Genomic DNA, 72,089 nt, shown 5'->3' with positions numbered 1-72,089 from the left:
TAGCAGTTTACTCACGTGGACAAGCTCCTGTGGACAAGCTTGAGGTGGACAGTGACTGCAGAATCATGAAAGACATAGTAGCTGAAGTCCTGAGGTCATAGAATTGGGTTATGCAATACCCAAATTTGAGGCTGTCATTCACAGCTTTGCACAGTGGTTTCCCTCATGCCTTTTGCCTGGTAGCTCTCCAGCCTGTCTCTTTTATTTATTGACTACCTTTGTGCAGTGTCACCAAGCAGGAAAAAGGCCATATCATTGAGTTACCTCTAGCTATGTTCAAAGAAACCAATCCAAAGGTTTGACAAATTAGGTTTTATCACCACGCTCCCTGTTTGTTCTTTTGTGGAAGCCTACATGTTAGGAGATGAATAATTTTTATGGAAGTCATTAAGAGCTCATTAGACCTCATTAGGTGGTCAGCTATTTTATGGTCTTTATTTCTGACTCCTTTGCAGTCTTTACTGCATGAATCTCCACAGTTTTACTAATGTAGGGAGAGGGACAGGAAATCATCGTTATGAAGATGAGGTGTCAGGGATTAGCATATAATCTATACCCTAGAGTAAAAGACAACCCAGTTGATTCCCCTACTTTTCCTTTAAGTTTGAAGTAAAGGTTACCTCAAATACTAGCTCATATTGCTGTATGATGGCTTTTTGTGTGTGTGTTATCACCTAATGCATTTTTCTGAGCCTCTTTCTGCCCTCTTTCACCCCAGCACCTCTTTCACTATCATTTTGCAGCATTTCAGCTACATGTTAGAATATTGCAAAAGCTGTGAGTAAAACATTACAACAAGAGAACACCAGATAAAAATTCCCATTTGTGGATACAAACCTTCTTAAATTGCCATTATATATTTTGATGATGTTTTAGCCTGTGGGTACTATCACTATAATTTGCAGTGTATAAGTTTTAATAAGTCAATTATAAACGTAATGCATGCTGCAAATATCACCACAGTAACAGCTTAATAAACACGGCCTTTTTTAATCTTATCCTCAAAACAGAGTTAATGTACCATTTCTCTAATTTATAATCAAAATGCAAAACAAAATTCAGCTTAACAGTTATAGTGGAGCTGAGGTGCTTCATATCATTAACTTGAAATACCTGAAAGCAAATCTGTTCTTTTATAACACTAAAAGATGTCAGAGAACTATATTTGTATATGTGGATAATGTATTTACTTGTGTGTGTGTGTATATGTGTATATATGCATACTCTTCTACTTATACACATATTCTTCTGGAGTATATTTCTCAGCATAAACAGCTTATATCAGAATAATTGTGATGGCCACATTACTCCTATACAGAGAAGTCATTTTGCACAATGTATGTTGCAATCTTGTTTTTAATAAGGCACAGCAAAGCCCCAAGGAAATTTTTCAGAGACTCTCATCCTTATAGAAAGACTATTATTATTATTTTAACCCCAGAGCAGTAAAACCTATGTTTTCTAGATGCAAGCAGGTAGGCCTAGTTGATTACAGATTCATAACCCATCTTCTTAAAGTGTTCAAATTCTCTTTGTAGTCAACAAAATGAGGTGGGTACCTCTGAAGGCCTGCAAAGGGAAAGCAGAGAGGAGATGATGGTCATCTACAGTTTAGACATCTAGCCTACATTACTCATTTAAGCTCCACCTGTCAATACAGTATGATGAGTAGGTCCAGAAGACAACTCATATCTTCAGAGAAACTGAAAAAAATAAGTTGTCTACAGAATCTATCGCTTGTCATTAATCATATTAATGATTAATATGATTAATATGTCATTAATCATATTAATGAGACTTTGGTGATTAATGTAAACTACATGCTTAAATTTGAGTTTGCTGAACTAAGAGGAAATAACTCATTCTTACATCCAGTTCACAGTGTTACAGGGATGTTCTGCCATCTAAAAAGATTGGGATGTTGCATGAGTAACCCTTAAGTATATGTGAGTTTGTAGGGAATAAGCTTTTTGGTTGTTGTTTTAATACCTACTATACTTGATTAAAAAAAAAAAAAAAAGTTTTCATTGATGTCTTCTGAAAAGAAAATGATTTGAAATAGTGTGAATGCATAGCTCACATTGTATAACTGAACCAGCTCTAATGAATTCTTAATTGTTCTTTATAATATACTAACATGTGTATATGTATGGTGTTTACAGGGAGATAAAATGAAGTTTTGACAGAAGTTAAAACCAAAAGAGACATCATGCATCTCCTTTATAGGAGAGACAGTCTTGAAAACCCTTGAAACATCTATAACTATACCCAATCCCAAATTAGGGATTACACCTAATTTAGGGGTGTAAATTTGTCATATTCTCAGAATGTTTTTCTATGTCATTTTTCATCTTCAGTACAATCTAGCTACCCAAACATGCTTCTTTTGGGTATACATTGGTGATGTAAAAGCAAAGGAGCAAAGCAAAGGCATGCCAGTAGTCTGGGGCAATCATTATAGAGCTGGAAGAACTGTTCCATGCTTCTGTTTTCTAGGAAATTTCTGAAATACAGTTGAGGGAATATGTCCCTTTTGTCTGAAAGTGGTTAGATAACCATAATTTTGATCTGTGGTTTTCCTTATGGTCTACAAGAGAGAGGAAAGCAGTTGGGGTTGCAGACAGATCCAGAGTGAACAGCGTCTTCACTTCAGAATGCTGCCCATGAAAACTACCAGCACTGCCTCTTTTCCGTCATCTTTTTCTGACAGCATCTGAGAGAGATTCAGGACATTGGGAAGTGTTTGCTTTTTTACTTTATCAAGGTGAGAGTAATGACTGTATTATATATTATATATTATATATTATATTATATATAACTGAGCATGAGTACACTGAGCCTCACAAACTCCTTACTTTTTTGTCCACCCCTCTCCTCTTAGCTCTTTGCTCACCTTAAGACTACATGAAAACCTGGATAACTTAATACAAAATATCAGAGATAATGTTTTTTGATACTTGCAAAGCGTGCTTTGCCTTCCAGACAGGATTTCTTCAGTCTGCCCTGTTCTAGATACAAAACCATCCTTCGGTCTGCCACTACCACTCATGCACAACAAGGGAGAAAGGGGCATTACACAGTACATTTTCCACTGCTGTGCCGTATCTCATTTACTCTTGCTACTGAAATACACAACCTCTAATTAGCTCGTCCAGCTCTGCTCTTTTTTTTTTTTTTTTGATGGAAAAAATAAAGTCATTTATTACTGGCTAACATTCATTAAAACTTGTAACTAGTTTGTTTATTGAAACCAGACAGCATTTCTTCCCCTTCTCAACCTGTCACTGTGCAGTATATTCACATATAAAGCATCAATAATTATACAATGCATTACAAATGAGCTTTTAAAGCCAGGATGCAAATTAAGAATGTAAATGTGGCTTCCAAATTGGCTATGTTAATATGAAATATGATTCTTTCTAATAGAGTGGGAGTAAGCCCCAGCGGTATTGATCTTTTCCCTTTTCTGCTTGAAACCCCCCCATTTAGCAGCAGTGTCTTTTCACCTCCCCTTGCCGAGACTCATCTGGTCAAGTCGGACTCTTTCCTCTTATTTGCCTGTGCCGAGCCATGAGCACTAAATGAAGCGAGTAATTTGGTGCATTGTTGGGGGGGACAGGAGGAGGGGGACGGGGGAAGGGGGGCAGCTGACAGTGAATGGTGTCAGCTGCAGAGGCAGCAGAAAAAGCCGACATCTTAATAAAACAGCCTCGGGCAAAATCCCATTAAAGCCTTCAGAAGCTTGTTTCCCTGCAGTTGAGCAGGTAGGCGTTGTGCACTGCGTGGCAGCCCTGAGTGCTCTCTGGGAGCCCAGTTCAAAAAAAAAAAATACAAAAATAATAAAAAAAAATTGAGTGTTTTTTTTTTTTCTTCCCTTTCCTCCCCCCTGATCTAAACCATCCACCAGCTTCTGTTCCTTAGAGTCATTTGCAAGGCAGAGAGAGAGGGAGGGAGGGTGAGGGAGCAGGGAGAGTGCGTGTGTGCCTTGATGTGCAGGGACAAGTGCCTATGCAGTGGCAAGAGTGTTGGTGAGCGCTGCTTGCCCATTAACGCTCCGGTGCAGACCTCAGGCTGACCTTTGGAGAGGATAGGGAACAGGGGGACATGGGCAGAATGACAATGAGGAGACAGGGCACTGGTGCACCACTGATGTAGCATTTAGGACGTTGGCACCTTTTGCCTGGTGGTGATGAGCGAGGAGAGGGAAATCAGGACAGGGCACTGGAGAAAGACAGTGGCCAGGCAGGGGCAATCATCAAAGAACAAGGGAAGCTGATGAAACTCCCCCTGCCAGATCTCCGCTCTTGTGAAATTAATCATTGCTAGATGTTTGTAAGGAATAAGTGCACCACACACAGGTTTTGCTTGAATAAGCTGTAGCTGGATTTAATTCTGCTTTGATGGAGGTTTTCCATCACCACAGACACCATAGTGTCAGAGGCTATACAGGGACACTGAACCAGGGAGATGATCTACATCCCTCAACACTCATATATTTAATAGGCAAAAAGATCAAGGTGCATTTAAAATTAGTTTAGCCCATTTGCAGCCTGGAGATGCAGGCTCCCCCCCGACACACACACCTCTTCTCAGTCCAGCCACATCTCTCTATCTTGTTGGCATTCCTTCTTTGCTCATAAGTTCTGGGTGCAAGGACTTCTGGAGCATTTCTAGAGATTCTCTTTATACATGAGCTTATATTACAGAGATCTAGTGGATACTGACAGTTCAATGTACAGGGAGGAACAATTCTGCCTGAATCACCTCATGATGTAGCTGATCTGACTCTCTAATAAAGCACGGCAGCCCCCTATACAGATAGATTATGTCCTTTGTATGTTCGAAAGACCATTTAGGTTTCTTAAGAGAATATAATCTGCTTTGGCTAAATATTTCTATAACTCTGCATTGTACATTTAATGTCTGATGGGTGCCTGGCTAGAAAAATTCCCATTTCTTTTTCTTTTTTTCTTCCCCTCTGTTCTTTTCTATCTTTATTCACTCTTTATTCATTTCTCATTTTCCCTGTTCCCTTGCCTTCTTCACTTTTTACTTTAAGCTGTTCCTTCTACTCTGGAAAGTCCCAAAGCATTTTCCAACCTGCATTTGTAAAGTTTCATTCCCCCATGAGCGTGCATCTACTGGCAGAAGATGAACAAATGGGATTGTTCCCTCTCCTCTTAAATGCAGCCACTTCTGAGGTAGAGCACTGCAGCCACTCCATCTTTAGCATGTGTCATGGATCTCCAGAGAGGAAATGAAGGATAACCTTTCTACCTGAAAGTACCTTTTTAGGTAAGCTGAATATAACTTTGAATTAAGCCAGAACACCACAGTTAACACTTCCCTAAGAGCATAACTTGGGACTGTGACCAGAAATATCAGGACATTCCTTTGGAGTCTGCCTATTGACCTGTAAAAAGGAAAAGTACAAAAGTTTAATTTTTCTTTTATACACACGTGTATATTGCATAAATACATATGCACATATATGTATGTGTACTTTGATGTTTTGGAAGCAGAGCCTCTTTGAAAGAGAAACAGAGGTAAACAATTAGTGGGAAAAATTTTCATGATGGTATTTCTTTTAATGCTTTGATTTCTAGTGGATCTCATCATATGAGAAGTGGTTTTTGATATTTCTGAGTAAAATGGATTAAAACTTCTCTGTAAAACCTCAGACAGACCCTCCATTCTCCAGTATTCTGCAGTGAAATGTAATTATTCTGATGATGTGACAATAACGTTTAGTTACACTATGAACACCATACCTTCACCCACTCTTTTAAGCTGTTTTGCTGGTTGTGGATGGTATATACAATTCAGTCTCTCTAAAACTCACTCAATACACTTACCTGTTCTCCATGACTGTCAAATCTTCCAATTTCCATCTCCATCCAATTGACCTGTTTTAGTTTAAACTCATTAGGTCGTTAACTTGAGTCCACTCCAATGTGTTCAGAGGCAAAGTTTTCTGCCTCTCACCTGAAGTTTCACTATGGTCCACACAAACAGTTTAACTCCTTCAGGTACCCAGAAGATCCCATGGAAAAGTCAGGCATACAGCTAACCCAAGGAAAATGCCACCTTAGGGCTCAAGATTGGATGCCTCACCGAGGAAGTAAGACAAGTCATTTCTATTTTTTTCTTTATCTGGCTTAATCAAATAAAAGTGATGAAATCAACATCTCATGCATTATCTGCAGTAGCAATGAGAGACAGTAGCCAGTTTTAGAGGTTCTACAAATTTTTCTGTAATTTTATGGTTAAGAATCTTTGCTGAAATGAATCAGAACATGAGCTCCAGGCCTGGGTCTCTCGAAGGCACATGATGTTTACCCCAGAAAGCCACTGGATAGAGAGCAAAATCCTTTTTGGGATCAGCAACTAATTTTAAAGAGGAAGACATCATTGGCAAGATTGTAACAAACAAAATGGAAATTCTGCATCTGAGTTAGAACACCCAGGATTCTGGATTTACATCACAAGTGAAAGCATCAGCAAAGATCTTAGCAACAGTCTTTGGGCTTTTTCAGAGAACTAAACCTGTCTTGGATACCCACTGAATGACCTTCAGGTTAAACTCAGCTTTAATTTATCTATCTGCCAAGACTGTGGAAGATGTGGTTAATTGTTTCATAACTCTGCCTAAATAAGTTACCCTAACTGTGGAAATAACGTGAAAAGGACAAGCAAAAATTATTGCTTTCCCACTTTTATCAGCATAGCAGTGTGTTTACCTCTGAGAAAAGACCAGACACTGCATAAGGAAATCTGCCGTCTACAGAGAGAGCAACACTGGATATGTCAACTATCTAAAGCATTATTTTTCCTTAGATCTGTCAAACACGCAGTTGTGTGTCTGTGTGTGCATGCATAAATACATATATATGCAAAAATATGTAATGACCTGTCTGTTATGTGTTTGTATACATTTGAATCAGTTGTAAACACCAAAGCAGACAAGGCTGCATTTGCATATTCAGGTACATCCAGTTCTTTTAATACAACTGAAAATTCCCCTCCGTGTCTATGTTCATATGTTCACATCAACATGCATACAAACGCCTTACTTTCCTCTTGTTTTTCCTTCTTAGAACACTTTAAAAGAAAATATGGATTTGGATAATCCATTCTGGTAGAAAATAAAAATACCATACTGCAATATTTGTTTCTTTTAAAAAAGAATAATCAATAAAAAGAAAGTATTCTGATTTTCCTTAGTTGCTTACATTAACTCCTGTGATGAGTTATTTGAAGTGTGCCCTATTAGATGTCTCTCAAGTGTGTACTCCATCACAGAGCTGCCATCAGAGCTCTGAACATGGTGGAGATGTGACAGAGAAAATGTCCAGCTTCGTACCGACCCATCAGAGACACAAGGAGGAGCAGAACTTCCTAGTGAAATTTGTTTATACATTAAACGTGACACCTTAAGATACTTCATATAATAGATCCCTTCACATTGGTATTGTGTGTAATGAGTAAGTTCTCTATGTAAAGTCTAACCTGCCAACTGTTTTAAAGGGACCTCCTGAAATGTGCTCTCTCCTCCCCAAATCACATGGGGGAAAAACAAGACAAATCTCTTCTGAACTTTCCATATTCCAGTGACATCTGGTACTGTGCAACAGCTATTAAAAACACAAATAAAATGAGGCTGCATAAAGAATCTCAAATGCATTTTGCTCTGCCCTATTTCCATTGGAGGTAAAAGTAAAACTTTCACACATTTCTATATTTCCTATCATGTGAAAGAAAACAACAACAACAAAATAAACACAACAGTGAATTCACATATATAAAATTATATAAATACACATATATAAAATTATATAAACAAATTTTGAAGCTTGTACATTCTCTTTTTGCATGATCAAAGCCTAAGCTCAGTTCTCATTTCCAAAAATCTTCTTGTCTTAAAAATCAAAGTTAATTCAGTCAAAAAAAAATTCCTATTATTTCCTTCCATTTCTATTTGGCCATGAAATAAACCATACCTCATGGAAAAAAAAAAAAAAAATTATTGGGCAGAGAAAGCATCCAGGAGAAAGAATGTGAGGAACACAGACCTGTATGAGACCCAGAATGTCACAAGGGAAAAAAATGTCTTTGTGATTTCTCACTAATTTTATAAGATATTATATTTTTACTCTGCAAACACTTACAACTCCAACTGCATATTCAAAGTATTTTCTAGTTTACATTTTTTTCCTTTCTGTCTTTAAAATATTCCTCTAAGCTAGTGCTTATCATACCAGTTCTGTTATGGGGAGAAAGCAGCCACATTATGGGAAATAATCATTATTTTATCCAGTTCCATCTTGTTGTCATCATTAGTTTCTGCTTTCCATATATTCCAAGGGAGGATTTTTCCAAAGAAACCTGTGAAAACTCCCTCGCCACAATGAGTTTCCTGGTGTGAAGTGTATATTCTGTGTACCACAGCAAGCAACTGTTCACTCCACACCCTCATCATATTGCATCAGCCTTGGGGCTAATACCTGCATGTTGCTTCTTTCCTAGTAAATTGAACAGGGTCAGGGAAGGGAACCAGACACTGACATTAATTGTCTGTATGATCAAATATCTGCAGTTATCCCTGGCATCTTTTGGCATGGACTAGCCTGCACTTGCCCCCCAAATCCTCAGGTATGGTTGGTCTCAGGACCGTTTCTGAGTGGCAACAGGATGAGACCACCCTATTTTGAAGGATAAAAGACTTTAACAAACATGGCCAGAGAGCAGGATTTGGCAGATTTAGTTTACTAGCAGAGTCTCTGCCTTAAATTCTAGGTGCTTTGAACTATCCTCAGACTACCTGCCAGCGGGGCCTTTGCTTCCACTTCCCCTCACTGTTGTTCAAAAACCTATGTGCAAATCAGATTCCAGCTAGCACTTTCCTCAGTAAGCTACAGGGTGGATTTTGAAGACATACACAAATGCATAAATGCATCCCTATTCAAAATGGGATCTTAAAGTGCAACTATGATGGAGACAAAGAGGAAAAAAGAAAAACTTTGTGGCTTTCACATTGATTTGGGCACACAGTACATTAGAATGAGAAAATATATATATATATATATATGTAATTGCATTCATAAATTCAAGCAGGATATTGTTGGAGTGTTTTCCTGGTTATAAACACCCTAAGTGCGAGAATTCATATCCTCCACTGAGCAATATCTATATAGATGCCGTACAGCACTTTAGTCTATGTATTAGTTGGGGGTAATTCTGTTTTGGTGTATAACATCAATGGAGCAGAACATTGTCATAGGATAGTGGTCTCCCACTGCTACCTCGTTTAAGCAATCAAGCAAAAATAAAGCATATGTTACACCTTGTAATGTATTTCTCATTCTTGTATTCTTACACTATTTTCATTGTCATAATGATCCAGTATATCTTTATCCATTTGGACTTTTTATATAAGTTAGCTTCTCTCTAAGGTTTACAAGTTAATAATTTAGCCAACAGCCTTGTACTATATATTATTTTTTCACCCAGAAGCACAGCCTTCCTGAGTTACAGTCCACAGAAGATAGTTCAGCTACAAGAGAAATGGCCTATATATGACAGCAAACTTCGACTACTATTCCATGTTGCATGCTTAATTTGTGCAGTGTTAGGTGAGCCTTAGTCACTGCACTCTTCTCGAACGAGTGACTTCTACAGTGTTTCTGACATACACAAGAGCATTAAGACACCTGAGGCTTATGTTCATCAGGATTCTGGGGAAACAGCTCGTGACTCTCTTGTATGAAATGAGAAATAATATAAACTCCTGTCATTATTGACTAAAAACTGTGAGGATGTGTTTATGGGTAACTATTCAATACACATTAAAAAAAGAGAGAGAGGGAGATGAAATCTTGGTTTAACTGTGTCATCTCTGTAAGACTTTGGGCTAGGAATGTTTCTTTAGGACACTTTAGGAAACTAAGTCATATCAAAATCAATGGGAATTAGGTGCCTGAATGGCAGTGTGTCTTCATTAATTTCCTCTTAAGAAAATAGCTTTATTACCATTAGGAAATAATTGTTGGGGGAAAAAAAAAATGTCATTTTCCTCTGTTGACTTTTTTCATTTAGGCAGAAAACATTGTAGAGAATACTCTTCCTACTATTATATATTCATACTAAACTCTCTTGTAAGCGGCTCATAAGGGTGCTGAAGCATCAATATAATTAAGACAATAGGAAACTAAATTTGCACTTTCAAAGCAAAGTCAAAGCTGTAGGGTCTCAGTTATGTTCCTTAAATATCATCACCTCTAATGCCATTTTAGATAGACTAAATTATTCAAACTGACCTCCAGCCACCATTGCAGAAAGGTGCAAAACTCACTGGTGTCTTGCATCACAGCTGCCACCCTCATCGGTGTCTCAACTGTGCATGAGCTTCTCAGATGATGCTAAAAATCCGTGAACAGTAAATTGTATCAACACCTTTGTATATTATTCATTTATTTGCCAGTAAAGACAGTTAGTGTGAATATTTTCCTGAATATTGAATGGAATTTACCTTTCTGTGAAAGGCAGTTTGTGACTGCTACTGGTGTTACAGATATGTTTTTATAAAAAGGACCATTTTTAAAGCAGTTTAATGCTATCTTTCCCGGATTTTGTCCTTTAAGTCTTAAGGAGAATAAAATTACAAAACTGGGTAAAAGAATATTTTAGCTAAAGATCAAGAGAAGAATCTTTTCTAGACCCCAAGGTCTGTTTGACTGGAATTTTCTCCCAAGAGAAGTAGTGGAAGCCTCAATACTTGAATTATTTAAAATTAGAGTAGGCAAAGAGTTGGAGAATCCTGTAAGGATCAATTCTGTATTGACAAGAGGACGGACTAGCTGAACTGGCAAGGCTTTTTCATCTCTAAATTGGGTGATTCTATAAAATGAAACCATGGCTTTAATGAGTACTTGCCTTACTCTGTGGGTACAGTGGTCGTAGCAGTAGCTATGCTGCTAGAATTAATTCTTTTAGCTGGGGAGGAAGTGGTGAACCTTGGAAGTCTGAAATGACATTTTAAGTTCTGTGGTGTAAATGGGGTAAGCTTTTCTTTTGCACTTTATATAGTACACTGCACATCAGGATCCTGACCTGTGACCAATATGCCTGAAAAAGGGAGGAGAGGGGGGATGAATGGGAGGGAGTCTAATAAAAAAACACTTATTTTGAGTTATATTTTTTTTTCAGAATTTTTGAGGGCAAGTAGAGGGTGAATAATTCCAGTCAAACTGAATTCCTAGTTCTCCAAGTCCAGTCTGCAAAGTGCATACCTATATTGTTCCTATATTTTGAGTGTTACAACTCAAAGGCTTGCACCAGAGATTTGAGGCATGGTCCTTAGCAATCTGATATAACATCAGAATTAGTCTTATTTTGAGGAGGGTGCTGATCCAGATAGTCTCTTGAGATCCCTTGCAACCTAAATGACTCTAAGAGTGAATTATTTGACTTGCTCCACATGGGAGCCCAGTAGAGAATTAGAATATACTCAGTACTGATGATCTAGAGCCTGGGTCTAGAAGCAAAACAAAGGCTGAGTCAAATTAACTGCAGAGGTCAGATGGAAAAAAAAAAAAAAAAAAAGAAAGAAATCCTGTGCCAAGTTCAGTGTTTTCTTTGTACATCTACAACAGAACTGCCGCGACTTGATCCTTTTTTTCAGCTAAGGGATCAACAGAGGTCACTGCAACTCAGAGCTATATTACAAGGTTTTTAACTTGGTTTCCTAGGCTAAATATATATGCAAGTCACAGGCTTTTGATATTTTACTGAGAAACCTGAGATTTTTTTTTCTTCTGTCAGAAATGAGGACACTAATTCTGCAAACACTTAGTATTTGAGGCAAATGACTCAGTGTCAGCCACATTATGCCAGGCAGAGTTTTTGTCTTCAGTCCTCATTAAAAAAACTTCATATTGTAGTGAGGCAGAGATCCTTGACTGAACCTTACCATGCTATGACAGTAAAAACAATGATCATTAAGTAAGAAAAATAATAATCTTAAAATTAAGACACCAAAATTCATGTCTTCCATTATAAGTGAGTTTAGAAAGAACAGCTTTGGTAGATTTGATTAGGAAACTGAGGTTTATTTGATGACCTCAGCAGGTAACCCCAAATTACTTTCCTAATGTTTTGTTCCTTTTTTTCAATGTTCAGGTGTTAATTCTGAAATGGTCTTTTGTTTTTTATTGTTACTTGTTGTTGACAACATTAGTGGTGGCCAGAAATTTTGACATAACAAAATGAAATCAAGTTTCTGAAGATATTCACATAACATAAGAATTCAAAACTGGGTAAAAAATATTGATCCCTTACTTATTAATTTAAAAATAAGTGGTTTTGAAATCAGGTTCCCTTTGAGGATGCTGTAATGAATACGAGTCATGATCCAGAGTACTTTACTCCCTTTGACTAATGTCCTTTTCTGTAGGAACTGTAAAATTTATTTTTTTTTGGTTATTCTTTCTTATTTATATACACACTGTGAGGCGAATGACTTCTCTGTCACTGAAGGGACATGAAGAGCAAAAATGTTTGCAAATTTCTCACAGAGATGAACTTTCTGGAATACTTTATTTGGCTTCACAAAAATATTATTATAAAAAAAAAAGTGTCTTATTTTACTATCTCCTTTAGGCAGGTGGAACTGAGATATAGCTAACAGGTGGTTCCATAAGAGCATTCCATCTAGAGCATTTTATATTGATTTTGTAAAGTATTCAGATTTGACTTTTCAAATTAGATTATTATTAGCTGGATTGCTTGTTGTCATTATTTATATATATATATATTTAGTTCCCTATTTGAAACAATATAAATGAGATTTCAAAAAAGGTACTAAAACCTCAATTTTGGGGACTACTGTTTTGAGGTAACCAGCTATTTTGGAAAATCTTAGGTTCTCAAGAGGGCTGAGGAATTTACATATTAAGCTTGCTTCTGATTTCTAGTTATAAATGGTCGGTGGAAAAACGATTTTTGATGGTTTTAATTTTGTTCCTTGAATATTAATATCAGACTTGGTTGTGCCTCTGTTAAGATGTACAGTAATACAAGTGGAGAAAATATATTCAATGGTGATGTGAGCTTTCTATTATAATAGGTCACCAGTAAATCTGTAAGACTTTTACCCCAAATATTCTGTAAAATTAATACAGGGAAGAAAATGGCATTATTATCAGTGCAAGCAAAACAATTGCCACAGTGGAAATAAACATTTAAGCTAAGCAATATACACACAAATTCAGGCAAAATGTTCTCCCCTCTTACTAAACTTTATTGTTAAAAAAATTTTGATCAGAGTTAGTCAGTAAGGTTTTCCACTTCTTTATTGAGATCTGAAGAATTCAACAGAAAATCATAGAGAAAGGACACTTGAAAATTTTACCAAGTATAGTTCTTTCTATTCTGTAAGATTATTATATTACTATATGGGAGCTATGGCATGGACATTCATCCTTTGAGCTGACCACAGTATCCATAAAATATTAAAACCTCAATTCTTAATAAGTAGTGATGGGATTTTTGTAGCATCCCAGAATATGAAGTCTAACTCTATACCATAAAGCTGAATAGGGTAGAACAATCTACTGATAGACTGAAAGAGAGGTCTCTTTTTGAACTACAGATCATATAACAGAGACTCTGTGCCTCTTCCTTTGAAGTTTAGGATTGTCTCTTCTCTTACTTCAGTAGGGTTTGAATAACAAGCCCTTGTTTGTTCCTCTGCAGATTCTCAACTTTACCCTATCCTAGTAGAACCATCTTCATATAGTTTCTGTCTTCACTATCCAAAGGAGAAGATTATTCCTGCTGTTGAAATTACAACTCTGCTAAATTTCCTGTTCCATGTATCTGAGGGAAGTACTTCATAAGCTATTGAAATTTTACCCTGCCTGACAGTCTGTAGTTTTCTTGAAGGCATTCCTGTTGCTGGGATATTAAGCTCTTATTTGGAGACCAAATGTGTAATATTGCTATTTCTTTGTGCAGACAATATTTTCTCTAAGAGACCCTACATATGTTGTGAATGATCAAAGTGTTAACTAAAATTTATTATGTGTATCCTATACTGTACCTCTTTTGCACTGAAAGTCCCTCCTAGAAGATTTTAAGAGCATCTGTCCAGAAGAAAAAATTCAAATTTAACACAGATTTCAGAATTAAGGCATGGTGATTTTAACAGCAGTTATTCTAACTGTACTTATGGGTATGTGAGCTACATTGTTACATTGTTTAGCACAAAATGCCTAATTATGCCTTTATTACACTAGAAGTTGCATTATTTTAGTACTTACATTTGAGTTCAGCACCAACTGATATTAATTATAACCTGATTAATCCATTGATTTACAGATGTCACAGACCTCAGGTTTTGACTACAGCAGTACCCTGCCCTTGCCATCAACTTTCACGAAAGAAACTAAATATATAAAATAACCATTTACTTCAGGTTCTCTCATAAATATCACTAGAAACTGCTGCTAAGGGAGGGGGAAGCAGGGGGAAAGGGTGATAAGACAGCTGAAGTTCAGCTTTGGTCCCCGAGATTCTTGGGCAATAGAGCCTTGCTCAGAGCTCTCTAAGTTATGCTGCAGCTGTACCTGCTCTCTGTGCGATGCAAATATATGACAGAAAGGTGACCTAAAATTGCCTTCCTCTCCCCGTCTCTGGGGTTGCAAGTTTTCCACTGTCATTCCTAGATGTGGTTTCCTCCGATCCTCTCTTCGTTTTTATCTTTGCCTCCAGGAGTCTCAGTGGAGGCTGGTAGAAAGGGATGGCTGGGCACTGAGAACTTGTATTTACTGCTTTATCCTCTACCAGTCTGTAGGGGGGAAGAAGTTGCTGTGAAAGGGGAATAGACGGAGCAGGAAAGTGTCTGACTTTGGAAAGGAGCACTCAGTACAGAGACTTTCTCACTTTATAAAATTTCAGTTACAACTCTCTTCTCCTCCCCATACACAGGCAAAATCCAGCCAGCGTCTCAACCAACCTTTCAAACCTTTTTCTGGCTTGAGGCTAATTGCAGCTTTGCATTCTGGGAAATACAAAGGGTGCCCAAGTCATTGAAATCAAGTCTTAATTTGGACTTGTGTTTCCTCCTTATTAAACTGCCAGTAATTTGGTACATGAGAGGATTGCTCCTGCGAACACAGCCCCCTCTCCATCCTCTTATACTACAAAGCTTGCATTTTTCACAGTGGATTAGCAAGTCTAGACATCCTATAAAATGTCAATGAACGTATGGATCTTCAGTGCATATTTCTCAGGAGAGTTATGCTTGTTTGCAATGCTGCTCTCTCAGCCCGATCAATACAGCCACAACAGCCTTTTGCATTTTCTGTCAGAAAACAGAACCCTACTCATTGAATTATTTGTTGTTTGTTTATTTCTTTCCAAGGTATTTAATCAAATAGTGGAGGTAGAGAAAAAGGTGGAAAGAGGGAGTTAGATCATATGCTGAGCACCCAGGGAAGTTGTGAATAAAGTATTTTATTTTAATTATTATTACTAACCACGAAGGCACGGTAAGAATTATCATGAGAAAAATCATACCTCAGGGGCAAGACAAGGACTGGGGAAGAGAAGGGAAAGGAGACACAGCTGACAGAACCCCCACGGGATGTGATTATCTCCTGATAACAACATCCCCAGACTTATTGCTATTATGAAATTTCATTTTTCCCATTTTTTATACACACAGATAGATATATAAATTATTTAGGTGAAGTATTTCAATTCCCTGCAAACTGTGAGTTTGCATTAAAATGCTTCAACTGTGAGATTCCCAGGTATATTAATATCCTCTCTTTTAGGATGTTGAGCAGCCCATCAGAATAAGCTTTTCATCCTTGGCTGTTTTATGATATTATTACAATATATTTTGGTTGGGGAATGGTGAGTAGAACAAGTTTTCAGAGAAATAGACTTGTTTGGGTTCCATTTGGTTGCTGGAGGGGAAAACTCCACGTAAAACAAGTCTGGCTGTTCAGTAAGGCATCCTGGTTTCTCATTATTATTATTTTTTCCCCTGTACAGCTCTATTTCTTCTCTGCTTTTTAGAAGTCCCAAGTCCCCTTCCCATCTAGTTTAATAAACGTGTGAGGGGATTGCAGCCACAAGACGTAGGGACTTCAAGGAGTACATGCAGATGTGTGTTTGTATGTTGAGTTTTCTGGCCATTATATATAAAAATGGGAATCCTCTTACTAAACATAAATTGAGCAATGCACAAATATGATTTAACAATTTTTAGAGCTGAAAAAAAATACATAAGAAATTCTACTTCATTTTTGGTTGGACTTACCTAGCTTATGTTTACATATTTTAAATTTCCTTCTAACTTCCTTAATTGTTCGATACATTTTGATTCCAGTTTAGGGCCCTGATGACATTTTGAAATATGGTTATCTATGAAGCAGAAGTGATGATACCATCTCATGAGACTTGTGAATTTCTCAGGAATCACTGCAAACAAAGTGGCCACTTTGCTCATAGGGTCAACCTTAAAGTCTTTTGGATGTTTTGTAAAACTCTGCAGTGGCTTTAACATAAGAGTTTCATGTCAGTCACATAGGATGAAGAACATTTAGAAGATTTCTAATCCAGCTAATTCCCATGTGAACAGGCAGAACCTTCTGAATTACTCACATATATTCTCCTTCCACAGCAAAGATGTGTATATTTACTTATCCTTTCACATATATTAAGTTCACAAATTCCTCTAAGAAAACTCTCCCTAACTTTGACAACAGAAGAAAAAAAAATTAAAAAAAAATTATCAGGGGAAATACTATAAAGTCTAATGTGGCTGAAACCCCTGGCTCACAGAATGTCCTGTAAACTGCTTAAGGATCTCTCAAAAAATCTACACAATCAGGGATGCTAAATGCTTTCTAATATATGTATTTCCTGTTCTGCATGCTCTCTGATCTATTCTCTCCTCTACCCTATTCCCTGTGGAATGATTTGGGAAACCTATGGATTGATTTGGGGAAATTATACTAAATCAACATAGACTCCAGGGGAATTTTAAACCAAAAATAAAACCAGGTGAAATAGTCTTCTGAGTGAGAGCCTGACAATTTTATATTTCTTCAGTTGTTTGTCAGTATAACCTTATCTCTGATAAGGCTCCAACAATTATGTTTCCCATTTTATTGATTTGTACAGGTAAAATTCAGACTGGTAAAGAAAGACAGATTTTACACATAGATGAAGACATTGTTGATTCTCACTTCAGTTCCTGCATTTGCAGTGGTTTCATGACTTGATTTGTCTTGTTTCTATACTTCTTCATCCCTATTGACATCACTGGAGCAATTCCTGATACATATTTGTGTAAACAGAATCAAAATCAACCCTTCCAAGTTCATCTAGTTTCTCTTCATCACTAATCGAGCAAATAAGCATCAAAAATGAACATAAGACATTCTCTGAGCTTTTCTTATCTACTTGAAGCATTTTGTGAGAGAGGAATCCAACCCTGCTCCATTTTGCTCCGGTAAAATGAAAGCTTAATGTCAGCTGTAGAGATACAGTCGCAACCCACAGACACACTGGTCCTAGTTACCCGAATATCAGTAAAGAAATCATCTTTTGTAACCTTCTTTAGCTCAGCTGAAATCAGTAGAACTATATTTATTTAATTTTGGATGAATATCTAGCTCAGGATCAGTATCACAAGCCTGATATGTACAGGAAAAAAAAATGGTTAAAAATTTATATGTACATATACAAGCATATATAAATACATACAGGATAAAGCTGTGTCTTATTAAACATCTCGGCAAACTCCACTATTTTGCATACTACTGGGGAGACTAGGCTTCTGAAGCTTAGGAGTTCTGCTTGTCCAGATGGATACTTGCAGAGTGGTCATTCTTTTGCCCTTGAGGACAGGAGGATTTTTTGCAGCAAAAGGGTGATGCAATGGATGCTCTGTAGTTTCCCAGTTCCAGGTTACATGCTGTGATTTGTCCCATCTACCGCTGAGCCACTGGGGGGTCTTGATTAAAAGACAGCAATGCAGTTTAGAAAGAGAACTTGAGAAACTTAAGACTTCTATGCAATTGTGATTGTATCTATTTTAAGCATATGGAGTTGTTTTGAAATTCAGCCTTTCTAAACAAATAAAGTTTGTAACAGCTTTCACCTTGAAAGATAAAAAAAAAAAAAAAAAAAAAGTTAACAAAAGTTTCAGTAGATAGTAATGTTATCAAACAACTTTTCTGGGCTGTAATGTAATGCATTGTAATTCTAGAGGAACAGAAATATCAGAAAGTAAGAATTTCCGTATTGCATACTCCAAGTGTTCTACAGAATAGCATCAAATCCTGTTGCTATCACCCCAAGATGATTTTTTCTATGGAGAAAACTGCATCAGACAAAGCTTTGCTGTTCTAAGAGGTTGGTTTCCTTTAGGTATAAGTTACAATCCCTAGCAGGGACACCAAACAGGTACATAGTCAGTTATGCCATGGATTTGAAGCACAACTATTTTGTATTATTATACAACATAAACACTCAAATAACACAAAGAGAGCCAATATAATTTTGTGTCTATAAAAGAGGTATAACCAATTAGAAGATGGACAGTAGAATATTGTGACCATACACTGAATTTCTTGAGGGCATAGCTATATTTCAGGAGGATGTGGATATGTAATACACTATAGAGAGTTCAAAGGAACGCCACAAAACTGATCCATGGGTTGGAAAACAAGCTCAGCAATGTCAGGCTTAAGGAGCTCAACTTAGATTATCAAAGGGAAAGTGGAGAGGTGAGTTGATCACTGAGTAAGGTATTTAGAAATGTTTGATAGCAGGGAGCTTGTCATCCCTGTTAACAAGGGCATAACAAGATCCAATGGCTGGAAGCTGAGGTTTACATAAATGCAACTTTGAAATAAGATGCAATTTCCTAGCACGAGAGGATATGGCTTAGTAGCACTAACCAGGGAAAATGAGCTTGGCTTTTGGATTTTTTTTTATTTATTTATTTAAGTATACTTGGACATCTCCTTATCTACATGCTTTGATTCAGCTGTTGGACTTATTTTTCATGTGTCTGCAGCATTGGGAAGAATAATCCAAGTTTCTCTGTTTGAGCTCCTGAAAGGAACCTATAGAGTTATGTCTCGAGCATGCTCTGGACACACATGGTCAATTATACAATTATATACAATTCTATTTCATGTTTCTGAACTTTAGCCTGATATTTGTTGAGAGATAGTTTTCTTCCTGGACATAATTTGGCTGCTGATGACCGGCCTTCTTCTGAAATTTAAGAGGATTGTTTGTAACTAGAAATGGGATATAAAAGGCGGCCTTATGTTGATCCTCATTCTCTACATATTTGCCATCTTCACTGAGATAGACTTCTACTGAGAGGGCAACATTTTTTCACTTCCTATCAGCACTTGAAGGATCTGACCTCCCTGAATTCAATGGGATTTTCAGCACTTAAACTCTTCTCCCAATGCATTTTATCTTCCACTTGTCTGTGTTGAATTTCATCTGCCACTGTGTTGCCCAATTACATACAGTAGTTTAGTTAGGTCCATCTGGAGTTCCTACCAATCCTCTTGGGCCCGGAGTAACCTAAGTAATTTTGTGTCTGTGTCATAATAACCATAAAATAATTCTGTGTCAAAACAATTTTGTAAATTGGTGTTTCAACATTTGTCCTGAGTGCAGCTGAACAAAACCCTTTGTGTATAGCTCCAGACTTTGCGCCTCAAGGACTCCCCTATTATACACCTGTTCTTGACAGATTGAGGCCTAAAACAGGATAGCTTAGTCACATATTAACCAGCAGGAAGAAAGTCTCTCCTTTTTATTACTGCCTGCCTACTAGTTCAGTGTTTGCAATTCAGTCCTACCTATAAATCAACATCAGAGACTACAACCCAGTGTGTTCAAGAGCTTTGTTTAAACATCAAAAGAAGAACACAGACAAGCACTATGATAGAAATATAACTAATCACTTGCAAATACATCTTTCCTGTCAGTAGGAGCTTAACCTTTTTGTTTAATGTTACTGGAGGAAAGCGCACATATTTCCATTCTCTCTATTTTCTTTAAAGCAGTATACAGGTTCTCTATGAAAAATGATCATATTTCTTCCTCATATAACAGAAGCCTAGGAAAGTGGATTTTAGAAGAATGCAGCTGAAGGGAGATTTATGGAATCCTATTATTTGAAAATTTCAAAGCTACACAATAATTAATAAGAACAGGAACTACTGAGATTGCTAAACATATTTGGGTAACCATCACCTGAAGAAGTGACAATTTATTAAGAAGGTAAAATATATCTAGGGCTTTAGCTTGTTTGTTGACTAGCAATGAACACAACATGACTGCATGTGGCACATTGATTGGATCAATTTAACTTCACACTTTGCTCTTGGCTTTCTTTGCTCATAGGGGACTCTGCTAGGATTTAGCCATAGTGTGCAGAAAATCCTAGAATCTATAGACCGTTCCTTTTAATTTGAATGCTGCAGATTATGGATGAAAGATTGGTCACCTATAGGATTTAAGACTTCAAAAGAAAGGAAAATAAAGACAGACACAGAGGGGAAAAATACAAACAAAGAGCCCCTGTGAGAAAGAAGTGGAAATGCAGCCTCCTACAAGAAGTGGGGTTGGGTTCAATAGAGCTCCAGAATCTGATTTTCTACTTACTCACACAGACTCCATTGAACTCAGTGGCATTACTCTTCATCTATACATTGGTAATAGAAAGCAGAATCAAGCCCTTTTCCTTTTTTTTTTTTTTTTTTTCCCTACTGCTGTAGCATAGTTCACTGCCAGCTAACGTGAAAAAGTTCAGTACTTTCCCAGTTTGCTTTCATCTCTAGGGCTTGATACTGTTTCAGTGAATATAAATTTGTCATTGATCAGCAGCATGAGCTTTGTCGGTAGGATCAGGACCTCTGTATTCTTCATATTCTGTTTCATAAGTAATAAAAAATGTTCCCTTACAACAGCATGGATCATAAAAATAAAATTTATATATATACATATATATACTGCATATGGGAACTTTCCTTAGATGACAGAAGTTGTCTTAGCAATGGCAGGTGCAATTCTCTAGGTGGAGTCAACCAGCTCCAGAGTACTGAGCCCTAAGTGAAAATCTCTGGCTGAATTGCCTGTACCAGCACTTCCCAGCTGGGTGACCCACAGGTCTCACCATACTCCTCACACTCAGACACAGCTATACAGCAAACCTTGTGTTCATGTCATGGATGTCATGGCATATAATGGAGTTGCTTCCATCCTCCTTGTAGTACTTGCATTTAACATTTGTTCCTTTCCTACATCTCACGTCTGTAATGGTCCCAATAGATTCTTTCTCTTGTCCTTAAAGCATTTTGTATGGCTCATTTTGGTCTTTTCACTTCAACCCCACTACAAGACAAGAGCACAGTTTCATTTTTAGAGGCTTTTGCACTATTTGGAAATGAAATGTAGCTTGGCTGCCTATAGCAGAGATCCCATCATCCTGTTGAGCCCAAAGCAGGGAGTAGGTGACTTGAAATGGTGATACACAACCAAATTACAGAATCACAAAATAGTTAAGGTTGTAAAGGACCTCTGAAGGTCATTTGGTCCAACCTCCCTGTTCAAGCAGGACCTAGACCAGGTTGTCAAGGACCACATCCAGATAGCTCTTGAAGCTCTCTAAGATCCTTCATTAAGCAACAGTCATGCTCCTAAGTTAGGTACTATGAATAAGTTTATGTTTGTCCATCCTTCAAGCCTTTCCTTTTCAGATTTTTTTTCTACCCTTTCCTATATTTGTTCTCCCCCTTCTTAACATCATCGGGTGACACAGAGGTCCCTTTTGTCTTTCAGTTACTAGTCACAGCCTCTTCATATCCTTCCACCTCCAATCCAACTCAAAAATGAGCTGAAAACCAAAATTATATATTTTTCCTGACCTATATTTCTTCGTCTGATTTTTCTAGCATTTTGTGCTAGTAATTGTTTACTCACTCTAATCCTGTAGACAACTTCAGGCTCCAATTTAAATGAAAGCTGCCCTGCCAAATAAAACTGCCTTGAATTGCCCCTCTAATAATGTAATGTACAGTTCTTTCATTTCCTGGAGTGCTAATGGTAAAAGTACAGCACTAGTGAGCATCACAGACTGTACAATACATTATAAATAAAGGTACAGGCACTACAGTATTCAAGATAAAAGGTATTAAGGTTACTGTAGGGGTACTGTAAAATTTAGTGTTCTGTAGAATATGCTAGTAGTTTCTAAAACAGCAGTCAGATACTCACAAGGCACAAAAACAAAGCAAATTCAGGGAAGAAACTGTCAATAGCACAAGCCCTAGAAGCTTTCAAAGGATTCAGGTTTGATCTATTTGCCCTTATTCAGTAATGCTTTTTTTTCATGAGCCTTTCCACTGAAATCATGATGTGGAAAAAAAATATTGTGCAATGCAGAACAAGTCAGTAGCTGCAAACTCTTCAAAATGAGTTCTTGCCAAAACCATGACATTTGATATAGCTGGGCTAAATAATGCTTGCATGAATCTAAGACCTTCTTGGACCACAAGCTTTCTTGCATTTTTGGTTCTGGGTTCATATGTTGCCTAATGCTGCAGTATCCTAGGGAATTTGGGTTCCCGAGCCACTGTAGGAAAATGAGATAGGGCAACATCATTGATATAAACAATAACATAGCCTATAATATCATGTGTCCTTTCCATTTTGTGACTTCTCATCAGCTTGTTCAACCTCAGCACCCTCATGTGTCCCATAAGCAGACAAGGTATTTACACAGTATCTCAAACCTTATTTATATTGCTTAGCCTCAAGAGCCAAAGAGCAAGCGGTTTTGGCCCCACACAGCCATATAACTGAGGTGGGTGTATATGTAAAAATTTAAGGTGAGATGTTCACATTTTCTGCTGGATCTACCCGTTGTGTAAGTGCCTCAGTGCAGATGCAGGACTAAAGTTAATGAATGCAAGGTTAGGATTTCAGGTGTGGCTGAGGCCCCGCTGGTCCTGACTGGGAGGAAAAGATCGGCAAATCATTTTTCTTTATGTTTAAATGCATCCTCAGTGTAGCTTGAGCTCGATTTTTGTCCCAGCTATTACTAAACACGTTTTCAAAATGGAAGCATTTTGGCTTTCCAGAGAATTCTTATTCACGAAGCTGGCATGTAGATGGTTTATCTGATATAATACTGCCCAGGAAATTTTCTGATTATTCGATTAATTTTGTCTCCTACTAAGCCTGGACTGGTTAAGGACTGGTTCAAGAATCACAAGGAAAACAGACATTTTAAATCTTCATACCTTTTAAAGAGGGACTGTATTGAAAAGTCAGCTGCAGGGCTTCACATGATGATGGTTTCTTTGTGATTGCTCAAGGTACCTTTAGACCTGCCATACTTCCACATGTCAAACTCATCCTGAAGTTAAGGAGGACTCAGTATTTTTTTTCCAGCAACATTGCCTTTGAGTTTGATGTGTGTTTTCTTCTCAAAATTTGTAACTAGTTGCTTCTTTTTGAGAAATCAGGAGGAAATAAGGTTACACTGCAAAGGAAAGACCAAGATCATCTTGGTCTTATCCAAGAGTGGTTATGCTTGTAGTTTGTCTGACATGACAGCCTCCAAATATCCACTTATTTAATCCCTGGAGTCTAAGTCTATGGTAGCTAATATTCCACAGCCAGAATTTTGAATTTGTGTTCTGTAGCAGTGTTGCAGACTGTCTTCTTTTTCTTTTCTTTTTTCTCTTTTCTTTTCTTTCCTTTTTTCCCTTTCCCTTCCCTTCCCTTCCCTTCCCTTCCCTTCCCTTCCCTTCCCTTCCCTTCCCTTCCCTTCCCTTCCCTTCCCTTCCCTTCCCTTCCCTTCCCTTCCCTTCCCTTCCCTTCCCTTCCCTTCCCTTCCCTTCCCTTCCCTTCCCTTCCCTTCCCTTCCCTTCCCTTCCCTTCCCTTCCCTTCCCTTCCCTTCCCTTCCCTTCCCTTCCCTTCCCTTCCCTTCCCTTCCCTTCCCTTCCCTTCCCTTCCCTTCCCTTCCCTTCTCTTCTCTTCTCTTCTCTTCTCTTCTCTTCTCTTCTCTTCTCTTCTCTTCTCTTCTCTTCTCTTCCTTTTTTCTTTTTTTTTTTTTCTTTTTAATAAGGCCCTTGTGTTTTGAAATGCTTTGGATACATTTGTTCTTGTCTATATTTTAAATGACTTGTCAACAGTTTCCTGTGGAGATAGAAAGAGGCTGAGAGGAATCAGATTTTTAATGCTAGAATACCTCCTGCCTTCTCTGCTGGGTTAAAGTACAATAAGACATAAAAATCTAGAAGCAAATGTGTGGTGCTTGTTACCATGTCAAGAAAGATCTTGAGCTTATTTTGTTCAAGTCCTTAGTGCATGTAGACAGTCATTGTGGATGATAGCAAGTTTTGACTTAACCTCCAGTGTAGGCATACATGTTCCATAGGTACAGCTTATCTGCCAAGGTCTAGGAAAATCACTTAATCTATACTGGTTCCCTGTGTTCACAGTTGTCATGATAAACCTTCCATAAATGCTAAATTCTCTTTCAAAATTGAATCACAACTGGCAAAAGATAGGGAGGATTCTTGGAACAAGCATTTAAACTCTCAGGCTTTAATATTTTCTGTGGAAAAAAAAAATATGTTATTGAATACTCCCTATGTAAAGGAGCCCATCCAGTTCCATCTCTCTGTGGAGGTGTTCCTAGGTTCTGGGGATTGCAAACACCATGACGGTAGCAGGGAAGTTTTATTCTCTTCAGTGAAGGGCAAAATCCTCCGCACTATGCAGAAAAACTAAACCACCTCCCACCACCCTACTCCTTCTGGTTACAGTTACGTTTCTAAAAGTGGAACTGAAACATATTAAAAGTGACAAATTAAAAAGATGTTTAGAAACCAGTTTTGGTGTCTAGGAGGAAAGGGAAAAACTCTTTCCAGTACTCTGAGGCCAAAAAAATAGTGCAGAGTGCTGCAGGAAAAATACCAACATCGAAAATCTCATTACATGTGCTGCTTTTTGCAGCATAAAACAAAGTCCAGTTTGGGAAGGTTTTCCTTCCAGCCAGCATATTTTTTTATTCGTGTCTGATGCTGAGGTCCACAGCATTAGTTACAAGAACAAAGCACTATCTTTTTGAATTGTCATTGATGTGGGCTCATTGAATCTGGTTCTGCTTAAATAGCAACAATCACTGACCCTTGTGTGTCATTATTTAACTCAAAATTCCTTTTCAGTTACTGGAAATTTGCTGTTTGCTCTGCAGCACTGTGCATTCACCCTGTCATGTTTCCTACATACTATTAAATCTTCAGGCCTACAGATGTATTATTCATATGCTCATTGCTTCCAAATACATAAAATCAGACATTGCTCAGATGGGCCCCAATCCTGCAAAAATCATGTTGATATCAGCACCTAAGCTGTGTGACAAACGTAAAGAGAGACCTTAGTCTTAAAATTGTACAGAGCTGCTTGTAGGACCATGGCTCCTATCATTAAGAGCTGAAATAGCAATGTATCTCAAGCTAATTTATTGCTTCTTTATTATTCCCTTTAAAATTGTAAGTTGATTTTGAAATAAAACATCCCTCTGAAATGGAAAGTTCAAACATTTAACTTAAAAAAGAAAAGTCTATGCCAATCATTTAATGTTTCCTCTTTTCCAATACTTTATTTCAATGAAACTATTAAAAGACCATGGTTGAATTTGGATGTAGTTTTGTTCCTTCCAGGAATATAGAGTTGGTCAGTTTCTGCCTCTAAAATGAGGCAGAAACAAGGCTACAAGCCTACATGAAACCCAGTGGTTTATAATACATAAATAAGCACAAGAGAAGGTGTAAACAGATTGAGTGTGCAGGGCACAATACAGTGGGGACCAGTGTTGCATGAGACCCCACAGGATATCCAGGTCATCCTTCTGAATGACCTGCTATGACACAGGGTCGTAGGTGACCCATTTCCTCCTGGAAACAAGTCAGATGTAGACTTTTCAAGAAGCTTTAAACACCCATGAATTATGCCCAGAATATCTACATGACCTTATCCATATTAGGTAACTAACTCACAATCCTCAGCTTGCCAAGCAGGATCTGGCCGTAAAATGGGGACATCAGGTCACCATCTGGGAAGAGGCAGTGATATGTCATTTGTTGAAGGTGAAGGTTTCTATTACGTTGTACTCTCTGACTGCTTGACACTATGGTTTCTTTCCATCCCATAAATCAGATACCACTGGTGGTTGGCTAAAAAATGTGCCAAGTGCCGGTAACAAGCAAGGAAGGTCACAGTGGGAGAAGAAAGTAGCTAAAATGAGTGTGAGTCTGTGTAAGGGATGCAAGCTGAGATGAAATTATGTTGGACTAAATAAATACAGAGAATTCTAAAGCATGGAACTTGATAGGTATGAGAATACGGTAGTGCTCAAAGTTGGGGAGATATGGTGAGACTCCAAACCTATAATAACCTTCAAATCAGTAAAGGGGAAAAAGAAATAGACATTTATGTATATGTTGAAATTCAGTCTTAACAATGAAAAGAAAATTCTACACCTTTATGCATGTCCTGGTAGTTTTCCAATAAACACTTTGCTAGCTGTTAGCTCAATGTGCTTTCCAGTGACCTATAGTAAGCAATGCTCCAGCTGAAACCACAAGGCTTAGACACTGATCAGATTAATAACCTGCAAGACACAAGCTGGAGCCCTTTGAGTACAGACAGTCTGTCTAGAGGCATGTACCATTTGAACATTATGTGCCTGTGCATAAATACACCATCCACTTCTGTCTTGCCATGGGGCAATTGCCTGCCCATTGAGAACAGGAAAGTCTTTGCCACTCCAATTACCTTCTAGTAATGTAGTCACTACCATTGTGATAGACACTTGAACTAAGGCAATATTTATGATATGAATCTGTAGTTGCTGCTACAGAGGCTTTTGGGAAATAATCAATTACCATATTTGAATACCATATGGCATTGATTGAGATCTTTGCTGACACAAGCCCTGCTCTCGGAAGGTGTTCAGCACTGGTACCTCCCATTGCTTTTCACACCTTTCAGGACAGGGCATATTGATGTGAATAGACCAGGCAGAGTCTTCAGCTGATCTGGCCTTGAGAACAAGTATGCTGTTTTATCGCAGTAATAGCAGGATTTGGCATAAGCACCTTGACAGAATTATTTCAGAAAAGAACTGGGCCCAACATGCTTTGATAGACTTTATTGTAAGGAGAAGTACTTAATTGCTTATAAGAGATTTACTAAGTATCCTTTTACACAGATTTAGCTATTATCATTGCTTTATATTAATTGCTGATGATTCTCTTATTCATGTTATTTTAGCTGAACACGCTGATTGGAATACAAGGGCTCTATTTTGAGGCTTTTGAAACAAAATCCACGGTGGAGAAAGAACAGTTCAGCCCTGAGCTTTTTCCCATTGGTGATAATAAACAATAGCTAATCCTTAGCAACACTAAAGGATGCTTTAGTTTGCAGACTGTCATATCCTTTATATGTGTTCTCTGAGAAAAAGAGTGGGGGTTATTAACACAGTGTATCTCCTCCTAGTGGCAACACAAGGGAAATCACAAATTCACTGGATTGTACCACTGTGACAGAATGTCATTTCAATTGCCTTATTAACCATATGAAAAAATATATCACAACAGTGAGAAAACTTCTCAGTTATCTATATCTTACCCCTAAGGCTATTGTCATGAGCCAGTGGCATACTAAGGAAAGAGTACTAATTCAGTTGTCAGCTGCCTTGCCTATTAAACAGGGGGAAAAATACCAGCAACAAAATTGAAACAAGTAATAAGGGTAAGAGAAAGGTCTGGATACCCTTGTCCACTTGATTTCTTAAACAAATGCAATTACTTGTGCTGTTTTCCCTGTCACATAACATTGTAGTGGTAGTATCGTGCTGCCTTCTAACTGAGTATTTACTCTGCTTAAAACGCTACATGGGTTGCACTTTAAAAACGTAAGTGCTGAAATATTATACTCCAAGTTCATGACCTGCATTGTAAACCATAAGAGGATGAGCAATGATCTGCTAAACCAGAACATGTTCAGGGGCTGGAAAAAGTAGGCTTACTGCCAGCAGGATTACGGAAATCTATTAGTTTCTCTATGGATAATCTGGGTTTGATTAACCATAGACAAGCTCTGCATAGAAAGAGATGAACCATCTCCAAGTGTTTGTTCCACAGATATCAGTGAGTTTTCTAAGACTATATAAATGTAAAGACATGATTCTCTGTATCTTTGCTGTTTGCACAGCTATTTAAAGCAGTGGGCACTGAAAGGTGTATTCTGTTTCTTTAACTTAGTATCATTTGGGAGGACTCTGCTGCTTGATAAGCATGCAGATCTCCTATAAGCCTTATGTCAGGTTAACCAATCGTATGCATGTCTCAGGACATCTCAAATGCCGCTGCATGCCAGTGAATAGCCGAATGAAACCTGCCATAAGAACTAAACATATGACCAAATTTGTTAATATTTGTGACTGGTAGTGTTTTAGCCAAACTTCAGAGAACTGTACTGAGGTCCACAGTGGTGGTGAAATGCATAAATCTCAAAAATCCTCTTTTCAGAAGATGGAACTTTTTCATCATGATATTGGTGGCTGATATTGGTTTCTGATGACATTTGAGTTAAGGTCAGTTCCAGATTAAGGAAACAAGTGTGCAATGAAGCTGTGCAAACAAGAGTACTTATGACTATCAGAAATACCTTAGAATATCCCTTCTTGCCTTGAGTCATATCTCCAGCAGGGCTCAGGGATACTGTATTTCTCACGGCCCATATACTTAGGCAGTAGAATCTCATACTGTTTCCCCTGCATTATTCGAGGGCACTTTTCCAATCCCTATAGTGCATTCTACCATTTGTACTCCTGCAAAGTGGATTTGCAGTTCCACAGCTTTGCTTTGTTCCAATCTAAAGGGGTGACTATATAAGTTAAAGGGAAACTGGCCCTTTTGAAGATAGAAAAATGGCCACTTCATATGTACAGGAATAGGGTGGAAATATTTCTAGTGTCATCTAGTGTCATCAGGTTTCTAATTTTGTGCCCAGTTACAAAAAGTGCAAAGGCATGGAAGTCAGAGCCAAGTAGTGTAATGGAGGATGCTCACAACGGGAGGAAGATGCTCCAGTGCAGGTTACTGAGTCTGTAACCTCTGGACCACTGGTTTAATTAGAGTTTAGCTACAAAAAGGAATTACAGTGGTGGAAACATTACTTTCGGGTAACAGCAAGGGACGGGTAACATTACTTTTGGGTAACAGCAAAAGCTATTCTATTCAGCCATAACCACATTAGCACAGTATTACTTTCAAATCATCCACACTGCCCTTCACTCCCTATGGTACATCTGTATTGCTTCCAGATCCAGAGCTGCTGACAAGGGACCAAGGCTCTTAGCAGACAGAGGCAATAGGCATGAATTAAAACATTCTTACTGAACATGCACACACCTGTGAGCACGGTCAAAGACTGGAAGAGGTTGCCCAGAGAGTTTGTGGAGTCTCCGTTCTTGGAGATATTAAAAATCCATGTGGATGGAGTCCTGGACGACATACTCTGGCCCTTTCTGTGGGAAGTTGTACAAGACCTCCAGAGGTCCCTTCCTACCTTCACCATTCTGTGTTTCCATGAAGGAGCCACTGCTATTTTGGATGCCTCTAGCAGAATCTCATTTGTATGGCTCTTGTACCTTCTTCAGTACATGAGCATGTAATGGCTTCATTCTTGCAGAAGGGGTAGAAAATTAAAGCCTATGAGTTAATTCATAAAAGGAAAGATAATTCTTTTTTGCCTTTATATTCATTTAAGGAGCTGACATTCTAGCCTCACCTCAGCTCATCCCCATTCCCACATAGATGATTTTTTCCCTGGGCTTGGGAAACTGGTACTATGGGAATAGTTAAAGCTGAATTTTCCTTGGGAAAGTACCTACCTTAATAACACTTAGCTGCTGCTACTGACTGTAGTAAACATAATGCTTAAGACAGAGTGACAGTGGTCTACCAGATGGAAAGCCATTGGACATGCCTTGAATCAGACAGCACTGGCTCCATTCCTAGGTCTGCCTAAAACTTTCATACCTTGGACAATTTGTTGAGGTCTAGATCCACAAAGTGACTTTTCTGAAGTTAAACTGTAGTGGGGGCTAGGACACAAATCTCATACTGCTCTCCTTCAGTCCCTTACTCAGGACATCTGCACCTCAACAAGCAATTCCCCACACCCAGTTGAACCTTTGTCTTCTCTGGTTGCCAGATGTTTTGGGTCCACCAAACACCACAAAGTAGACACCATCTGCCATGACCCAGCTGACTTTCTCTGTACACACCTCAATGTGGATTCCAAGGGAAGAGCAGAAATAACCTCTGCTTTGAATAACCCCATGGGCAGGCAAAATGGCCTCACACTGTTCAGCCTGCCAATATTCGTGTAGCCTTTAGCCTTTGCTGTGTTGTCATCCTTGATATAATCATAACAAATAAAAATATGGCACACATCCCATCCACTGGATTGAAGCTATTGCAAGGTAAGATAATTGGTATACTCAGAGAGTAGAAAGCTAGGCTACATAGTTCTGTTAACACTATGCCAAGGTAATATTGGTATCATTCATAGTACTGATATCTGGTAGTACCAGCCCGAACAAATTCAAGGTCATGAAAATAAGTTTAAAATCTCTCCGCAGAACTATTTCACTGAAAAGTTGTTCTCAATATTCATGAGAAGAAATATTGATTTTGGTGAAAATACAGATCTAGTTCCTTTCAGTAAATTAGTACCAGACAATGTAGAGTCAAAAGGGTTTTTTTTTGTTGTTGGTGGTGGTGGTTTTTTTTGTAGCAAGCCTTCAGCAATTTGTAATTAGATCTTTCATGCTGGCAGAAAAAAAAAAAAAGAGAGAGAGAGAGAAAGAGAGGGAGAGAGACACCCATATTTCTGCAAAATCATTAGTAGTTTTGGCAGCTAAAGGCTGGATCCTCAACTGGTGTAAAATGGAGGTAGCTGTACTGAAGGCACTGGGGTTATGCTGATTGACACCACAGATATCATTGCTACTGCCTGAAGGAGACAAGTCTGAAGTAGCAGCAAAGACTGATGAGCCTATATTAATTCAGGCATTAGCATGTTTGAGGAGGAGATGTGAATAAAAGAAGAGATGTAAAGGGAGAGCAAAGTAGGGTGCAAATGTGTGGGGTCTTAGAGAAATCAGGCCTGTGGAAGAGCAGAAGGGAACAGAGAAGATGTGAAGTAAAGAACCAGGAAGTCTGACGGTCACAAAAGGCTGGCAGGGAGCTCTATGAAAGGCCAGGAGAGTTGGCAGGTTATTGAAAGGGGAGGTCTCAGCTGTGAAACTGTTCGTAAGTTAATGATAGAGGTTTAATGAAGTATTGGGGAGAGAATAATTATAATAAGTCTTCAATTTTTGACAATGTAATGTTCTATTACTGGATTAAGTATTGGAATAAGCTATCAAAAAACAATGGCTAAATTATCCCCTTTATATATCTTGCTGCAGTATTTTGTGGTAGTTCTGATTTATTGCCATAACATTGAGTCGAACAAAAATGTCCACTTGTTCCTCTATGAATTTCACAAATACAACCGGGGAGGAATATTACTGAGATGTTGAGATCTTTGGGCAAAGGATAGTGTTTGACTACATTGTACCTGGAGAATATTTTGGGTGGTGAAACACACATATTTACAGACCAGAGTATGAAGAAGGGCCATTGGACTGGCCTGAGCACTGGAACTCAGTGACGTTGAATGAATGAATCGTGGTCCTAGGTTTAAATTCTCTCTACATTATTGTAGCAGTAAATGACGAAGGCTTGTATGCAGCCAGGTGTTGATGAAGTGCTCTAGTTTTTGTACAACAGCATCATGCCTGTCTAAATTTGGTTCTTCAGACCAAATGACCCACTTGGTACCATTCCCAGGAGTGTCAGCCTAATTTAAAACTCTAGCTCACATCTTTAGACCTATGCTTTCCTCCACACTGCCGTGAGACTTCAGTAGCACAAGTGCTTTTCTTTCAAGGTGGAGATGTACCTTCTTCAGTGAACTGCAGGATCCCAGGAATGCCAAAGCTATCCTCCAGCTACTGGTTGATTTGGTGTTTTTTTACTTCAGTCATCTAAAAAAGAATTCTAAAAGTCCCTCCTCCCAGTAGTCATCTGAGCTGTCTTCCACAATTTGTGAAGACAGATACCTCTAGGGTGTTTCTTCATCTTCCTGTCTTGTCATCTCTCCTAGGATAAACGAAATTCCCCTCTGGAGATGCCTCTCTTTGTAAAGCTAAGTGAACTGGACCCTTATAACTCAAAATGATGTGTCATGGCTTGTTCAGCTCCAGAAAGAAGATTTGCAGAACTTATGAGCTGATGGAAGCACCTAAGACAGGAATTCAGTACCTGTGAATGTAGAACACGCCAACATGGACTTGCAGGATAGGAGGAAGGAAGAAGTGGAAAGGGAGAAGGGTAATAAGGAAGCCCCTTTTGTAGCTGACTGAGAGAGATCAGATTCTACCAAACTCAGTTTGGAGCAAAGGAAGGCCAATATAGGGAGACAGAGAAAACCATCCTCCTGCGTTAGTCGCCTGTACTTGTGGCCTAAAATTGTTAAAGACAAAATGTTAATTCCTTCTTCCTCATTTCTGAATTTGAAAGGCTAATGTAGGTTTGTGGAACTGATGTTCTTTTTATTCAGTTTGTCTTAATTTCATCTATCTGCTATCTGCATCTCTATCTTTCTGCTAAAATCTATGCTTTTTCTTTGGGGGGGAGGGGAAGAAATGGAGAGGAGGAGGGAATTTGGGGAGAAAAAAAAAAAAAAAGCTAAGTATCACACATACCTTTTATTTTCCAGCCTACACATGCCTGTCTTGGAATAACAGGTTTCCACTTCGAACTCTTCCCATTTATAAGCTATAATCTGTGTTCTCTGAACATCCTCCTGAATTTGCTCCACGCAAACTATTTCTGCATATCAAGCTATCAGTCCATCTGTCCATCTGGCTCACTAATCTCTTTCCTAGCTTATTTTTTGGGATCCTTTTGCTATCATATCTGTGCATCATCCTTGGGGAAAATTTTCTGCCTGTGGGTTAAATTGCCTGGAATACTTGGGTGAACAAAAAAAAGGGCTGAGTACAAATGGAAGAGGGTTAGCTTCCAAATATCAAGTAAATATGTGGGAAAATGCTGCTGTTATGACCATCTGTGTATTGACATATGTTTGCTATAGAGGGCTGAATCTGACATTCAGAGCTTCAGTGGGAATCCTCAGTGCCTAAAGAATGTGGGGCTCAGCCTCTATGCCTTGCTAGGGTTTGGGTAAACATTATTACTGAATTATATATGGTGATGACCTAGAGTGGTGCACAGATTGGACAGAAGCTCCAAAGGACATCAAGTGAGTTACATTTGAAGCAATCAATGATTCCTTTAAAAAATGGGAGGGATAAAATAAAATAAAAAACAGGCCAATCAATGAAACAAAGAATGATTTTGCCATAATACCAATAATAAAAAATAATAATAATAAAAAAAAAATGACAGTCTAAATCAGAAGGGTGGAAAGTCTCTTTTTGTCCATGAAAGCAGATTATATTTTGCTTCAGAACATTACAAAGCACTGAAATTCAGAGTCAACACTTTCTTTTGATTGAGCAACTACTTTAAATCAACTTGGCATGTAATCCTAAACAGAATTTATGGTTTTGAAAGGGGCAAGAAGGCTAAGGTTTTTGTTTTAATGAGTCTGGGAAGAGTCATGGACTAAGTAGCTGCTTATTTGAAAGACTGTATGTCACCATTTAAAAGAAAAAGTCATTTTTTCTTTGTCTAATTACTGTTTTATGTTGCACTGTGGCATGAAATTTTGCAAGTGATTGTGCCAGAATTAATGTCTTTCTTACAGCCAAATTTTACATTAACAGTTATAACAAAGAGAAAAGATCGTCTTGGATACAAGAAGCAGCAAGAATGTTTCCTTTCATGGAAATGTGTGAAGTTACAAAGATAAGTGGAAATACACGTTGAAACTATACATTAGTGAACCAGATAGTCAATGCTATATATTAAGTAGTTTCCTTTGCCTCCAAATTTTTGCACTGAGTACCTACAGTTTGTAGAGGCATTAAGCATTTCCAATTTGGGGGGTGTTGGCCCTCAATTAGCACTAACGTAATTGGCTACATAAGGTACAAGGCCATGGTGAAACAGCTTTCAGAGCAGACATATGAGAAAAAAAATGCATGTGTGGAGAAGTCATGAAAGCATCCATTCCCCGACCTCAGATGAAGATATGCTTAGGACACTTCAATATCTTCTAACATCCAATTTCCATGGAAGATTGCAAGCACCTGAATCTGCATTGCTGGTTTTGCACTCCCACCCTCCCTCCCCAGCTAATTTCATTTATCTGTGACTGGGGGTGCGTATGTATTTTTTCTGTAAAAAGCCATATTTAGATCACCCTTCCTTTTCTCCTTCTTATTTCACATTTACACATTTACACATTTCATTTAGACATCATGTCACATATCAGAGCACCAAAGTTCAGTTCTGCACGTGTTCTTCCTATCAGGCAGTTCTGGGTAGAATCTAAAGATCCCCAGTGTCACTGTTCCAGTTCAGACACAAGTGAGTCTAAAAGCATTAATGAACTGGTAATCCAACAAAAAAGAAAACATTAAAGAGAGAAGAAATAGATTTTTTTTTCAACTTCAGTATGTATTTTTAAGCATTTGTGTTGAAATGGTGATTGAAATAGTGATAAAGCTATTCCTAATGGTGGGGTTTAGTTTAAAATATTTATAGAAGTGAAAATATTTTTGATCACAACTTGCAGTAAATACCACTGTCTAACAAAGCTTTCCATTGAATATTTAGGGAGAAAATTATTAATGGGAAGGAGTTGAAAAGCAGGAGAGAGAAAAATTTTCTTTACAAAAAAAAAAAGTCAAAGAAAAAGTAAAAAAACTCATTCACATTCCAGCTAGAGGCTCTCCAGAGAGGCTAGCATTTTTCAGGTTTGTTCCATCTGCCCTAATGATCTGCTTGGCCTAGCCACCTCCAGGGTTTCTGACAGGGCTCAAGTGACAGTTTTTGACCTTAAATTTCTCCACCAGAATAGTTTTTAGGGAATTCAGTTAAGAATGTAAGAACTACTTCATGTTTCCTAACATGATTTACAAATGGGCTAGTTAAAGAAATCTCTCTGAGTTTTTAAATGCCTTTCTTAAGTCAGAGCATCTTCCACCAGTAAAGAGAGGGGCCATTCATCTTTGCTTTTCATCTGGGATTCTGGAAGTTGAGATTGTGCTTTTGAAAACTTGCCAAAAAGCTGTCTTCATAGGAATTATGAAGAGAGAAACCTGTTTGGGTCAGGGTTTGGTGGACACATACTCTTACTTGTCATATATCATGTTCATGAAAATGTTAAGTCCAGATTCTTCTTTGGGTACCACAATTGTAACGATGATATTTTTTCAATACTTTTTTCCCCCCTCAGATTTGCATGTAAAAGGAGAAAGAATAACTGGTTTTGCTGGTCTAGGCAATTTACTGTGCCAGAAGCTAATGAGATATGAATAAGGCCAGAAATGCACATCTTTTCACTTCTTTAAACTTTTTGTCTTTTAGCTGCTTCTGATTTTTCCTCAGATATCAGCACATCTTCACTGTGCTGTCAAAGTCTGTGTGTGATCACATGGCTAACAAACAGCAAAAAATCCCTCATTTCATCCTTTCTTTTTTTCCCCTTCCAATCTAAATGGATGGCTCTGGGTGAGAAACAGAATTGTCTGTTTTCATGGTATTAATAAAACCTTTTCTCCCTGCCCTCCCTGTAATGACATATCAAAAAGAAAAAAAGAAAAAAAAACACACCACAAAACAAACAAACAGCAACCAATTCCTCAGAGCTGGTAACTACTCATTAGCAGTTTTTTCTTTTTTTTTTTTTTTCTCTTTTTTTTTTCTTTTTCTTTCTCTCTCTTCTTTTTTCTTCTTTTTTTTTTTCCTTTTTCCTCTTATTTTGTTTTCCTTTCTTTCTCTCTTCTCTTTTTTACTTCCTCTCTTTCTTTCTTTCTTTCTTTAATATAAGGAAAGATTCAGAATTCTGTTCAGGAACAGGACCTATAAACTACTTCAAAATAAGAAAATAAAAGCCCATACTTGTAGAAAAATTTTAAGAGCATTTTTATTTTAAAATAGTCTATACGAAAACAAATTAAAAGCCTTACTATCCCTCCCGCCCCCCCACCGAAAAACTTCAAGAAATTCTGCACTTACTATTTGAAGTGTAAGTCCATAAAACAACCTCAAGTATTTGGATGCCCATACTCATCCAAACTCTGATAAGTCCATGGACGGACATCTATTCATTTTATTATTTTTAACTTAAACTTCTATATAAAATCTATGAGACTTCAAAGTAATTTTAGGATCAAAATAACAAAGATGAATTTCTTCCTCAACACCCAAAACAAATCCAGACAGTAATTCTAATATCTCCTTAGAACACACTGTGAATAAGACCCGTGATTTCTCCTGTTCTTCCAGTCAGATAAAATTGCATCTCACTCCTTTGCAATATTGCTCTGGTTTTTGCAGTATAATTAATACTCTGAGGAAACGCACACTGTGAGAATCTCTTCTAGAAACTGACCTGGCAGATGACCTCCATGTCAGATGTGGACCAATAAAATAGCTGCTTAACTGATAACTAAAGCTGATAGAATAAGTAAGTCTGACATAATATTGCTCACAATCGCCAGGGAAGACTCCAGATTGGGCCACTAGGTAGTTTAGACCCTTAGTTCTACCACTGATGCCTCTTTGGATCCTCATGACCACTGTGTTAGACCATCACAGTGCATCACTGGGAAGCTACACTGGCCTCCATGTAACTCTGGTTCAGCCCAAGGTGTTCACATCCTGGAAAAAATCATTACCCACTGTGGGGATCCAACTGTTCATAGACTAGAAGAAATGCAGAGCTGGAAGGGACCCTGGGGGACAGTTCAGTACACTTCACCGGGCTGGGGAAGGGTGGAAAATTTTTCTGGATTTTGGCTGTTTTTGCTCTCATCACAACTAGTGTCAGCAGGATGCAGCACTTTCTTTAAATGGAATTAAAACCTGAATCTTCATTATGATTCCTGTAGTGTAAACTCAGACCAGAAGTTTTGCTTATCCTATTGGTACCCATAGTTACCATTCACAGTTTATGATAACTGTAAACGGTGGGTATTAAAGTGGATTAAAATAAATACTCAGAGCACGCAGAGCCCCCTTAGAATCATGACCTGATAATACTGATTGTTCTGTAGTTGACTAAACACAGATTGAACTGCTAGCTGTTCCACACTTATATTGGCTCATTTCTATCCAGATACACTGATCTTGAAAAAAGCTGCCCACACCCTAAACTTTATACCATGCAATTTTGTCTTTGATTTCACTGGAATTAGTACATAAGGAAGGGGGAAAGTACAAGTTAAGTCTTTCTATGATCTCACATGTATTAGTATGATCAGGCTTGAATCCTCACCTCTCTGTGTCAAATGGTGGAACCCGATCCTGGTAGAACTGTCAGCAGCTCATTCCTTCATGTCTTATTCAAGAACCACTGGAAATTTTGTGGGGAAGACCAAATCTGTACTAAACATAAGGCTAGTATTTCCACTTGCTTTTTAATGAAAACTCAAATAAACCATCCGAAACCTTTTCGCTTGGAGCCGTTCTGGGCAACGAAAATAATGTCATGAAACCTCTGAAGAATGGTGACAGCTCTCTGAGATTCTGCATTGCCTTCAAAGCATGGCTGGGATCCCTGGTGGCTCGAAGTAGCCGTGGCTTACGGAGCTGGTAGGTTTTCGTTGTAACAACATTGCCACCTAGTGCTCCCGTGGTACAGTTCAGACAGAGCCTGAGAAATTAGGTGTTTTAGCAATCGAAACAAGAACAAGTTTGTAAAACAGTTTTCTGTTTTGTTTTGTTTTTTAGTATCTTAGAGGAGTGGACAGGCTGCAAGAGATGCAGTGGCTTTTTGTTCTTTCTGGGTGATCCACTTCAGTCAAAGTACTACTACAAGGTGAAACACTGACATTGCAATCACTGCACGCATCTAAAAGGAAAAGACAAGTGGGATTCACATTAAAATCTGACTGCTCTAAGCTAGGAATAAAGCATGAATTGATCTTCTTAGGCTGTTTCTGTTGCACAAAGAGTTTGGCAGCACACACAGGCAATAATACATCCCACCTACCAAAGAATGTCTTTATTAATAAGTTTTTATTTTCCTTTATTTTACCAAAGAATGTCTTTATTAATAAGTTTTTTTATTATAATAAGCATAATAACAAACATAGTAATGAACATCCTCTCTGTGTGTTTATTTTCTCGGCTCACTATCTATAGAGCCATATGAAATCAGAATGGATGCCTTACTTAATGGTGGGTAATTTGGGGCCAGTCTCTGTGTAATTCTATGACAAAATTAGGTAACGATCCAGGATCTTCATAAACCCTGTATTTTAGCCATGTTATCATCTCTCCTGTACAAGTAACTTTTAGTGACCATGAGGGAATATGCCACTTCCAAAATAATTCAAAGCTTGTTCACTTGCTTTCACAATGATAAATAAGGTGTAGTTTGACACTACATTTTGAGGAATTTGCTGTTTTGGACATTTTAAATTGAATCCCACTGGCTGGATTATTACAAAGAGAGAAAGGATGCATGTAAAGTACAGGTGGGATTTTATTCACAGAAGAGAACAGTCTAAGAACATGTATTCTACACTGTCTTGGGGAGAAGGATCAAAGTTTTGCTCACCATAACTGTCTTGATTTATGTTTTGTGATGTGAATTACCTGCTCGTTCTGTATTTTTCCAGATATGATGCAGGAGGGACGTTTCTGGCAAGATAGGTGTACAGATGAGATTAAATTGATCTGGATGCAGATCGTATTCTTGCACTGTTCCTACCCAACATGGTTTTGGAAGTCATTTAGGTAACCTGTACATTTTCATATGAGATCTAATTTCAAGCAACATCATAGTAGTGTTTATCTATCTTTAGGGGCTTAGACTTAAGACAGTACTTCTGGCTTCAGCATGCATCCTATAACTCCATCAAAGGCTCTGGGAGTACATAGGTATCTGGTACTGAAGTTTATGTCATCACATCTTCTCTACTATTATTGTCTCTCTGGTACTAGTCTGGGGACTGTAGGGCTACATCACCAGAACTGGTTAACACCACTAAAAGACAAAACATTTTTGTCAGAGAACACCATACAATGCAATTACATGGCGTCCGGCCTAGCATGTCACCACATGGTGCCATAGGGACACACCACTTTACTGTAGGACCTGGAATACAAAGAAAGAAAAATACATGTCCTGAAAGACAGAGAAGAAATGGCAAAGAAGGCAAAAAGAATTAGTTGTTGATGCCACTAGAATCAGCAGACCATCAAGGTCAAGGCACATTCGTGTGTAGTTTCTTAATACGCTTAGAATAAGAAAACAAAGGACAGATAAAAGAAGGAACAAATTACACACAGAGAAGGAGATGGAAGGACCATGAGTAAATGAGCAAATTAGTTAATGACTCACCAAGGCATGTGAAGACGAAGAAGAAATTTATCACCACTGACCATTCCTAAAAAGTACAAACTGCATATCAAAAAACCGTTTATGGATACCAATCAGGAAAAATACAGGTGACATGATGAGGGCCTGATAAACAGAATCATTTGTCCTCTTATGTTATACATAAATAAATTTTGACAGCTTACCTGGATATGCGTGTCTTGGTGCTTGTGAATGGAAGAAGGAGTCTCCCTGAAGTCTCCCTTTAGGTGATAAATCAATCCACCTAAAAAAAAATAATTTATATATATATATATATATATATATATATATATATATATATATATATAATTGCCTTCCCATTATGTGTGTTTTCACTTAACTCATTATTCTGATAATTACAACACCAGCATGGATATCTCACTAGGACTGGTTATCTTTACTGCTACCATTTATTTTAGTAAAAATACACATAAAAGTACACATTACTTGCTTCTCTGAGTTAAGATATGTCAGTACAGAGATACAAAATGCAAGCAGTTACCACTTTGGGTGGATGTCTCCTGTAAAAGATGTTCCACTGAAACCTCTAGGCAACTTGCATTTGGATGAATCCAAATGCAGCTGCAGCTGTCAATACAACACTTCAGGATTACTCTATCGGCAGTGACCAAGTTACAGGGGAACTATTCAGATATGAACTGCCTGGCTCAATAACCCAGAGAGGCAAAAGTCCTGATATTTGTGATAGTTTACAGTAATATGCTGAGTATCCTACAGCTGTATCTGGAAAAGTAAAGGGTTTAGCAAATCAGCAAATTTTCCTTGTGGGCCGTCTTGTTCTTGAACTGGAGAAGTATTCCTTTGTGTCCTAGCTGTCATTTTATGCTTGACAGATTTTGGAATGGGATGTAACAAGGTGTCCAAAATCATCGGAGACAGATTTTCCTCCCATACTAAAATATACAGTAGTAGCTTGGTCTCTTTAGCAAGCATCATGTGCCTTGTAAAACCTCTAAGTGGGCGACTGGGAGCTCCTGGCTCTACACGACTTACTAGATACCTGCAGAAGGAGACAGCAGCCTTTGCTCCTTTTAATTGCTTTACAAAGTCTTTTCCCTTTCTTTAATAGATGTAACTGCACAGAGACTAACCCCCAGAAAATTTGACTTGTTTGGATATACACATGGTGCTCTAAAATTTATTGTTGCAGGCATGATTCTTATCTGATTTCAGTTCTCTTGTCATATGAAGCCTTCCATAATCTCCACTTGTGCAAAGAACAAGTAAACAAAGCTTTCAACTTTTCAGGTCAACACTTGAAAACCTCTGTTTAAAACGAAACAGGAGTTTACAGGTACATTGCACTCATTCTTGCAATCAAGCAGTACAGAGCAGGACCCAACCTCCTCTTGACTGATCTTTGAATTTTAGATATGAGTGGTAAGTAATACAGGCAAAGATATTCAGGTGAGATTCATCACTGCTAATTTAAGGAGCCTATTTCTGAGACAAACTCTCTTTAAACAGGAAGAAATATGCTGTTGAGGACCACACATTTTCTTACCTCTTTTAGGAAAGAGAATTCACTCTTGTTTGTGATGATTTTTCTGAGATGGTTTTGAATGGAGTTGGAAAGCTCTAGCCCAAATTTAGATGTCTACAATGCAGAAATGATGGCAGTGTAGCCACATAAATCCCACTCAGCTCACCTAAAGCTCCATTTCGCTGTGTCATCCTGTGACTCAAAAGCTTTTTTTTTTTTCTGACCACAGCATTGTGCCTACAAATTCTTTGTCGTCAGTAGGCTGATTACCCATTAACATCAGACACCTCAGAACTGTTGGTGCAAAGCCATTTAGAGGAAAGTTGTCAGACACAATGACATCAACTATTGACAGCTTGGTCCTATTTGCACAGAAGCCCTCAAGCAGAGGCGACAGTCAAGGTTGCTACACCTCTCACTTAGCAGATTGATTAAAGTAAGATTAGGAAATTTTTTTACAACACCTCTCTTCATAACTCTCATGGATTTTGTTGAATTAAAGCATCGTAGCGCTACCATGAATCTCATCAGGTGCCTGTGCACATCCACAGGCACTTAGGTAAGTGAGAACATCTGGATGGTGATTCTGGAGATTCCCAGTGGAGAGGAAGATCACACCTGAATTCAAGTGCTGCAGTTAAAGTTAACGTGGAAGGGCTGGAATACCACGTATATGTAGATCTTGCCTAACCAAGAAAGAAAAGATGAAAATCCTAACTTAGTGAAATTAAAATGCTTAAGGCACTAATTCTTAAACTTCAAAATGCCATGCTTCTAATAAATTCACAGGGAATATTTTCATGTAGACACAAGTTGGCAAAAATGTCCTGATTATTAACAAGCTCAGCTTACATCATGCTAAAGGTAGAAGCAAATTTCAAGCTGTCAAATCCTTCGCTCAAAGTAATTTATTTATCACTGTCCCCAAACAAATACATTTTCTGTCATCTGTAATGTCTCGTGCAGAAATATGGTCTCCAGGTTACAGAAGATATCAAACCAGAGATGATTTAGTTTTGAGAACTTTTAACCAATGTTAAATTCTGACCAGTTCCTGAAGTCAAACAAGAAAATCAGCTCCTACCTGAAAATCTGCATCCCAGCTATATCTATCAAAAACTAATCTGTTGCTCTCCATCAATTAGGGTGTACAGTATAGCTAATATGCCACACAATATGAGGTGTACTTGTCCACAGGGAAGAAAAGAAACAGAACTCATTGAAATAAATTTAAAATTGACTTTTTTTTCCCCCCCCGAAACTGGTAAACAGTAGGGTTCCTCCAAGATCCCTAATTCCCAAATTAAGAAACATAACAGACTGTCATTATGCAAACTTGCCTAAATTCAAGTCCAAGTGATTTACTGACTAAACTAAGTAAAGTAAATCTTGGCTTTGACTACAAACAACAGATTTTTTCAATTTGATTGTGAATTAAAAAAAAAAAAAGTCAACTGGAATCAATAAGGAAGAAAGAAATTGTATGGGATTTTTTTCCTTCCTGTTTTGAAATCTAATTTGGGAGGTTAAGACTGGGAAGACAAAATCTTGCATTTTGAAATGCAGAGTGAAACTTTCTGATATTTAAGACCAGAAAAGAATAATACCAGATCAGACCAATATTTTGTCTTCAGTAGGAGACAAAAAATAAATGTCTATGGAAAAGCATAAACCAATATTTCTTCAGAATGCTCTCCCAGCCTGCAAAAACTTACAGCTCAGGGATTTCTTGAGTCCCAGATATCTCTCTGTATCTAATGGTTCTCAATGAACTTTGAAAATGCCTCAAAGAGCTGTCTGGAACATAGCTAAAGCTAAGCATTACCTGTGGCCCCGATTGCTTTCCTGTGTATGGTAGAATCCTCTTGCACAGAAAACCCTGCTGGGAGGTGAAAATTGATTTGGCATCACAGCAGGTAAAGAACAAAATTCTTGGCACAATCATAGCTGCTGTTGTTGGATGGGCAAAAGAAGTTTTGTTTGTTTGTTTTTTAAGAGGCACTGACATTATTTTATAGGCAATGGTGCCAAAAGTGGGAAATATAGCCTCCAATCTCCCCACGTATTTCCTGTGGCTTTGCCTAACATCTGTGATTTGCTTTCAGATGGCTTGCTGTTTTTATTGTGGTTACAATGTGGGTTATATATTCTCTCTGAACCTAACTAGGAAAAATTATCTTATTTCCATAACAAGGGCATACATAGATGTGTTTCATGGCTCAAATTTGGTAAACAAGGGCATGCAAATGATGGAAATTACTTACTAATAAATTTAATTGTTGTTTTCCACTAGAAGGCAGATATGGGACCTGAAGCATGCTATTTCACTTGCAGTAGACAGACAAGACAAAGCTCAGGAAATTAGACTGCTCTGTCATAAAAGTCATTGAAAGGAATAAATTTGCCTGCATATTTCTGTTTTGCTATTATTTTTATTTCTGTGTAGTGTTATGAACATTTATAGATACTCTTTTAATAGTGCACTGGCTGCATGAATATACCTGATAGATCAAAGTGAGCTCAAAATAGAACTAATAACCATTTAAATATATATATATATATATATAAATTCTTCCTCCATGGGAGCTTTCTCAACAGTATTTCCACACACATTTTTGTAAGCAGGTTGTAGTTTTTAAGCTACTGATGGGGAGTCATGTGATTTGAACACAACAGTGTGAACTTCAGGAGATTTTTTCCTTATCTTGCTATGCAATCTCCAGCTATAAATCTCTGCTCTTTTGCACAGTTAGAAACTGAAGTCTTTGCAGAACAAGTTGTATCTCAGGACTATTATAAAGAATATGTATCAGGCCACATGGATGCACACACACACACTCTAAGAATGTCTTAATTTTTTTTTTTTTTAAATCAACAGTAAATACCGGATTTGTTTTCTTTTTATTTTCTGACCCCTGAGGTGTGTTTATAGTATTTCCAAGTTTTTCCCCTGATATCACAAAGTCTAAAATTTGCATAGTTTTTATTAAAAAAAAAATCTGCAAACACAAAATCTACTACATGCATTAAAGTATTTGGACAACTTAGGCATCAAAATTCAACCAAGTATTGAGTCTTTCTGAATTTAAACATTTATGCAATAATGTTTCCAAATGTGCATATTAACACAGATATGTACTTATATGTATGCCTTTTCCATTATATATGAGGGGAAACATTTTGCATCTCTTCTGAAAGCTAAATTGTCTCACCAATCTGCCATCAGATGTCAGTGAATAGATTAAGGCAAGAATATGAGAAATGAGAGCTGAGCTACATCCACAAGCGCAGTAGAGAAGCTGCTAAGAGTGTCAGCGTTGATCCTCATCTATGCTGAAGAGCAAGGGAGTCCTCAGAAAGAAATTAGCTTCGTGGTTCACAGATCTCCACAAGGCAGACATGAATTTCATTCAGAATGTACTAATTAGGGTCTGTTGAACACTCTGGATAAATTGATTGAGACATGAATTCAGGACTTGCAGGTTTTAGGAATGCTGAACAATCTCTTTTTTTGGCCTATTTCTAAAAAGAAATCCTTCTGTCTCCTAGGACCCAGAAGGCTCCTAATTAAATGTCCACTTCGAATAGATGCAGACTTTAGTGGTGCTACCTTACAACTGCACGCCGATGCAGGAGGTACAGCAGAGCAAACTCCCACCTGGCAATGGATCATCTCTCTGGTAGGCACAGGCAGTAAACAGATTTCAGAACAGCCACATGACTTAGCCCCACTCTGACTAAAACCATCAGCAAGAAACTCTGTCATGTGAATTTACACCAAACATATTTCTTGGGTCAGGCATGAAATCAAAATTCCTTTAAGGAAGCTGAGACTGAAAACACTCCCTGTCTGAAAAAAAAGTCTCCAAAGGCCTTACCTCACGCACAGTACAGTCACAAACATCTGCTTCCGTTTCAGTTTTTCCTTCTGTTAAAAACTAGAGAGTATTTCCAGGTCTCTGGAGCAGCTGTGCCTTTTAAGCCAGATACATAGCAATACAATATACACTGTTGGCCTGTGGATGGGAAAATGTTCTATTTCTGAGAACAGACAGTTTTTATTTCTTCTCTTAGAGAGCTGCTAGGTAGGACAAAAAAATTCTACTACCAGATTTTTCATACAGTATTTTGAATACTGAGTTAGAAATTAGCAAGTGCATGTGGCATATTTCAGGAGATTCTTGTCAATAACAAATGTGACATGCAAATTCAACTAAAGCCCACAGTTTAATCCTCATTAAGAGGCTCATTGGTGTCCACTTTATCAGGATAATGAGATAGAAAACATGAGTCCTTAGGGGTACCCTAATTAGGAGTTCTGGCAGGTCTGTTTAAATGAGTATATGATGACTGATTCAAGGGGCTTGTTATCATTACATTTTGTTGCTGATATGCATTTGCAAATATATCTTGTGCTTCTAAGCTTTAAATACATTCAGGGGTCTAGTCCAAGCAGCTCTCCTGATTTTTCAAATTCTTCCTCCATGTTCCTCCAGACCTTCGGTCCCTCTGCCTCTTCAGACATTAGGAGATGGGCTTTACTAGCTGAACTCCTTAAGAAATATCCAAGTGTCAAAGATTAATATGGAAAGTGGTGAATCTTACAAATCTGATGAAGGCTAATCTTAAGACGAAAGCACAAGAGTGAAAATCCTGGTCAGGACACAAACACTGTTCAAACTGGGGTGAATTGTTTAATATTTCTGTGACTCTGATCCATGCCTGTAAAATGGGAGGGAGGGAGGGGGGAACAACTTGGATTGTTTGTGCTCTTTCTCTTCTCATTATTATTACATATTTTATGCTTTGTCAGACAAAAAATAAAATAAAAAAAATAAAAAAATTATTTGATTGTGTGTACATAGACTATACAAGATTTCTGATGCTGATTGTGTATATTAGCTGCTCTTGCAAGTTAAGCAATATCCTCATCATTCCTGTTGCACTACAGCACACTTTACTTCGCTTTCTTCACGGCTTAAGTGCTGCTTGGCTATCAAATAATACTTGGCTGCTAATTCAGCCAATGTAAATGCTATTTTATGGACAGGCAATTTTCCAGAAGCTGAATGACTCTGCACTGCTCTGACCCCAGAAGCCAGGAAGGATTTTAAACACATTAGTGCTGCCAGTGGCTCAAGAATGCCCCGGGCTGTCAGCTGGTGGGATCTGCTGCAAATGCTGGAGAGATACCTGCCTGTACCAGCCATTTTCTTGTTCTCTTTCTCATGGCTCTTCTACTGGCCAACAGTCAGAGACAGGCTTCCAGACTATAGGGACATTTGGCATGCCTACAGTAGCAATATAAGAAATCTATCCATTTACTAATATACTCTCAATTTAATAATTTATTACTATGTCAGTAATAAAGCAAGTCTGTGATACTTCTTTAATCCAAGACAATGGAATTCACATTTACACAGATCAGCTTTCTCTTCATCCATGACTGCACATGGATTTCCTATCAGGCATGATCCCAATGTGCAAATCCCCAGAGGCTACCTGGTTGCTGCTGTTTGGCCTGGGCCAAAACAGAGCTGTGAGTCCGGGTACTCTTCTAGCATGCAACAGTCTAGTTGAATGTATGACAATGTTTGAACCTTGCTGTGCTTTAGAAGGACAGCTGGTACTAAATACAGGCACTTCCTTTATGGCAGAATGTAAGTTCTTAATACTGTCAAAGAGAGGTGTGCAAACTCCCAAAACATTTTGCCTGCAGGTACTTTTGCTATTGATGCCACTTCTGTCAGTTGTTTAGGATCCACAATGCTGGCACATCTAGAATTGTGGAAAAGTGGTCCCACAGGGATGCCCTGATAGACAGCTTTGACTTGTCCAAAAAGTACAGCAGTCCTATTCCATTCAAAAGCAGACAAGAGCAATGTTGGTATAGGTTCATTTTTAAATGTCACCTAGAGGTTGGACAGCTCCTGCAGGAAGCTGAAATCTGGGTTCTGCACTCCCCTTAGCAAGGAGAAAGAGTGAAATTAACAGATCTTCCAGCCACAGGCTAGAAAGAGAAAATCTTCCTCTGCCTCTCGTCAATGCTAGACTTCTGTGTACAAAAGCTGCCACCCAAGGGCTCAGTTTTACATAATGGAAATCTTGAAAAAGTTTCTAGCAGTGAATTCCAGTTTCATACAGATAGTTAACTATTATTTTTATATATATATATATATATATATATATATATTTTAATTAATTCAGTCCTGGGATAAGTAGGACACATTGGTCTTGTTGGCATTTCAGGTTCACTGACTAAAATCCTTTGGCTCAAAAAATCCTGTGAAAGATACCTTACTTCTGTTGTTCTCCAGACAAGAAACGTGGGCTCTCAGTTCTGGTTGGGCAGTAACTACTGCACTGCTGGGAATAACAGAATTTAGGTTCCTTTCTGTCTGAAATTGTTTAGGTTTCTTTTCTGGCTGTAACTGTTTAAGGAGACAGTCCTAAATGTACAAATCCACAAAGCAGTCCCTGGGACAAGGCAATCTTAAATACACAAATTCACTAAGCAGTTCCTGAAATGAGACCGGTGCATATGAAAGCATCTAGGGACATCTTATTTTCTTATTTGTTTTTCCAGAAATACGAAAGTCTGAGATACCAATCAAAGACAACAATGTTGTACCATTTTTCTGGCAATGCTCCAATTTGATGATTACTATTCCACCTACATATATTCTCTGCAATTTTAATAGCAAAAGAGTGTACATGTTCCCCCCTTGAATTCAAAGGGCATGGCTCAGTCCTGTTGCATATTTGCCACATTTCTCCCTAAAATAAAGTGACTTTTATCCTACCAGGCAGAGCAGAGGAATATGTAATAGGATTCTTACCTCTGTAATTCCACACACAACAAAACTACTATGTTGTGATATGCCACCTTTAAAAGAGATCTTTGGTACAGAGATGATTTGAGATCACAAGAAGGCCTTATCTCTTCTGGATATTTATAATAGCTTAATCATACCAAGTAGAGATGTAATTTTTAGAGCATTACCCTATTACTATGATGCCTAAAATGGATCTTGGTAAAATTCCATAAAGACGACCTATAATTGTATCGTTTTTGTTGTTGTTGTTTGATTTGGTTTGGCTTTTTATTGATCATCCTGAACAATATATATGTATATACGCACTATTTTTTTCTACTCATCATCCTGAGTGATATATGTATACACATACACATATATAATATTTCTAGTACTAATTTCTCTAATTTTTAATTCCAGGCAGAAGATCACAAGCCTTTCTCTATAAGATAGAAGGGTCTTACTATTCCTGATATTCTGTGCTTGTGAAGTGTAAAGTCAGAGTTGTCACTGTTTAGTCTTAGAGATGTATTAGAAGAGATGGAACGCTTAAGTTTTTCAGTGTAAGATTTTCAGTGCCTTCCACATGTTTTTCAGTTTTCCAACATCTTTTTTAATGTCTAGAGATCTGAACTCAATAAAAAGTATTGATCTTCTCAGTGATATGCTTGGAGACTGCATATGCTTGGAGACACTGCTATTCATTACTCCCCTATGTTATACACATAACATTATTAATTCTCATCAATTCTTTTTTTTCTCCTTTTTTTTTTTCCTGGCAGATGATAAACCCACTTTTCATATGGAGCCAGTACTTCTTGTCTTTATAAGGATGGCTTTACAATTGTCCATTTCAAACATCTTGTCATTGAACAGAGATATTTGACTAAATAATCCAAGTCACTCGACAATTTACAACAAAGTTTTTTACTTCCAATAATTTTTTTTTTTTCATGGTATGTCTTTGCTTTCTACCCAGGAACTTGCTGGAATAGTTTGTTAACAAAATTAGTCTTCATGGTCTGTTTAGTACATTTGGTCATGAAGCAGGTAGTTAGTCAACTGTAACAGTTCCTAAATCCCAGATGTGACTAATAAACATACAGAAAATGGAGAACATTGGATCTGCCGAAGTTCATCTCAGAAATCCCTTATCAGAAATCCCTGTTCTACACTATTCTTTTGAAAACTCTGTTCATAACAGAAGGGTTTTATTCAGAGCAAACTAGTTTTGCTCTGCACTACAAGCCACCCCTTGACATAAGCAATTTCTCTCTGCCTTTAAACATCCCCATTTGAGAAATGGTATTGATAAGGTTATGAAAAATCAAGCATGGAATCACCCAGACATTTCAGATTTCCTGGAGGGTTTCCGGCAACAGTCAGATTGTCTGTACCACATTTGACTCCATGGTATCTGAACACCAAGCTGAGTCAGAGGGACTTAAGTCGTTGATGTTTTTTATCTCTGAGAAAATACACTGTAGATGATTTCAGGATTGCCTGAGGGTCTTATTCTTGAAGTTTGAGTGTGCATTGGTTACGAGGGGAAAACAGTATTAACTAGAAACCAAATAGAAAATAACTAAACTGGGTCATTCCACAGCCAGTTATTATAAGGACTTTTTAACTCTCAAAGGCTTACCTGTTTCTGTCCAGACACTGGTTTTACAGAGTTCCCCTTTGGAGAGACAACTTGCATCTTCATTTTCCAGTCCTGTCTTTCACATTTATGAGAAAACCTTTGCAGCCATTAATCATCAGCTTGCAGCAAAATAAGCAGAACCTCTGAACCTGTCTCACACCAGAGTAGCATTAAGAAAAACAATTTATCATTTAACTCAACATTGTTCACATATGAAATTTATCTCTCCTAATGAGATGTTGTTCTCCATGGGTATTTTTTTTCTGTTTCATTATTACATCTCCCTTTAGGCAGGTTTCCCTTGAGTTTTAATTATGAAAACAACACCTGTTTTCAGTGCCACTGTTGGAGTTTTCGTCCGTTCCAGGGAAAATATTTGCTTTTCTGTTATCTTGAATATCTTCCACTCTCTGCTTTGATTTCCCAGAAAATGCTGTATTGATTTTATCTTGATATTTCAGTGAACGCCTCATCTTCCTCATTCTTCCTTCTTCTGAATTTTGGAAAGCTATACTCAGCCTTGTTCTCTCTGGTCTTCCAATTAGGGAATACCTGTGATTCTCTTTTTCTGTTTTAAACCCCTGTGTGATAAGACTTTTTTGCTGTTGTGCCCCTTGCTTTTTGAACCTGCTCTCCAGACCACTAGGGAAAGGAAAGGATTTTTTTTTCTTGGTCTTCAGTCAAACCTTAAGACCTGTTACAATATTTCTATGCGGAGATTGCTTTGCTTTAAGTTTCACTTTAAGAGTTGTTTTCATCTGTTATGTTTGTGGTGGTTTGGATTGAAAAGCTTGTTGTATTTTTAATGTTCATTATATCCATCATATTATCTAACATTAAATTATGCTTGTGTTGGCTTCAAGCTAATGGGCAAAAATTTTTCTTCTAAAAGATTCTGGATACATTTGAAGTCTGTGTTATTTTACCTTAGTGTTTTATTACACTAGAAATAATAAACTATGATGAATAATAAAGTAGCTCTTACCTTCGGTATATTCCACATTTACTTCAGTTTTTGCATCACTGGAATGGGGAGAATAGGACATCAAACAGCCAAGAAGGTTTATCTTCACTATATAATAATAAAACAGCCATTCGTATCTAGCCACCTGTCTTGAAGGAATGAAGGAAGCTAGGCTTAAAACACTGCCAGGCTTATAATATGTTCATGTTGTGGGCTGGACAGAATTGACTATTAGACAAAAGATCTCTGAGGAACTTTCAAAAGATCTATGAGGAAGTTTAATGGGAAGAAAAAAAAAAGTATATTAAAGTATATTTAAACCATCTGGAAGATACAGGATTAGCAGACTTTTCAGCTTATTTAGAAATACTTTGACCTAAGTTCTTCTTGCCATCCCAGTGACAGATGGTAATTTCACTTAAGAGATGGTCATGAAGAACATTTTTGTATCTGTGCTCCTATGTGGAGCAAACTTGGCAAGTTCTTGTCAAAGGTTATGAACATAAATTTAAGCTTACATTATGAATTCTCTCATAGAGAGTTCTTCCAAGGTTTGAAATTCAGATCAGAAAAAGTAGCATGAGATTTTCTTCATCTGTACTTCATCCTAAGCCCTATATAACAATTCACAGAATCACAGAATGGCTGAGGTTGGAAGGGACCTCTGAAGATCATCTAGTCCAACTCCCCTGCCGAGCAGGATCACCTAGAGCACATCGTGCAGGATGGCATACAGGCAGGTTTTGAATATCTCCAGAGGAGACTCCACAACCTCTCTGGGGAAACTACTCCAGGTCTCTGTAACCCTCACAGTAAAGTGCCCCCTCATATTGAGCTGGAACCTCCTGTGCTTCAGTTTGTGCCCGTTGCCTCTCATCCTATTGCAGGGCACAAAAATCCTCTACAAACATCTTCTTTTTCAGAATCATACTAGTTTTCTAAGTCCTATCACCCAGCACATTTCCTTTCAAGGAGTCTAGGTGAGAAAATTTACTCAGTACCATGGCTTGGTTTTGAGTCAGTCTTCAGCACTTTTATGCTAGCTTGACGGTACAAGAAGTATCACTAATGTGGCAGTGGCTGGGTATCACAAGTAAAAAAAAATCATCTTACACAGAAAGAGTTTTCAGGAAAAAAAAAAAAAAGACAATCACAGTACAAAATTTCAGATCCAATGGACAAGTAATGAAGAGTCTTAAGGGTCGGTCTTCTGTTGTGTGTAGATGTAGTAGTAGGTTATGTGGGAGAGAGGTTTGTACCTAGGTGATAAAAAGCAGATGAAGGACCTTTTAGTGGACACTTAACCTTTAGGAAGTTATACAGTCTGTGGTGTTAGACATCCAAACTTCTCCCTAGATTCATGACACATTGTTTCCAGACTCTGGAAAATGGGTATGAATTTCATTTTGAATTCCTAAGATGAAACAGAAGGCCAAGACTGGAAGAAGAATTTTTTGTATTATATGCTTTTTTTTTTTTTTAAGTGATGAACAATTCACCATACAATAAATTCACTTACTGCACTGTATTAATATGGTCCATTTTGTTCCAGTGTGAAACCCACAGACTGCTGTTTAACATGAATTAAAATAACTTGGCCTTTATCATGTTATGGCTTTGCTTTTGATTTCTGTCCCTTTTTTTTTTTAATCTGGGAAAGAAAATGCTTGCCAGCTTTGAACAAGGGGATTTCAAAGGGTTTGTTTTGTTATATTGTAGCAGGAAAAAATAAGGTGTAATATTTTCATTTATCCATGCTACCAACAGTTTGGATGATTCACATCCACAAAGTTATATTCCTTGAAGCACTGGTTTATGGGAAGCTTTGCTAAAACAACCAACCATTCATCAAGAGATAATTGCCAGGATTGGATAAACCTGCAAAACCCAAAGAAAGCTGAGGGACTTTTTATGTTGGCAAAGAGTATTACTCATCGGATGGCAGTTGCAGCTTCGGAAATGCAATTGTTACTGCGCTTTGTTAAATTTGGTATTCATAAAAAAAAAAATCACAAACAACACAAAAGTCAAACAAAAGCCTTGCTAATGTTTAAATTTTATAGTGAGATACAGCCACAAGGCACTAGCACAGAAGAATATTTCTGATTGGCTACCAGCTGTTGGAGCTGAACAGATGAGCTGGAAAGTAGCAATTTACAAGCTATTTCATATTTAAAAACTGTTAGGTCCTGTGCAAAACAATCTTTTCTCTCTGGGAAAAACAAGGAAAAAAAAAGGGAAAAAAAAAAAAAAAAGATCCCCAGAAGAAAAGAAACATCCATTGAGAACAGATTCTCCCAGGAAATAAGAAATTTTAGACTATCCTTTATTCTTTCAAAGGAATCAGTGTCATTTAATTATGTTAAAAATCAGGCTTGTTCCTTAGAAACACTAATTACTAACTTGCTTCACCTCTGCTATGTTGTAACATGTCACAGTTCAACTTACAACTCACTTTTTAATCATTTCTGTATTGACAGAGTTATTTTAATACAGAGTCTTCCATAATTTCTGCAAGCAGCTACATAAGTTGTGATTAATTAAGAAAGATCATTGCAGTTAAACTAAAATGGAAATAATAAATGTTTATTTCAGGAAAATGTAAAAGATTTGTGCAAGACCATTGCATTCTATATATAGTCCTTCATTTAACGGCTCTACAAACCTGCAAAGTTGGTTCCTGTTGAAAACTGCCAGGCTACATACAATGAAATCTGGAGTAGTAATACCAGAGAGCTGTCAGTCAGTCATCCATCCATCTAATTGGCTTCTTACCATCTTTCCATCATGTTTTTTTTATAACTGGTCGCCTCTGGCTAAAATGCAAATCATGAGGAAGAGCCGTCTAGAAAAAGCTGCTGCTTTCTTAATTATCTGTCAGAGTATGGACCAGTGGACCCTGGGCCGCGGAGTAGAGTTATGCTAAGCAGCAAGGCATCACGGGAATTGGAGTGACAGCTCATTTTCCTCCTGTGTTTTTCCCCGTTCGAATGACAATGCAGAAATACGGGTTTTTCCCACACTTTCTCTGAACACCTGGGCCAATGCTCAGGGGAACACAAAGCCAAAACTGTCACACTTCCAGACATGGTCTTATTGCTGTCACTGTGACAGGATTGTTGACAAATGCCAGCAGTCATCTCAGCATCTTGGGAAATGTCTGCCGTGGTTGTGTCAACAGCCTGACAGAAATTGTTAATGTTTAAACTTCTTCCACTGACAGAATCCTGTCTTGCTGACAGTATTTGTCATATGAAACTCAATCTTTGTCAAACTTGCTTAAAAATTAACACTTCCTCCATTTCTTTTGCAGCTAACTGCCTGTGTGCTTTTTTTTTTCCTTTTTTTTTTCCTTAAGTAATAAGATTTCAACAAGGTAATATTCCACAGTCCACAATGATTCCAAAAGCACAAGCACATTGTGAACTTATGGCTAGCTTGTCCTTTTGACCTCTGCTACAATGACAATTATGCTTTTATTCCTTGCCCATTTTTTTTGCCTTAGGAATCAAAGTTCTGAATTATTCAAGAGCCATAAAACTCCTATTTCTCAGTGTACAATGTGGAAAATCAATTAAACAGAGTTAGCTTAGCACTTATATAAAAATCAAGTTACAACTTTGTAGACATATATTAACTGAGTCCTTCTCCAACTTTAGTTTTGAAGGTCAGCTCAGCTGGGTAGAGAACAAGGGTCAGCAAGTCTTACTTGGAAACCTTATTCTAGCTCCAAACCTGAAAATTCCTAGGATGAGCAATGGTTTGTTCAAGCAAAAAGGCAAAACACATAACGCTGTGTATCTTCCAAAAGAATGACATGGGAATATCATGTATCATTTTAATTGATATGACTGAATGCAGTTGAACCTAACAAGACCCAAACTAATTACCATTGGGGATAACAATGAGGTACTAGCATGGAAGATTTCTGTGTACTTCTCTGCTTAAGCAGGTAAACCTGAAGGAGAGATGTGCACTCATAAGCGTGGAGAACTTCAGAATGATGCAGGGAATGGTCTTGAGGATCCATTAAGAATAGTTTTTGCCTGTGAATCCCTATGCCAAACACATCTCCTGATGACATTACACATACAATAAATAATAGGATCTCTCAGCCAGTGACAAAACCAAAGCTTGGCTATTCACAGTGATTGCAGATTTAGAAAGAGTGATACCCTGGATATGTTTCAAAGCTATATGTTTATTTACACCTTCTCCCACTTATTCATTTCAAAGAAAATTTTCGGTGTACAGTTCTCTAACTCCTGGGAGAAGTAATCCATTCCATTGTTAATACTTGCACAGGCCTGAAGTTGTTTACTTACTGTTCCATCCAGAACAATCGTTATTCTTTATTTAACTTCTTAGCCTGATGTCCATGTATCTTTAAGTGTCATTTTTTGTCCACTGAAAAGGAAAGAAACAATCCCTAGGCAGACAAAGAGTTACTCATATGTAACACTGATATGAAAAAGTAATATAGTCCAAGACACCGAAGACAGGCTGGAGAGTTAAGGTTGGTTTTATCTTCAGTTCTGCCTCTGCTTTTCAGCGTGATTTTTTTCCGAGTTCAATGGGACAAACTATTAAAACTTATGTCCCTAAAATTAGTTATGAAGCACCGTACATAAGCAATTAAATGTGACTTGATTTCTAGAGATGGCCATCTGACTCTCCCATTGCAGACAGGTGCTCAGCATCTCTTTGAAACAGGTTCTTATGTATTAAGTTGTTAATAAATTTACATCATTTGATCCATACAATGTTTGTCTTGGTATTATTTTACTCCTATTGCTGGGTGGACACTCTTAGTTTAGGTCCCTATGCCAGGTGTGAGAACAGGGAGGCACCTGAGGACAAGACCCACAGAAGTTAGCAGCTGGAGCCAGGGGCTGTCTAAACAGACTGTATGAAATTGAGAGGAAGAATGAATCTGTGGCCCCAGTCCTTACTTATAAGAACATTTACATATTTTATGTCGTTCAGACCCATTTCAGCTTTCTAGTAGATTGGGTCTGACAGACAAGAGTTGTGAAATGCTGGGATTTTAGGTGCTAAGCTCTCTTGTGCCACAATTCAGGTAACTTATCAGTACCTGAACTGTACCTTAACAGTAGCTGAAAAGGAGTTGTTCCTGGATGATAACTGAGGTGCCAAGGAAAAGTGGACTCATCTCCTCTTAGGAAGCAGCTGAGAAAACATTCTGATAATCTACAATTTGTATTCATTATTATTAATATCAATCAGATTCCACAGTCTACAGATTTAGCAGCTCCTACTTAACATTAAAAAATGATTTAAGAACAGAAATGGTTTTTGTCTGTATCTTCACTTTCCCACTTATTATAACTATCCGAATATATTATTAATATTACCCAAACTGAGATAAAATATCACTGAATATATTATTCTGAAAAATCCAAGAAACTGCAAATTACAAGATAATAGAATGAATGACATCATGTTATTTCTTTTCCTGAAGTGATTTTAATTTTTTTATGTAAAATATTATAAAAACATTGCTTTTCTATCTTTTACTTTCTCCCAATTCAGTCTGAATGTGTTTAAAATTTCAAATTTTCTGAATTTGAAAGATTTATTTATTTGAGGGCACATATTTGAGATATTGAATTCATAACAGCAACCAGCATCTAAGAATGAAATTTAAACACTGTAAAATTAGGACATAAATATATTCTCAGAAAAACATCATCTTTCATGAATTTTGCGTATTTTAACCTCACAAAGATTTGATTATTCTTCTATATTGGAAACAGATTATCAAGAACAATCAATTATCCATTCCAGGCTGATGTCAGATGACTAAAGCAGAGTTTTGAAGCAGAGAATTAATATTGTCAATGTGATCTGTAATTCTATGAAAGTTTCAATTCAAAGATTTGAAAAATGTCTATAAAGCACTGTCATCCCTGTTTTACAAATAAAGAAACTCAACAGACCAAACGGAGCTACAAAGTCCACTTGCACTGATACCTAAATATATTTATGTGACCTGGTTGTAGCCATAGGAGAATTGATTGCAGACATGGGTTCAAAATCTCATGTACCAAAATCTTACACTTTTCATAGTAGAAACAGTCCAACAATTGTCTGTCAAAAAGCAAGCTAGAGCTTGAACCAAATCCATCCTGCCATTTCAGAGGTAGCTCCGGGTGAAAGATGCATGTATCTGAATAAATAAATGAAGACTTTTATCATAAATGTGGTTGTTTCTTAAATTTTCTCTGTCAAAAAGGAAAAATCTAAGGCTGAAACTTGATTTACAATTATTCACTTATGAAAAATTAATTTTGGCTGGAATAAGAATTGGTTTTGAGTTAAAGTAGGCAGTGCTCAGCAATTCTATACCAGATACGAGCGATGAGAGGGGAAAATAAATAAATAAATAAATAAATAAATAAATAAAAACCTATGATGATTGGCCATCTTGAGATGTAAGATGCAGAATTCTGGATCCACACAGGGTTTATCTGGAGGCCATTTGGAAACCAGCAGACTGAAAGATAGATGTTAAAAACTTAAACTGGCTCTTCTTGCTCCCCAACCAGCCTTGCTGCAACCTATTCATCCACGAAGCATGGCCCAGCTGCACACAGCTTCTCTGAGTGATCACCTGCACTGACGGACACTGAAAATCCTTCATTCTCCTTGACATAACTAAAATGATGTAAGGAAGTCAAAAAGCCTATGAGAGCAGAGCAGAGCATAGACTATGCAGCCCAAGTCCTGGGCTAAATAATTATCTCCGGGTATTGTATTATTTGCATAATTAAAAAGTTTGGCTGAATTTCCGACACGCTGTCTCCTACACCGGGGAGGTGGTGGGGGCGAGTTAATCAGCAGGAGGAAAGTGAAGGTTAATGAATTGTTATTCAGATGGTGCAGGCCCTGTGAGATTTGTGGATAATTGATATCATTTGGGAGCTAAGGCAGTGTGGAAGACAAGAGAAGAGCTGCCGCAGCAGCTAGACTGGAAAAGAGCAAGCAAATGATAACTTAGCAATTATCATTTTGATGGGTTTGTTTGTCTTTTTTCTTTTTTTTTTTTTTTTTAACTTCTTTCTCCCTCTCTTTTCTCTGCTCCCCTGTGAGCTGAGTTAAGATGGATGTAAAAGAAGAACCATTCAAAAAATTAAATATCTGGCAAAGACAATGGTCTCTGAAATCTCATCTGGGAAATTGTCATATGGGGGGTGGAAAAGATAATATAGCATGAGCTGGAAGTATGATAACAGCCTTAGGTCATGGACACTTCCAGTGACCCTTTGGCATGAACAGGGTTTTTTCTGACCAGGTGAAATTCCTCCTTTACAGAAGGCCAGGGTAAGCCCTGTTCATTGTTAGCCAACTATCACTTATTCATGCTCTGAAAGCATCCAGAGGGCACAAGCTCAAGCCCTGCTGTATTCATCAATGTACCAAAAACTTGTAGCACAAATACCTTACCATTTTAATTGGTAAATCCGCATGGGAAGAAACCCATGAAGTGCTATGTAGCACCTAAACCTGCAAACATTTAACTAATAGCACCTGCCATAGATGCCATCTCCTGAACTGGGCGAATATAAATCACAAACTTTAAACCACTCACCTGAATGGCACTGCAGGGACTTACCAAGCTCCCTGAACTTTATGTCCTAAGGAAAATATGAAAATAAATAAATAAATAAAAATATGTCCAGGCACAGTTTCAGATCTCTGTAGATGGATGATCATGATTAAAAAATGACAAAATAGAGGTGCTGTCCATCTTATAAAGGTCTCCTGTCCAAGAAAATTATTTACACTTTAATTTAGATAAAATAATTTCTAATTTAAGGTAATTATTTAAAAATATGTATATTCTAACTCAGGTAATATTCTGTTCCTGGAATTTTTTAGGGTACCAGAACAAACCTCAAGAAGCTCCTTGACATTGGTTGTTTACCAAAATCTGTTTGAGCTATTTCTCAAACAGATTTGAAATGCTTACTTTTGGCCCACAACCAAAAAAATATCAACAAACATGCTGATTTTTTATCAGCCTGGAGACAGAACAAAATGTATTTCATCAGCAGCACTGTGTTTGGCTAAAGACAGGATTTTAAATGTAGTGGGACATTCTGATATTTCAAAAAATCATTGCTGTGGATCCCAGATGAATGGGAACCTGACTATGTTCTGCTTCTTGCTAACCCCAAATCAAAAGGTTTGGGGTGGAATATTTGGCCTTTAATGAACCAACATTTTGTGAAGAAATATAAGGTCTTTGTTACAGAGAGAAAGTTGGAGAGAAAAGGCTGCTCAAAACAGAGTACGGATAAATAGCTTTTGTTTGTTGCCTGTAAATTAGATGGAGCCTGGAGTTTAATGGTGACAATTATTTAACTAAAATAAACTGAACGTTATTTTTTTCTACCTCTGTGCCACCTAAAAGGCTCTTGTGACAGAAGCACAAGAGTTGAAGACATAAGCAAATCAGTACTACATTTGAGATAAAGTCTAGTGTAATAATGAAGTTATGAAATGGCTCAAAGAAATGGGCCTCGGCAAAAGAAGAGCAAAACAGAAAACTCTGGGATTTAGTAGCTTAGCAAAAGCTAATATAGATCTCTATATTATGCCTATCATATTAGTAAAGTGTAGTCTACACATTGTGTAAGAGGAGAAAAGGTCCAGTACAGCTGCATATTACTGGATACTGAAAGAAGAGATCCTTTAGTTGTGGTATCATGAACTATTGTTTGCTTGGAAAATTTGTATTTCTCTACCACTGGAAGTTTGTAACACCCCCCTAAATATTTTGCCAGTTGTTGCCAGGTGCTGCAGTAAACCCAGATGACTTTGGCCCATACGCATAAGATCAATATGATATTCATTCAAACTTTGTTAATATTTCACATCCCTTACAGTAGTACTGGTCTAGAAAAACTCCGTCTTCCTCTCCTGTCCCGTTGAACTCATCTTTTCCTTTCTACATTGTCTAGCTGTCTTTGAACTCATTTCTTTTCTTTTTTTTTTTTTTTTTTCTTTTATTTCTTTTTCCATATTACAAGTTCCTGCACCTTGGAGACCTTAACAACATCAGGAAAGTTTTATTTATTTATTGAATTAAAAATTCAGTGGAAAAAGCACATACTCTCACACGTACCTGTATGGTGGGAAGGGGAGGGGGTGCAGAATCTAGGGCAGAGCTTGCTGTGATAAAAAAAGCTGACGGGTGCCCCCCACTGCAAGCATGGGACTGAGAGACCGTGGATTGAATTTAAGGAGGATGTTTGTGACTTCAGGGAGAACTCTTTTACCTGAAATATTTCCTTGTAGTTAAAATATACAGCACACTGCTGAAGTTAGTTATAGAGACAGGCAAGTGTGAAAATTAATTTAAGAGGCAGTTACACAGATTTTGGGTGAAGGCCTGAATAATGAAAATAGCACTGCTAGGGACATATTTTTGGCTGATCCCAGTGCTGAAATACACTGTAATGTTGGCTGATCTCAATTTAATACAATCCTGCAAGCAGGTGTCCTTGATGGTGCTTCAAGACTTCTTGCAAATAACTCCTTATGTTGCTGCTTTTAAAATATGTGGGCAGTATTGTTGGACACAACTCACAAACACAAAATAAAGGGGAAAAAAAAAAAAAACAAAAACTACATGACATATTTTTCAATGAGGAGCAGAACATAAAATAAGTGGATTATGCTTTAACAATAAGCATAGCACAAATTTAACAGAGCAACTAAGTAAAAGTAGTGGCCATATTAAAACTGTCTGGGTCAATAAATATGCTGTAGGTCACACGGATGTCAGCAGTGGTCAGAATACAAGACTGGCTGTAGAGAGAGGAGATGATGACTCCCTGTCACATCCCTACAGTCCATCATACATAAAATATCGCTACTGTCCCTCTGTCACTGTCCCCGTTTTTTTTCTATTTATCTTTTGGTGGTACAAGGGCTGCCCCCAAACTGATAGCAATTTTGGACACAGTGTAAATGAATAGATAAAGATATAGCAAATATCCTCAGAAGCTGAAACCTGAAGAATGTAAATTTGAAGACAAGGGAGCTTTCTGAAAAACAGATATATTTAAGCACCATTATAAAAGACTGTAAGAATAGTCTTTACAGCTCTGTAAATCAAGACAAGCTTGAATTTCCACATCCATTGTTTACCCATCTAAAACTCGTCTGCTCAGTTTAAGCTATCCATCAAGATTTTCTCACCTTTAATAAAATTGGGCAGCTCCAGGGGGATATTCCATTTACTTTAGATGTTAAGTATTATGGTGTGATGAATAACTCTCTCAAGACGGCTATTTTTTTTTCATTGAGTAAGGACACAGCATACATATTCAAATTACCTGTTAGACTTCCAATATTAAGTGCTTTGAATTAGGCAATACATTTTTGTATATCTGATTTTTAGTCAATTAAAATTATTGAAATGAATCCTACCACTTTACCATCTTCAGGAACATTTCTATATCACTCTGTATCATGGGTTATGACAGCAAATGCCCAGTTTTGACAAGAATTTAATTTGATTCTAAGCCGTGATTTCTCACAGAAAGAATATATTGAATTTTACTGCAGCAGATGCCATCACTGACCATTGAGCTAGAAACTTTTTACTTTATGGGTCTAGCACAAAATTTAATCCAATCTGTTTGATTAGCAAAATCCAAGCAGTTGCAGAGCATACTCATCTGTTCTTGGAGTTATTAAAATAGAAAGGATTTTAGCGTCTGGGGGAGCTGAGCTTTCCAGAAGCCACCAGGGATATCTGTCCTTCTAACTACAGGAGGATAGATAGTCGTACACCATGACAATATCTTCCATCCCCATTGGTGGAAGTGGCAGGACTGGAGGAGATGGAAGACATTTTTGTCTAACCTAATGCTTTACCCCAAAGAATATTTCTTCTGCATTGACAGCTGCACAGTAAAAGCAGCTCCGTCTGTTAAAATATGCAAATGACCAACATGCATCTTTCCTCCCTCTCCTACTGGGCAGGGAATTCTGAATCTAAATTTATAGTGGGGAAAAAAATAAAAATAAAAAAAAATCCAAGCGTATCTCAAATGGAGGAACTGCAGTGCATTTGGTTGGATATTGACTTCAGCAAAGGAAAAGGCAAAATAGGGACATAAATACTGGCTTTAATAAAGACGTGTTTCAACTTAGACTGGTAGAATCACTGAACAGGACAAAAGGTCACTGAACACGTGCAGAAATTAACCACTAAGTCATAACTCCCAGAGATCTTGGAAAGTAATTTTAAATTATAAATATGGACCAAAGTTCTCTGAAAGAGAACAACAGTAAACTGCTGAAATGGACTAAGCTGAACAAGAAAACCAAACTTGCCCTGGAAGACAAGCAGGTTTTATTTATTTATTAGCTCAAAGAGAGTAACATTAATTCCACCTTCCTTTTTTTCTTCATTTGTTAGTTTTGCATCTCACTCTCTTTGGCTGTGCTTAATGTAGACAATGATTTAGACAAAATAAAAGTTCGTGCTCATAACAATTCAAGATAGTCACTGGTGTCCTAGCTTTACAGCCACCAGATGGCATCTGACCTCAGCACTTATACAACGGTGACATTGCCCTTTCTTACACTGCATTTTCTAAGTTATGTTCCCTTTTAATTTAACATTCTTACATTTTCATACAAGACAGCTTCTACTGCTCACTGGACAAAGGAGAAAGCTAATATCACAGTTAAGGTTTTTCTAGGAGGTTGATTTGTGCCTTTTCCTGGGAAAATCCTAAAGTTCTTGTGTAGACTTTTCTTTGTAGTCTTATACAGACTCTTCTTCTGTACAACTTTGGGGAAGGTTTGGTCTTTCTAAGTCAGATTGCTCATCCCAAAGTCACTCAGTGTCCTGCACTGACCACTCTGTATAAGGTTTTATCACACTTGGCTTCAGAAGTAAAGAAGTTCATATTGGACCTTTCAGAATTTTCCCCTGACCTTTCAGATCATGCACTAAATGGAATTGGCTCTTGATAGTATTCTCTTTAGTCCTGTCTCAGAAGTGGCTTCCCAGTTGTTGCTTTCTGCAACACTGACCAAGAAATCCAAACTGTTTTTCTTGAAATCCTGTTGTTCACTCCTTAGTTTCTGTAATCTTTCTTTTTTTTTTTCTTTTTCCATTTTTCTTCTCTCTCTAACTTTCCTTCTGCATATTTTTTGTAGGATTTTTATCCTCCCAGTTGGTAAAGGAGGAAATGCCAGAAGACTGTCTTTGTATCCATGATAATTCATTCTTCTTTTCTAGTGAGCAAGAGGAAGAGGAAAGGGAAGGGGAACGGGTATTTGATCTTCTCCTAAAATAGTTATCTAAGACATTCATTGTTCCCTGGATATATCAGCTCCTGAGAGAAGTTTGTCTCAGATCCTTAGATAGTTGAACACAGACTAGATGATTCTCTTTCTATCCATATCCAGTAGAATCCTGGATTAAAACAATGATTTCTGGTCACTGTAGTACTAAAAAATATTAATACTAGTTGTTTGCATTTTAACATATATATATAAATTAAAAGGAGAAGGAAAGAAAATAATCTGGCAAAATGAATATTAAAGTTCTTGTTCTGAGATGCAGATACATTTTTTTTCCTAATGAATTCACTTTCAACCTCTGCCCAGTCATGAAGTATTGCATTTGTTGCTTTGTTTTACAGATGGAATAGCAGTGGCACATAGTCTATACAGCTGTGCATGCAGTATCTGACAGAGGTCTGGCTGGTTTTCTACTTGCCAGCAAGCCACATTTTTGGCTGGAAGAACCAGGGTTTTTCAACTTTATTGGCCCCAGTCACACTGACACTTCTACATTATAGTGGCTGATGCCAAAGTCATTCATGTTCATTTCACTCCCTAGCAATGATTACGTGATCTAATTTCACTGCCCTTCTAAAATATTGCATGCATAATACTAATAAATAAATAAATAAATAAAGCCTTTCTGGCATATAGCATATTTCATCTGCAGATCTCAAGGATCTTTGTAAAGGAGATCTGTATTTTTATCCTCATAATCAGAAGACATAATCAGGTGAAGTATTTTTACTGTTTTATTTCTTTCTGAAATCCAAAAATGTGAAAAAGAAATAAAATCAGAACTCAAACTCTCATACTGCTTCTATACATATAAGCAAACCAGCACTTGAGTAGTGTCCCACAGTCCTTCCACTATTTGTTAGCAGGTTCCCTAGCACTGCTTTGGCTGGTGCTAATACCAGAATGTCACCTCCCTCCAGTGAAAGGTCCATGGCCCATTTTGTTTACTAGTATAGGTTCTGCTTTTAATGTAAATCCAGGCCTCTCCTCATTAAGACACCTTATTTCTTCTCCACATAATCAATGCAATCTTCTGCTTGTTAGGAAACAGGCACTAATGCAGATCCCTAACTGATAGGCACTAATGCAGATCCCTAACTGATAAATATGGTTGACTTTAATTGATAGACATGATTGATTTTGCCAATGCTCTCACACCTTTTTTTTAACCCAAGTTTTAATCAAGAGTAATGACTGTGAGTATAGGAACACTGCTTTGTAAAGAAATAAATAAATAAAATAAAATAAAATAAAATAAAATAAAATAAAATAAAATAAAATAAAATAAAATAAAATAAAATAAAATAAAATAAAATAAAATAAAATAAAATAAAATAAAATAAAATAAAATAAAACCTATTGTTATTGTCCAATGTGAATGTAAGAATAAAAGACATCAGACTTATAAAGTAGGATCCTATAAGGAATTAACCTCCAGGTTTTGCTTAGGAAACAAGAAGTGTATATGAATATATCTTTCACTTATGAGATAGCAAACAGTTTTAGAAGATGTAATACCTGAAAACAAGGGATACATTCATTCCTGTAAAACGCAGTGTCCTCTCACTGACAAAGGCAAAAGCAAAAGTAGGTACAAGTAATATGAAAGATGTTCCATGGGATCTATACCTTTCCCTTCACCTTTCCTGTGAATATTTGTCTATTTTCAGTGATACTGTTCATTAATTTTGTAATTGAAGCTGCATTTCTTTATCACTCAGCAAATTATTAAAATATGCCAAAATTTCAGAAACAACTCTTTTAGTGTATGAGAAAGGATCATTTTCAATGATTTTTCTATCTTGAGAGTGTTCCAAACAGTGACTTAATTAGCCACTTGAGAATGTGTAAAAAGCTTGGTTCTGAAACAAAATGTTTTAAAATGATCAAAGTGGTTGGTTTTTTTGTTTTGTTTTGTTTTGTTTGACTTGATCCAAAATAATATCTATTTTGTTTTGTCTAGTGAAAATGTTTACTATTTCACTCTCACATCCTGTACCAGAATTGGAAAAATGTGCACTAGTTTAAATTAATCCTGGCTTAGAGGCTGTTTTCTCCCAGTTCTGACATTGTCATTCACCTCTGTCATCACCGAGAACATTAAGACAGCTCATGCAGTCTTAAGCATTTAATACATTTGATATAAGTTTAGGAGAGCACAGGCCAATTCTGCCCGCTGGGCACAATCAAAGAATCAATCAGAGAATCAGAGAATCTCAGAATCACAGAATGGCTGATGTTGGCATGGACATCTGGAGATCGTCTTGACCAATTCCCCTGCTCAGGCCGGGCCACCTACAGCAGGTTGCCCAGGACCACATCCAGATGGCTTTGACACAACTTCTCTAGGCAACCCATTCCAGGGCTCCAGCACCTGCCCAACACAGAAAGGCTGCCTGATAGTCAGAGGGAACCTCTTGTCCTGGGGTTGTGCCCATTGCTTCTTATCCTGGCCCTAGGCACAACTTTACAGTTTACTGAGTCTAGCTCCATCCTCTCTGCAGCCTCCCCTCAGGTAATGATAGACTTCAACGTGGTTCTTCCTGAGCCTCCTCCTCTCCAGGCTGAGCAGACCCAGCTCTCTCAGCCTCTCCTTACAGTAGAGGTGCTCCCGTTATTTGATCACCTTGGTGGCCCTGGATCAGACTCTTTCCAGTATGTGCAGGTCGTCTTGTACTGAGGGGCCCAGAAGTGGACACAGTGCTCCAACTGTGGCCTCACCAATGCTGAACAGAGTGGAAAGAAACCCTTTGTTGACCTACTGGTGATATTTTGCCTAATGCAGCCCAGGATACCATTAGATCTCTTTGTGGCAAGGGCCCATTACTGGCTTATGTTCAGTCTGCTCCTGGGTCTCCGTGTAAATGTCACATAACCAAGTAGGGACTAAATGCAATGCTAAAGTTCCATTAATGTCATCGCCAAAATATTCCCGTAATAAGGGAGACCAGCAATTCTGAATTGCTTTGTCAAGATGCTGGGATATTTTAAAATGCCAACAAACCGCTTGAATTTCATCTTTATTTTTTTCTCCTACAAAACTCCATAAGATGTAATATATATATCAGTCTCCAGACCTGAAGGGTAACCTCCAACTCAATTATTCTCTGCCTTGATTTCTTAAATATAAAGTGGCAAGTCCGATAGTTCCTTGATATTATCCAGCGTTGATATTTTCTACTTTAAGAATATGATTATTTTGGCAAGAGCTGATGCCTTTCATGCTCCTGTTCTATTAATAAGCCATTAATAAAGCCTCAAAATAACAAGATGTTTCAGTAGTTTAGCTTTAGGCCAAGGTTACCATGTTTGGTTGACTAATGTCACATGTTTAAGTCTACAGGAAAAATTCTTAATGAGTAATCATATTTAGAATGCACACACCTTTAACTATTAGAAAAAAAAAAAAAGTCAGTGAGTGGAAGCATTGTTTACTACTTCTTTCAAAATATCAGATGACTACCAGCACTTTTCAGGACTACATTACAGGCAAATAGTTTTCCTTGCAGAACTTCCATTTTGGTTTAAATCTTAGCTTGTTTTATAATTATTATTATTACTATTTTGAGATATCCTAATTGCATACAGTAAATTATAAGCACTGAAAATTGTTTGTCTAGTATATAACTTTAAATGTTTGAGATTAAATATCCAAATATAAGAAGAAATAAAACCTGACTTTATATTCAGCTTTTTATGCAACTTCAATATTTTACTATTATTTTTCAGAATTGCAGGAATAAAAAAGAAATTGATTTAGAAGCTTTAAATAAAGATTACATAAATTAATAATAAAAATAGATTTTTCACTGTTTTTAACATTAATGAACACTGATTTGCATAAATCAGGCAGGGATTTGTCTCTTAAATCTTATGGCTGGCACTCATTCCATTCCTATTCTTCATCAAAAGCATTACTAAATGCTCTATTTTAGGTATGTGCAAATTGTGTGTTTAATGTAGAAACACATCATTTCAACTTTCAAAGTTATATCAAACTTCTTTATATTTCTGTGAATAACACCCATTGCTGTATTTTTTATTATTGTTTTTAGTCTAATCTCAATTCTTTGCAGTCAATAGGCATTTTGTCATTGACTTCCTTGAGCATAGGATCAACCCCTGAAGCAAGAGTAATACCTAGCCTCCTTTCTGAGATTAACCCAACCCTTCCATTTCAATGGCTTATTAACCACAGGAGAAATAAACAAAAATATAGGCCTTTCTCACTGTTCAAGGAACTGCTTAAGGAGAGGTGATTTTACAGAATCTGTGTTTCAGCTAAATGCACCATGAGATTAAAAGACAGCTTTGCCAGAGCAATTGTGTTGCAGGTATTTCATCCAACTGTATGACTTTGCAAACTCTGCTGTAGGTTTACACACTCTGTGGCTTTAAGTATTTCTGAAGTACTGTACGGTAATAATTAGCAGCCAGAGGCAAAATAATCATTGCTAGTTTCATTTAATGCTAAAGCCAAAACTGGTATATTTTCTGTTGGCTGAAATGTCAGACCTTATCTTCATTATTCTAAGATCAGGTGGAAAAAATGTGCTTTTAGACATGCTTCTGAATGAGACTGCACAGTTTGCAATACATTAATTTGAATGTAAGGTATGCCTTCTAGTGGCTAGAGAAGCATATTTGAAATAAGAAGGTTGAGCAAATATATCACTGTAACTAATTCATAAGGAACTGTTAATAAATAAATTAAAATTAAAATATCAAATAGATGTTCAATTAATTTAGGTAAGTATTAATATTATAACTCAATGACGTTTGTGGGAATTCTGTAGTGGAAAGAAGTTGATAATGTTGCAGAGCAAAATTTTCTAAAGAGTGAACACAAATAAGAGAATGTGTTTTCATAAGGCCCAATGCCGTCATGTGAAACACTTAACTTTCTAAAACCTGAGCCCTCCATTTTGCATCTAGTGATTCTTAAAAATTTATTCTTAAAAAGTTGTTCTTCACTGTTCTTGAACACCTGAAATCTCACCCATGAGCTTTAGAAAAGCTTCACAGAACTGCAAATTCCCCAAGGGTTTTTAACTATGTATATGCTTTGTCTCCCTCCTCACGACAGCATAGCAATTTTCCATCTTCCACTTAGCTAGAAAGGCTTCAACTAAGTTAAGGTAAATGGACAATGAACGGTGTCAAATAGCCAACTTCTGCCTTGTTGCTTTTGTTGCTTGTAATGTTGAAACATTATGGCTGAGCAGACCAGATATTTTTCCTTCAAATTTTAGGAAAAATAAATAAATAAGTGTTCATCTCAAACCTTGTGTGCCAAGTTTCAACAAGGAGTGAATTTTTATAGTCAAATTATAAAACCCTGAAAATAGGAGTTTATAATGGAAACGCTGATACAACCGTAACTATGGTATTGCAATTGCATCACTATAAGAAAATTGGTTTAGATAATATACACTTCTGGAATGACTGCAGTTCTAAATGATCCTGCATCTCCATAAATCTAAGCTAACTCAGTAATTCAAAATTACTAAGATTTAAGTTTAGTACCAATAAGCAATAAACTTATGGCTATTGCTATAATAACCGTTGGTCTGTGTTCCTTTATTTCACAGCAGGTGGTCTTTGGGCTGGTTTGCAGCCTGCATGAAAATACTTCCAACTAATTCAAAACTAATTCCTGAAGTTGAGCAGAGGCACATTTCCAAACTTTCTCACAATTTCATTTCACTAGCAAAGAACTTGGTTGTTTGGTTGTTTTGTTGGCGTTATGTTGGGATTTTTCCCCTTTTCTCTTTAATCAGTGCCTAAGCATATTGTCCCTTTTTACACAGTTTTATACTAATATATTTTATGATGACAGCTGTCTCACTGTATGTCTGCAAAGTGTCAAGGGAAATTCAGAGGAACACGTAAGTTCCTCCAAACACACTGTTCCTTTATATCATCTTACTCCCCCATGCCCCCAGATACACCTAATATTCAGAGTGCTAAAATCTCATGCCTGATTGTCCTGTCAAACTGATCAGCCTTGTGTGGGCATGTTTAGTGACTGATTCGGGCCATGAGCAAGTGAGAAGAAAACAGGGTTAATAAAGTCTGTTCCCACGATTTTCCAGAGTCCAAAATTTCCTTATCTTTGGACTAAGATAGAAGCAACATCTGGCCTTTTCATGTAATGGTGAGGCATACCCCCTTCTGCCATGGGCTCAGTGCTGTTGATGAGATGTCTGGTGGTACCTTGCCTTTGCATGTGGCAGGGGACTCCTTGAAGTGCAAGCCATGCCCTAGAGGTACTCCATCTCCATCAGCAGTGCCTCTATAAAATTCTTCCAGGGTGACAAAGAGAAGACAAGACCTCTTGGCAGTCTTATGCAACTTCTTCAACGCCTTCTCCCTTGCAGACCTATCAGAGTTAAAATGACCAGGTCCCACCCATTTGTCTCTTCTCTTTACCGTTGCTGGGATCCAACAAAAAAAACTTAAAGCAGATCAGCTATTTAGTCCTTCAAGAGGATAGGTTTTTGCTTGTTTGTTTGTTTGTTTCAAGGCGGTAAATTCAAGGAATAAGGCAACATCTCAACTCTGCCAGCATGCTGCATCTCAGTTTGACATGAAAAGGGTTTCTTAGCTAGCTAGAAAGTCAAAAGAAGCATTGATATTTGGTCAACAGAGCCAGAACAAACCAAGGTACAAAGCACAGTGCTACCTCAAATACTCAGGTTTAATTTTAAAGTACTTTTTTCTCTTTTTTTTTTTTTTTTCAAATTAAGTGTAGACAGATAAAGTTATGTCATTTGTAGAAATACATCAGTTATCATCTGTTCTTCCTGAGGTTATGTTTTTAAAAACTGATAATTAAAAAAAAAAAAAAAGTATGTTTTGCTCCTTGATACTTAAAGAACTTAATAAAAATCTACATATTCACCTTTTTCAAGCTACTATACATTCTGGGCATCCACTGACTTGTTCTGTGGGGTCTGGAGGAGTAAAGCAACTCCATGCTTCTGCAATAGCTTCTCTACAGTATACAAAGACAATCCATAAGATGTACATGGTCCCTGAGCTCCAAATTGCGTAGACACCAAGAAACTATTGAGGAGACAACCCATTCAGCACTTGCTTTCTCTTTTCTTCCCAAATGAGGTGCTGTCGGTTTCTGCTGGAGATGGTGTTGAACTAGGTAGAGCTTCTGTAAGACTCATCCATGCATGCAATAAATGAAATTCAGTAACACTGGAAATTCACTGTGTTAGTTTTCAGCTGGATCAGTTCCCTGATCCAACTCACAGTCTGGTCACAAAAGCATTTGTGGTTTGAGGGAGGGTGTGAGAATAAAGAACGGGGGGAGAGGATGTTTTGGCAACTGTGCTGAGCTATGTTAACTAAAGTGATTGTGGAGTTACGCATTTTTCTCAAGTTAGGTTACTGTAAAAAGCCTGCAGGAGCTAGACAAGGTCTCCATCTTTGCCAAAAAAAAAAAATCACAAAAGTTTGAAAAGCTATTTTATATACACAATTTCCATTTTACTAACACATGGTCAACTGCAGATCATTCTAGTGTGAATAGTAAATGATGAAAATGTATCTTTTTTTTTTTTTTTTTGCTTTAGTGAATTACAATTTTTTAAAAAATAATACAGTGAGATATAAAAAGCCAAACTCTCTTTAGTTTCAGTCTTGAGTTTCTCTGAGCGATTCTGGAAATTGTGAGATATTTTCTTCTATCACTTGTTTTACAGCAGAATTTGAAAAAAAAAATATTATATTCCTTCCACTCTAATGGAGAGCTGAGAATACTCTAGATAGCATTTTTCAGAAAAGAACTTTTAAAGCTATAGAATTTGTTTGTTTCTTTGCTCATTTTCTTATGGAATTAACTGTTGGGTTTGATTCCATTTTTACAAATCAAAACATCAGACCCTTTTCAGACATTGGCACTGTATTTCAAAGTTTCTGAATGCTTAGTTCCTTCTGCACCTCTTACCTAAATCTACACATTAATAGACCTTGTTAGACCCATGGAAAGATTTGAAGAGATAAAGGGCATTAAATGGGCAACCCTTTTAAAAGGCCTCATTCTCTGCATCTGTGCTGCTTTCCCTCATTTCTGAACTATAGCAAGACCTTATGCACCTCTGCATACTTTTTTCTCCCTTATGCAAGATGTTGTGTGGTATTTTTTTTGTCTTGGTTTGGTTTTTTTTGTTTGTTTGTTTTTTGTTGATGCTGTTGTTTGTTGTTTTGTTTGTTTTCTTGCTTGTTTTGTTTGTCTTTGAAAGGTGTTAGGAAGGGCCTTAAACAGAGAAAATGCTATGTAATTTCGAAGACCAATACAGAAACATGTAGGAAATTTGTGTAAAAAAACCACAAATACATAAGAGTCTACATAATAGCCAAGGTGAATAGCAGAGAAACCCCCAGGCTGGGATATGTCCCTATGCATCATCTAATCATTCTCAGTAATGGAGACATTTACAAAGACCAACTGTCAATGCCTAGTTTGTGAGCAGAAGAGTTTGAATTCATCAAATAAAAAGAAAAATTCTCTACTGATGGAAAACCATAACTCCGTTGACTTCAAGTCAGACTGTGCCAAGCTGTGAATTTATCCCAAACTGCTAGCCCAATTCTCTTTGGTAATGACCCCGAATAGATTTAGATTGGTGTGAAATAGATGGAAAATGGTTGGTAGCCTGTTATCAGTGCATTTCCCTACTCCCAGCCTTTTATCCCATGAGAGTAGCAGAAGTGAAAAGGTTTCAAACTTCTTATGAAAATATTTTTCCACCATGCCTGTTCCCTAGCCCTGTCTGTTCTCCTTTCTCTCTGCATAAGCAGTTTTAGACTTTATTTAAGTGTCGCATTTCCAAGTGTTCACGACTCTGTACAAAGCTCGTCACACATCACTCATGCCTTATTTCACGGGTTGAGCTGGTAATTAGCATATTTCACAATTAGCCAGTGTATTTGCTTTGCTAATTTCATTCCATGATGAAGGTGCTAACTTGGCGTGAAGCTGTAATGTACTGGTTGATTTATTAAGCTTCCTCTGATGGATGAAAATCACATGCTGTGCCTTT

General features: G+C 37.5%; 1 long non-coding RNA gene across 1 annotated transcript; it reads right to left on the bottom strand.

The window, feature by feature from the left end:
- Positions 1-37,371: 37,371 nt before the first annotated feature.
- LOC308193154 lies at positions 37,372-49,860 on the bottom strand. The gene is made up of 4 exons (XR_013949419.1): positions 49,713-49,860; positions 39,913-39,992; positions 39,731-39,776; positions 37,372-38,233 (listed from the first exon to the last, which is right to left on the bottom strand). It is a non-coding gene; the product is annotated as an uncharacterized lncRNA (long non-coding RNA).
- Between the last annotated feature and the right edge of the window lie 22,229 nt (positions 49,861-72,089).

Source organism: Anser brachyrhynchus (genome assembly GCF_964034855.1).
Source record: "Anser brachyrhynchus genome assembly, chromosome: 3".
Classification (NCBI taxonomy): Eukaryota; Metazoa; Chordata; class Aves; order Anseriformes; family Anatidae; genus Anser; species Anser brachyrhynchus.
Note: the sequence above shows the minus strand (reverse complement) of the source record. Positions and strands in the feature narration are given on the sequence as shown.